This window comes from Lethenteron reissneri, chromosome 32, assembly GCF_015708825.2.
Source record: "Lethenteron reissneri isolate LAM-NWPU_2019-01 chromosome 32, ASM1570882v1, whole genome shotgun sequence".
Classification (NCBI taxonomy): domain Eukaryota; kingdom Metazoa; phylum Chordata; class Hyperoartia; order Petromyzontiformes; family Petromyzontidae; genus Lethenteron; species Lethenteron reissneri.
In genome coordinates, this window is record NC_083810.1 from 5511028 (window position 1) to 5565192 (window position 54165).

At 52.6% G+C, this 54165-nt stretch overlaps 1 protein-coding gene across 1 annotated transcript; it reads right to left on the reverse strand.

Annotated features, from left to right (window-relative positions):
* Nucleotides 1-1615: 1615 nt before the first annotated feature.
* Nucleotides 1616-36130, reverse strand: LOC133350133 (mast/stem cell growth factor receptor Kit-like). The gene is made up of 18 exons (XM_061564160.1): nt 36002-36130; nt 34947-35118; nt 28557-28752; nt 27624-27742; nt 25856-25986; nt 24519-24654; nt 24008-24115; nt 21842-21952; nt 21461-21595; nt 21052-21140; nt 20450-20572; nt 14706-14817; nt 14178-14277; nt 11343-11568; nt 2053-2076; nt 1935-1962; nt 1759-1810; nt 1616-1670 (listed from the first exon to the last, which is right to left on the reverse strand). Exons 2-18 carry the CDS (start codon nt 35089-35091, stop codon nt 1616-1618), a joined length of 1890 nt encoding a protein of 629 aa, XP_061420144.1. The 5' UTR covers nt 35092-35118; nt 36002-36130.
* Between the last annotated feature and the right edge of the window lie 18035 nt (nt 36131-54165).

A 54165-nucleotide genomic window follows, 5' to 3' on the forward strand; every position in this document is an offset into this window, starting at 1 on the left:
TGCCACATACGTAACCACAACCACAACCACATGATCACAACCACAACCACATACAACAACCACATGATCACAACCACGTTATCACACAATCACACAACCACGCACACGATCTAACCACACGACCCCGCACAACCACATTATACCGCATGATAGCTCCTTAGCTTAACCCCACACCTGTACAACCGCATATCCTCACACCCGTATAACCACACACACGCACGCAACATCACACCCACATAACCACACGCACCGCTGTCCTACAGCACAATCACAGCCCCGTGTACACGACCACACATTACCTCGTCACACACCTACCTCATACACGCCTGCCCCTCACCTGAGACACACCTGCCCCTCTACTCAGACACACCTGCCCCTCTACTCAGACACACCTGCCCCTCACCTCAGACACACCCGCCCCTCTACTCAGACACACCTGCCCCTCTACTCAGACACACCTGCCCCTCTACTCAGACACACCTGCCCCTCTACTCAGACACACCTGCCCCTCTACTCAGACACACCTGCCCCTCTACTCAGACACACCTGCCCCTCACCTCAGACACACCTGCCCTTCTACTCAGACACACCTGCCCCTCTACTCAGACACACCTGCCCCTCTACTCAGACACACCTGCCCCTCTACTCAGACACACCTGCCCCTCTACTCAGACACACCTGCCCCTCTACTCAGACACACCTGCCCCTCTACTCAGACACACCTGCCCCTCACCTCAGACACACCTGCCCCTCTACTCAGACACACCTGCCCCTCTACTCAGACACACCTGCCCCTCTACTCAGACACACCTGCCCTCTCTACTCAGACACACCTGCCCCTCTACTCAGACACACCTGCCCCTCGACTCAGACACACCTGCCCCTCACCTCAGACACACCTGCCCCTCGACTCAGACACACCTGCCCCTCGACTCAGACACACCTGCCCCTCTACTCAGACACACCTGCCCCTCTACTCAGACACACCTGCCCCTCTACTCAGACACACCTGCCCCTCACCTCAGACACACCTGCCCCTCTACTCAGACACACCTGCCCCTCTACTCAGACACACCTGCCCCTCTACTCAGACACACCTGCCCCTCTACTCAGACACACCTGCCCCTCTACTCAGACACACCTGCCCCTCTACTCAGACACACCTGCCCCTCTACTCAGACACACCTGCCCCTCTACTCAGACACACCTGCCCCTCGACTCAGACACACCTGCCCCACGACTCAGACACACCTGCCCCTCACCTCAGACACACCTGCCCCTCGACTCAGACACACCTGCCCCTCGACTCAGACACACCTGCCCCTCTACTCAGACACACCTGCCCCTCTACTCAGACACACCTGCCCCTCTACTCAGACACACCTGCCCCTCTACTCAGACACACCTGCCCCTCTACTCAGACACACCTGCCCCTCTACTCAGACACACCTGCCCCTCACCTCAGACACACCTGCCCCTCTACTCAGACACACCTGCCCCTCTACTCAGACACACCTGCCCCTCTACTCAGACACACCTGCCCCTCTACTCAGACACACCTGCCCTCACTTCTATCAACTCCCACGCGCGAGCACCCCAACCTAGTCGGCCCTCGTCAGGAGTCCCGCCCGGGTCCCGTACGTGCCCGGGCCGCACTGAGCCCCCCACACCTGGGTGCACACCTGGGCACCCACACCTGGGGGCACACCTGGGCATACACCTGGAGTCACACACCTGGGTGCACACCTGGATGCACACCTGGGCACCCACACCTCGGTACACGCCTGGGTGCCCACGTGGACACCCACACCTGGGTGCACACGTGGGCATACACCTGGGTACACGCCTGGGTACACACCGGGGCACCCACACCTGGGTGCACACCTGGGCACCCACCTGGGTGCACACCTGGGCACCCACATCTGAGTGCACACCTGGGCACCCACACCTGGGCACCCACACCTGGGTGCACACCTGGGCACCCACACCTGGGGGCACACCTGGGTACACACCTGGGTTCACACACCTGGGTGCACACCTGGGCACCCACACCTGGGGGCACACCTGGGTGCACACCTGGGTTCACACACATGGGTGCACACGTGGGCACACACCTGGGCGCACAGTTGGGTGCACACCTGGACCCTCGGGGTCGAGAGCAACCCCCTCCCCCTGCCCCCCCCCCCCGGGATGCAGGCAGTGGTAGTTGGTGGTGGTGGCGGCGGCCTCGTGTTGACTCTGTCCAAACAAAAGCGGCGAGAAGCGTGCACTGTACTGGGTACACGGTCACGCTGTTTACAGCACACACACACGCACGCACAGGCACACACACACACGTGCCCACACATAAATAGGTACAGGCGAGCATACGTGCACGGATACAGCAGACACGCACAAACGCACAGGCAGGCATACATATAAACAAAATCAGGCATACTTGAATACACAGACAAAGATCCCCGTGTAGCCTTAACAGACTGTAGGGGAAAGTGCTGTTAGCGAGCACCCTATGAGGGTCGGCACGGCACACGAGAGGGTGGGTGGCCAGCACCACGCCCGGCCGCCTTTGTCTCCCCAGTGGTGATATTTACACAGCGCACCGGGTACTCATTTGAGGCTGAGTCGACCTAGGGGAAGCTCAGGACCGGTTTAGATAATCGTCACTGGGTGTTGGCCGTGAGCGGGACACACATGTAGACACACATGTACACACACAGACACACATAGACACACATGTACACACATAGAAATATGTACACACATAGAAACTTGTACACACATAGACACACATGTACACACATGTACACACATAGAAACATGTACACACATAGAAACATTTACACACATAGACACACATGTACACACACAGACACACACACACATGTACACACATGTACACACATAGACACACATGTACACACATGGACACACATAGACACACATAGACACACATAGACACACACACACATGTACACACATGTACACACATGTACACACATAGACACACATGTACACACATAGACACACATGTACACACATAGACACACATAGACACACACATAGACACACATAGACACACGTGTACACACCCACAGGTTCACACAGCAGCCGCCGTTTGCCACGAAGTATCGGTGACGCCACCAAGGCGGTTGTGCCAGGCTAGGTGCACTTTGAGGTGGTCACGTGAAGTGTGAAAGGCTCTCGCTCCTGACAGGAGGCCACATGGACAGACCCAGGTGTCACGTATTGACTGACAGAGATGACTGGCAGATGCACCACTTCTTTACCCCAACGTGCCATCTTGTTGCGTTTTAGCCACCTGGGCGCTCCGCTCGTTGTTGTGAGCGTCGCTCCTCTGCCTTCTGTTGTTGTTGTTGTTGGAGGGTGACCGCCTCCAATTGCCCAGTAGCGTCCTGAACGAGTCTCCTCCACAGAGGCCGATCTTGACACCGCTGGGTAGCAGTCATTGGCAAGTCCACTCAGCTCCACATCCTCCTGTACCACATCACTCAATCTCTTCTCTAGCCCGTGCCGTGCCCGTTTATCCCCCCACCCCCTCTATGGGGCCAAACAGTCACTGGGCCACACACAACCCACACACAACCCACCACTCTTGGTCAAATCACTCTTCTTGCTGCACGCACACCGTGCCCACACGACGTCTCAATACCTCCGGCATGGCCTTTAACAGACTGCTGGGGCAACTTCTGTTAGCGAGCACCGACACAGACCGGCCACGGCGCAAGAGGCGGGCGGGTGGCCAAGACCACGCGCGGCCGCCTTTGTCTCCCCGGTGCTGATGTTTAAGCGCCCTTACCAGGTAGGCGTTTAGGGTCGACCCAGGGGATGTTCGGGACTGGGTTCAAGTATTCGCCAAACTATCGTTGGTGGTGACACACACGCACACGCACGCACACACACACGCGCGCACACACACACACGCACGCACACACGCGCACACACAACGCGCACACACACACACGCGCACACACACACACGCGCGCACACACACACGCACACACACACAACGCACACACACTCGCACACACACGCACACACACGCACACCTGACGCCAGGTGTCGCGGGCCCCGCAACCTTCCAGACCAATCCGGGCAAAACCGACCGCGTCGGCGTGAGTCCGCGCCACCAGGGACCGGACCATCAAACCTCCCGCCGTCGTGATGAGCCCGATCTCACAGCCTCGTGCCCCGAACACAAAGGCCTCTAAGGGGCCGTCCATAAATGACGTCACGCGATTTTGAACGATTTTTAACCCCCCCCCTTCAAATATGACGTCACGAAGCTCTGCGCCCCCCCCCCCCCCAAATAAAACATGCTTCAAATCGCTTTAAACTATTGTCATTGTAGTGCGTATTTAATGTGCCGCTGCACTCTGACGTTGTAGGAGAAAACATTTATTAAAAAAGTATATTTAATTTAGTAGAACGTGTTGTCTATATTTATTTAAAGTTGCGCATTTTGATGTGCCGTCACATTTCTCAACCCCCCCCCCCCCCCTCGTTACACATCGTCACAAATGTCTGACCCCCCCCCCCCAGGTGCGTGACGTCATTTATGGACGGCCCCTAAGCCCCTGTCCACTTGCGCCCGAGCTCTCTATACGCAGCACGAGCCCCAATCCCCTAACCCTTACACGCATCGCTACACACAGAACAACCCCGATCCGAGCCCTAACCGCTATCACCACACACTGGCACGAGCCCTAACCCCACGCCCTAACACTGCCATGAGCCTGAACCTTCATCCCGTCCTAACTTTGTTCCTAGCCCTAACCCGATGCGAGCCGGGACGCTGCCCCATCAACTCGCCCTAACCCGACCCCCATTCTACCTTGAGCCCAGGGGTCGACAACCTGCAAGCCCAACAGACGTTTGCACAACGCAGCTCTTGAAGGGCTGCGTTCGTGGCGTTGTTTTGTTTAATTGAATGAAAGAGCCACCGTCTCGTAGTCGCATTGCATCGCGGCTCTGAGTAACATCGAGTTTTGTCTTTCAACGAATTCGAACAACATTTTTTCGTCTCTTGTTTTTTTTGCTGCCAGGCCCCCCATGCACGAGCCCCACCCCCACCACCCCCCCACCACTCATTCACCTGGCCCTATCCTAGCCCCACCACCCCCACCACCACCCCCACCACTCATTCACCTGGCCCTATCCTAGCCCCACCACCCCCACCACCACCCCCCACCACTCATTCACCTGGCCCTATCCTAGCCCCACCACCCCCACCACCACCCCCACCACTCATTCACCTGGCCCTATCCTAGCCCCACCACCCCCACCACCACCCCCACCACTCATTCACCTGGCCCTATCCTAGCCCCACCACCCCCACCACCACCCCCACCACTCATTCACCTGGCCATATCCTAGCCCCACCACCCCCACCACCACCCCCACCACTCATTCACCTGGCCCTATCCTAGCCCCACCACCCCCACCACCACCCCCACCACTCATTCACCTGGCCATATCCCACCCCCACCACCACCCCCACCACTCATTCACCTGGCCCTATCCTAGCCCCACCACCCCCACCACCACCCCCCGCACTCATTCACCTGGGCGACGCCGTTGCCACGGCAGCGGAGGAGCGCACAGGTGAGAAGGCAGCTCGGAGGAGGAGCTCCCTTTTCACGCAGGTGAGGAACCGAGGGATCTCCGCGTGTGGCTCAGCTGAGTTCGATTCCCGGCCACGGCTGACATCAGTGGCGAGAGTAATAAACGACAGTGTTGACTAACGTGTGATCACTAAGGGGCGTCAGTTTTGTGGCTAGATAGAAGGGTAAAAAACCAATTATCATATTTTATACTGGCAAATGAGGTTCCAATGGTGCACTAAGGGGCCGTCCATAAATGACGTCACGCGATTTTTCACGATTTTTGACCCCCCCCCCTCGTCACAAAAAGTCAGACCCCCCCTCAAATATGACGTCACAAAGCTCTGCCCCCCCCCCCCCCAAAAAATAAAACATGCTTCAAATCGCTTTAAACTATTGTTATTGTAGTGCGTATTTAATGTGGCGCTGCACTCTGACGTTGTAGGAGAAAACATTTATTAAAAAGTCGATTTAATTAAGTAGAACGCGTTGTCTATATTTATTTAAAATTGCGCATTTTGATGTGACGTCACATTTCTCAAACCCCCCCCACCTCGTCACACATCGTCACAAATATCTGACCACCTCCACCCCAGGTGTGTGACGTCATTTATGGACGGCCCCTAACGGCACTTGCCCCAAACATCTGCGTAGCGTTAACCGGGATGGAGGCGACTTTGTGTTTGGGTCTATCCCGTGGCCTCCTGCCAGCAGCGAGCCTCTGGCACTTGACGTGACCGCTTCAGAGCGCACCTAGCCTGGCACACGGAAGGCCGCCCGGTTTTTCACGAGAGGTGGATAGGGCCATGGGGGCTGGGGTCCCCGCTAATCCTGGGGCCATCGGGACCCCGTGAGCCACTAATCCCCCCGCAGCTCAAGAATGCTTCTCTGTTTAACTCTCACCCCCCCCCCAACTCACTCCAACATAATCGCTTTCATTACCACGCCGCGTGCCGCATGCACACCGAGACGGGGGTGGGGGGTATGAAGGTAATGATGAAGGGGGCTCCCCACAACCATCATTCTCTTCTTGGTTCTTTCGGTAAAGTCACGTAGAAGGGAAGTAATAAAATAATAAAAATAAAACATTATAAACTAATTCTCACTGAGAATTAATAAAATAATAAAAATAAAACATAATAAAAGAATTCTCACTGACAATTATGTTATTATGTTTTATTCGTATTATTTTATTACTTCCCTTCTACGTGACTTTACCGAAAGAACCAAGAAGATGAATCCCTGCAGTCACGAAAGCTTTAAATCGAAACCATCATTCTCTTGACCTCACCACCTGACATCCTCACACCCTCACACTTGACCTGTTTGGATCTGTAGAGGCTACGGGGCATCCAGTGCCAAATCGCGAAGTCGTCGGTGAATTTTACCTTCGCCCAGGTGAACCTTACCTTCAGTGAGTTAAATGTGACCTTTCACGAGACAAATATTATCTTCAATCAGGTGGATTTCACCTCGCGTTCATTGTACGGTCAGATTCCAGGGGGGGTGTTGTGGTCCTCACTGTGAGTGTGTGGGTCCACGTGAAAGTCTCCTCTGTGTGAGTCTCCCGACTCTTTAATTCCGCTACAACGAGGCGCGTACTGTCGATGAAAAAATATTTTTAAAAAAATTTCCTTCGTTTGAGCAGGTAAGGCCCACTGAGCTATAAATAGCGCCACCACGTGGCTGAGAGTAGCGTTGCAGACACGGGCTCGGATAGAGACTTGTTAACTAACACATTCCTGCGGAGGGAGCAGGTAGTAACGTTGGGTTGCTCGGTCAATGGCCAGGGTCAACGGCGGCGTGGTGTTTTCCGCAAATATGACCGACTGCGAGGGCGGGCACAAGCCGTCGTGATTAGGTTAAACGTTGAGTTTTATAAGGGCACCACGGGGTTACCAGCCCATCCCCACCCAGCCCCACCCCTCCCACCCCCCACCCAGCCCCTCCCCACCCTCCCCACCCAGCCCCTCCCCACCCAGCCCCTCCCCACCCTCCCCTCCCCACCCAGCCCTCCCTACCCAGCCCCTCCCTCCCCACGGACGGACACAATAATCCCCTGTGGGCTGGTAGGAGGTTCCTACCAGTAAAGATAACGCTCGTTAGCTATAACACTTGTTAGCTCAGTAAAGCAAAGCGGCTTTATTTGGCGTTTACAGTATATGCGACCGCACCTCACGAAGCTGTACATAACACGTAGACAAATCATAATCGTAAAAAAAATGTGAAGCTAAAATTATTAACGAGTTTGTTCATCGGCTTACTCCTGCAGGCAGGATGGATGGATGAAGAAGCGGCCTAGATATGGGCATCGTTTGCCTCCTATTCACCTATATCGTACCTGTCAACCCCAAGTGGTTTACCCATATTTCTTGCACAGGGAAATTGAGTTTTCAGGGTCCATACGGAGTACAGCCGTTTCAATGCGGGCAAAAAACATTTTTTTTGTCTATTTGACTGCGTTTCTCCCTTGTGATGGGACTTTGTAGGATGAACGTTGAGATGTATGAGGGCAATACGGTCTAAATTGGTCTGTAATTAGGTCGGCACTGATAAGGGTTTGACGGGTACAGTATACTATATTTTCCCACAAGAATGCGTAACGGGTTCGTATGAATATCGCTTGTTTTCATTCAGCAAGCATTCACCGTCGTTTAGATGGAATGCTTTTTGCCAAGAACATCTGGCAATCTAGAAGAATTTTCATAACAAGAATGACTGATGAGGCTCAAAAGGTTGAAACCGGTCGAGAGCTTTTTCAATCAAACGATCCTGTATCGGTTTGGTCTGGAAATCCAGGAGGCTGACGGATTAACACTTGTGATTATTATTACGTGGGGACACATATCAGTCTGGTTATATATATAAAGCCTACGATTCAACTTAGCAGCTTAAAAGACGATTGTGATTAGAATTGCTTCATAAATCGATTATCAAATCTTAACAAAGCGATTATTGTTACATTTAAAAGCATACGACGCAACGATGAACATGCGGGCTCTGTAAGTACTGTATTGATTTGAAGCTTTCGTGACTGCAGGAATCCATACTCTTTGGTTGTTTCGGTAAAGTCACGTGGGTATAAAATATTACATTTTATTGTTTACCTACGTGACTTTACCGAAATAACCAAAGAGTATGAGTTCTGATAATAGTCTCACATGGGTTGGACCAGATGACGCCAAAAGACTAGGCTCTAAGGAAAGCTGTCTCGGTTGTGGACCAATCAACTTCAAGGACAGTGCATATATTATCAGTTATGGTTTTTTTTGCATTATGGCTGCAGGTATTGTGGTCTATGCAAACATGACTCCTTGTAAAAAAGGTGTCAGTTTTGTTGCCAGATAGAAGGGTAAAAAAACCAATTATCATATTTTTTACTGGCAAATGAGGTTCCAATGGTGAGTATGAGTTCTGTATTGGCAGCTGCACCGCTGACACTGCACCATGCTCACGCCTTGCGCTCATCATCGGCACGTCACATCAGCGGCGAGTGGTGGTGATCTGGCTTTCAGGACCCGCAGGCAACCCCCAATATCACACATCATCTAAGTCGTGGCATCGACAACAGTTCCACGGGCGACTCGCCGCGGTCTTCTGGAGCGCCGATCGTTTGGTGGAGAGGGCAGAGCCCGATTTACAGGATCTGGCAAAACAATTCTTGGGACTTGTCTCCGATCGACCGAGGGCATTCCTCAAGGCTTAGTTCTCGCTGCCATTTGTTTTCCAGTTATTATGTTTGCTCGAGTTTAATCAACTCCAATATTCAATGTATGCCCCTAGAACCCGCGTTTTTCTCCTAATTAAGTTTTGCGTTGCCGAGTGTGTGTGTGTGAAGTGTCACTTTGATTATTGTGTGTCCAAGTCTACCGTGAACAAGACACGGCTGCCCTCGGTTGAAGGAAATGAACGAGAGACAGAAAGTCCAACTAAGGATCATCCCGACTCGCGTCTCTGCAGGAGACTGTCACGAACATGAAGACGCCAAGGCGGACTGCAGGCCCCACTCAAACAGAGCGAGTAACGAGCTCGTTACGATCATGGGCATGCTTCGTAATGATTCATCAATCTGCAGCAGCCATAGGCCTCCTTATGCCGTCTCCATCCCACACGGCCCTGCTATGCCACACTCCACCCCAGTCCTGCACACATGCGGATCTCACCGCTCCATCTCCATAATGGGAAAACTCTCTGACGCATGCCCTCCGATGGCTACCGTGTTACGTCACCGTTCTCATCCATCAGCCATCATCTCTTCTAGGGATGTGGACTGACCACAATCTCATTTTCCCAAACAGTCGATTTCGTGGTCGTTCCCTCATCCATGTCCTCCTCCTCCTCCCGTCTCTCTGTGTAATTCGAGGCATGCGTCTCTCCGTGTCTCTCGGCACACTTTTCGGCTCTTCGTTCTATTTTCTTTGCCGGGGTCTATGTTTTTTCGCACGCACCTCATAGCGGGCTGTTTGCGATGATTGAAAACCTCCTGCCTCGGGTGCGTTGCGCTGCTGCTTCTCATCATCAAATGCGCTTCTCCAAAAGCACGCCAGGCTCCTCCTGTTTGCGTCTTTATTTTCTTCTTCCTTAAAGTCTACATTGATTTGCTGTAGTTATGGGTAATTATTTGTCATGATGACTATGTCATCAACAAATCCGAGATGGTTAATGCGTTGTACAGTTACGTTTATGCCTTTAAATCTGCCATAAAATTTTCAGCAGATGTCTGCAAGTGTCCCCTTGGCGGGAGCGTATCTTCTTGCCAGACTCCGCTCATCGTTTCTGTCTCGTTGCGCGAATCGTGTATGTATGTTGAACTTCTTTCGCACCGTACTTAGCCAAACATGCTCATCGGAAGTGTGGGGGATGAACAACAAACTAAATAAAAAAAACATCTGTTTTAAACAAATGAGTTTTCAATCTAGATTATTCAAAAGTGCATAGCTCAAGTGGCTTTCCGAATAACAGAAGAGAGAGCGTTCCAGACGGCCGCAAAAGAACATCTGAAAGCGCGCGATGCGGTGGCCACCTTTGTAACTTCGGTGAAGGTGTCATGGAGTGGGGTGGTGGTCTCGCAGTTCGTGCACCGCACTGCGGACCCTGTGCCTCAGTTAGCTTCCCAATCACGACTGACAGTGGTGAGCGACATCTGAACCCGTCCTGGGTGCTCTCTTCACCAACCCACACTGACCAGTGCGGTGAAGTATGGTTAAACCACCCCCCCATTACTGAAACTGCATAGGGAAGTTTCGTTCAACAGTAGACTGACAAAGGTTGTACATTCTAAGTATGATTATTATTAAATTAGTAATGCAATATAATATACCTGATTAGTAATAATTATAATTATTATTGAGTGATTAGTAATACGTTGTTGTCGATTAATAATGAGTACTGCATAGTAATCAGTGATTCTAAATGCGTAATAAGACTATTCGTGACTAATCAGTAGTAACTCAATTATATTCCACGAGGCTTGGTTCCAAATTGAATGTTTTCTGCGCCACAGGAGTCGGCCACGACCATTGACCACAGCCGTAGTGGCAAGTATACTCGATGCGGTGTGTCGGTTGCGAAAACGTTTTCTAAATCACTGATTTTTCCGAGTCGATGCAATTATTCCCTTGCGATGACTAATTCGCCATGAATAGTAACACATCATCAGCGGCGAGTATTAAAGCATTCATGATGGTTTTGATGACGGGCGAACGCTCCTCTGCATTAAACCCGTTCAACGTTGACGAAGGGACTCTCTGTACGCTCCACCTGGGCGAACGAATTCTCCACTCTGCCTGGTAGCCCGTAGTCAATCAGATTCTCTACCGACTTGAGACCCATGGGACCCATCTCGTCGCTGCGCGGCGGCATCATGTGAGCAAGCAGAGCCTCGATGTCACGGAAGGCCGGGCGGACGGCGGGGCTCGTGTCCCAACACAGGAGCATCAGCTCATACCTGGGGCAGAGGACAGGGAGTGGTTGAGTGAATTAGTCGGTGAGTTGAGTGAATGTTTGAGTGAGTGAGTTAGTGGTTGACTGCTTGAGTGGGTGAATGTTTGAGCAAGTGGGTGGTCGACTGAGTGAGTGGTTAACTGCTTGAGTGGGTGAATGTTTGAGCGAGTGAGTGGTCGACTGAGTGAGTGGTTGACTAGTTGAGTGGGTGAATGTTTGAGTGAGTGAATTAGTGGTTGGCTGCTTGAGTGGGTGAATGTTTGAGCGAGTCAGTGGTCGACTGAGTGAGTGGTTAACTGCTTGAGTGGGTGAATGTTTAAGCGAGTGAGTGGTCGACTGAGTGAGTGGTTGACTGCTTGAGTGGGTGAATGTTTGAGTGAGTGGTTGATTCAGTGAGTGGTTGACTGCTTGAGTGGGTGACTGTTTAAGTGAGTGAGTCGTTGACTGCTTGAGTGGGTGAATGTTTGAGTGAGTGAGTTAGTGGTTGACTGCTTGAGTGGGTGAATGTTTGAGCGAGTGAGTGGTCGACTGAGTGAGTGGTTGACTGCTTGAGTGGGTGAATGTTTGAGTGAGTGAGTGGTTGACTAAGTGAGTGGTTGACTGCTTGAGTGGAAGAATGTTTGAGTGAGTGGTCGACTGAGTAAGTGGTTGACTGTTTGAGTGGATGAATGTTTGAGTGAGTGAGTGGTCGACTGCTTGAGTGGGTGAATGTTTGAGTGAGTGTGTTAGTGGTTGACTGCTTGAGTGGGTGAATGTTTGAGCGAGTGAGTGGTCGACTGAGTGAGTGGTTGACTGCTTGAGTGGGTGAATGTTTGAGCGAGTGAGTGGTTGACTAAGTGAGTGGTTGACTGCTTGAGTGGAAAAATGTTTGAGTGAGTGGTTGATTCAGTGAGTGGTTGACTGCTTGAGTGGGTGACTGTTTAAGTGAGTGAGTCGTTGACTGCTTGAGTGGGTGAATGTTTGAGTGAGTGAGTTAGTGGTTGACTGCTTGAGTGGGTGAATGTTTGAGCGAGTCAGTGGTCGACTGAGTGAGTGGTTAACTGCTTGAGTGGGTGAATGTTTGAGCGAGTGAGTGGTCGACTGAGTGAGTGGTTGACTGCTTGAGTAGGTGAATGTTTGAGTGAGTGGTTGATTCAGTGAGTGGTTGACTGCTTGAGTGGGTGACTGTTTAAGTGAGTGAGTCGTTGACTGCTTGAGTGGGTGCATGTTTGAGTGAGTGAGTTAGTGGTGGACTGCTTGAGTGGGTGAATGTTTGAGTGAGTGAGTGGTTGACTAAGTGAGTGGTTGACTGCTTGAGTGGAAGAATGTTTGAGTGAGTGGTCGACTGAGTGAGTGGTTGACTGTTTGAGTGGATGAATGTTTGAGTGAGTGAGTGGTCGACTGCTTGAGTGGGTGAATGTTTGAGTGAGTGAGTTAGTGGTTGACTGCTTGAGTGGGTGAATGTTTGAGCGAGTCAGTGGTCGACTGAGTGAGTGGTTAACTGCTTGAGTGGGTGAATGTTTGAGCGAGTGAGTGGTCGACTGAGTGAGTGGTTGACTGCTTGAGTGGGTGAATGTTTGAGTGAGTGGTTGATTCAGTGAGTGGTTGACTGCTTGAGTGGGTGACTGTTTAAGTGAGTGAGTCGTTGACTGCTTGAGTGGGTGCATGTTTGAGTGAGTGAGTTAGTGGTTGACTGCTTGAGTGGGTGAATGTTTGAGCGAGTGAGTGGTCGACTGAGTGAGTGGTTGACTGCTTGAGTGGGTGAATGTTTGAGTGAGTGAGTGGTTGACTAAGTGAGTGGTTGACTGCTTGAGTGGAAGAATGTTTGAGTGAGTGGTCGACTGAGTAAGTGGTTGACTGTTTGAGTGGATGAATGTTTGAGTGAGTGAGTGGTCGACTGCTTGAGTGGGTGAATGTTTGAGTGAGTGTGTTAGTGGTTGACTGCTTGAGTGGGTGAATGTTTGAGCGAGTGAGTGGTCGACTGAGTGAGTGGTTGACTGCTTGAGTGGGTGAATGTTTGAGCGAGTGAGTGGTTGACTAAGTGAGTCGTTGACTGCTTGAGTGGAAAAATGTTTGAGTGAGTGGTCGACTGAGTGAGTGGTTGACTGTTTGAGTGGATGAATATTTGAGTGAGTGAGTGGTCGACTGCTTGAGTGGGTGAATGTTTGAGTGAGTGAGTTAGTGATTGACTGCTTGAGTGGGTGAATGTTTGAGTGAGTGAGTGGTCGACTGAGTGAGTGGTTGACAGCTTGAGTGGGTGAATGTTTGAGTGAGTGAGTGGTTGACTAAGTGAGTGGTTGACTGCTTGAGTGAAAGAATGTTTGAGTGAGTGGTCGACTGAGTGAGTGGTTGACTGTTTGAGTGGATGAATGTTTGAGTGAGTGAGTGGTCGACTGCTTGAGTGGGTGAATGTTTGAGTGAGTGAGTGGTTGACTGCTTGAGTGGGTGAATGTTTGAGTGAGCGAGTGGTCGACTGAGTGAGTGGTTAACTGCTTGAGTGGGTGAATATTCGAGTGAGTGGTTGACTGAGTGAGTGGTTGACTGTTTGAGTGGATGAATATTCGAGTGAGTGAGTGGTTAACTGAGTAAGTGGTTGACTGAGTGAGTGGTTGAGTTGTTGAGTGGTTGACCCACATGGCTGGGGGGCAGGCCTTGGGCACCTCCATGCGATACCCATCCTGGAGGAGACGGAAGAACGTGTCGTCCACTTCCAGGTGAGGGTAGGGGCTCTCACCTGCACACACACACACACGTGAGCCGTTCACCTGAGCGTCCCGCACACAACTCCTTTGTGTGGGGCAGCTGAGTGGTGGGGGCGGGGGGGGGCTGTGTGGGGGCTCCCGGTGTGTGGGACACCTGCATGCAGAGCGCCTTTGTGTGCAGGTTCTGTGTGTGTGGGGGGGGGGGGGCGTTGTGGGGGGGGGGGGGACCCCTGTGAGGGGACACCTGTGTGCAGGACATCCCTGTACGTATGTTGAACGTCTTTCGCACCGTACGTAGCCAACCGTGCTAATCGGAGGTGCTGGAAGTAAGTATGGGGGGTTCTGTGCGTGGGGGACCCGTTTGTGGGGGATGCCCCTTGTGTGTGGAGCGGGGGGACTGCTACGCACCAGCTTGGGGCAAGCGACTGATGATGATGTGGGGGAGGGGGGGGCGCCGTACCGTAGGAGTAGACCTCCCAGACGAGGACTCCATAGGACCACACGTCGCTCTTGAGCGAGAACACGCAGTCGAACACGCTCTCTGGGGCCATCCACTTCACGGGCAGCCGGGCCTGGGGCGCATGGCCAGGTGAGGGGGACGGGGGTCAGACAGTGCCGGATCGTCCCCGTAGCACAAGCAGCTGCACGTGCTAGGGGCCCCGCACTTTCAAGGGCTCCGCGCTAAATGTTTTCAAGCTATCAATCAATTGTCAAGGCGCCCTTCCCCCTCCAACCCAGCTTAAATATACGCTGCCAAGCCTGGTGGTGTTTCATTCAGACGCTGTCTTTCCGACAGACCTGTTCTTCACCTGAGGACGGCTGCTTGCGTTGTGGCCGAAACGTCGCGAGAATTATTTTATTATATGGTATTTTTTTATTATTTTTTTATTTCCCTTCTACGTGACTTTACCGAAAGAACCAAGAAGATTATCAATTGCAGTTCAGTGATTCTGCACTTGCTCTATTACTATAATAGTATACTGCCTTCAACTTTTATGCACGACTGGGTGTTTAAGGTTAGCGATTTGTCGCATTATCTGGCTGTATAGCAAGTGAAAACATGTAATTACTTCACTATGCAAGTTAAAATTTTATTTTTAATATTTGGGCCCCTTTATAACATTTGCTTACAGGCCCCGCGCTAACTTAATCCGTCACTGGCGTCAGGGGACTCAAACCCCATCTCTGTAACTCTTTCATAGGGGTATACACTCAAGGATAAAACACAAACATTGTTCCCCATAGGGGACAGGCTGCCACTAGGGGGTCCCCAAGGCTCACACACTGCAATTTCACACATTGTGATTACGTCGTGGGCGCAGTCTAAACACAAGTGTGATTAGTGTCACATTTAACGCGTCAGCTTGGTTAAGTGGTTGAGCGACAGGCCCCCGGCCGCGGCTAGATCCATCATCCCTCGTGGGTCAAGGATCGCCGCTCTGTGGGAAGTCAACGCTGCTTGTCCTATGGAGAGACTCGCCCCTGACCCACGAGTGTGGAGTTGACACCGCTGGCTTCGGGCTGTAAACGGGATATGAGGACCTCAGTGCCAGTGGCGGCTCCTGCAAAATCTCTCAGGGGGGGCAAATGTCTGGATGATTGATAAGGATAAGGTCCACCCATGCAATGAATAAATTAACAGCTTAAGCATGTAAAGGCAACTTCACTTCTTTAATATTAATGAAAAATAAAGTGACTCTTACAATACATCTTGTTTGTTTATATACTCACTATTAAAACAAACCACTCAAGTTTATTTTATTAAAGATTCCACTAGGTGGCGATAAATGATATTGTTGGATGAAACGTGCTTAGGTATGATGACGTTAGCACGTATGATGACGTAAGTACGTTAGTGCATGCCCTCCCGGAAGCCATAGAGAATGCATTGCAGCGCCCCCGTTCGAAAAAAAACATCTTTGAATGTAAGTCTATGGGGCCACTCGGGGCGATTCTCAGCCGTAGTGAAATCGCCCAAAAAGAGGCGGTACTCCACAGAACGTGACATGACGCTGATTGGACTATATCCAGAGGCTGACAGTGACGGCTAGCGTGACTCTGTGGTTGAATGACATTGGTGGTGCGTCGCCCACTCGCCCTAATGAAGAAACCGCCCCTGCTCAGTGCTCATTTGAGCACGAATCACTTTGACGTTTCACTTCTGTTCTATTACTTTGACAGCGTTACCACTCGGGGCCATGGAGACATCCACTGCACAGACACAGCAGCAGCCATGCACTTTCAAGCAGCAGCTGAAGGCTCTCACCTGTTCAGGCTCTCACTTGTTCAGGCTCTCACTTGTTCAGGCTCTCACCCATCCGGGCTCTCACTTGTTCAGGCTCTCACCCGTTCGGGCTCTCACTTGTTCGGGCTCTCACTTGTTCGGGTTCTCACTTGTTCGGGCTCTCACCTGTTCGGGCTCTCACCCGTTCGGGCTCTCACCTGTTCGGGCTCTCACTTGTTCGGGCTCTCACCTGTTCGGGCTCTCACCTGTCTGGGCTCTCACATGTTCGGGCTCTCACTTGTTCAGGCTCTCACCTGTCTGGGCTCTCACTTGTTCAGGCTCTCACCTGTTCAGGCTCTCACCTGTCTGGGCTCTCACTTGTTCAGGCTCTCACCTGTTCAGGCTCTCACCTGTTCGGGCTCTCACTTGTTCAGGCTCTCACCTGTCTGGGCTCTCACTTGTCCGGGCTTTCACCTGTCTGGGCTCTCACTTGTTCAGGCTCTTACCTGGTTCAGGCTCTCACTTGTTCAGGCTCTCACTTGTTCGGGCTCTCACTTGTTCAGGCTCTCGCCTGTTCAGGCTCTCACCTGTTCAGGCTCTCACTTGTTCGGGCTCTCACTTGTTCGGGCTCTCACTTGTTCGGGCTCTCACTTGTTCAGGCTATCACTTGTTCAGGCTCTCACCTGTTCAGGCTCTCACTTGTTCGGGCTCTCACTTGTTCGGGCTCTCACTTGTTCGGGCTCTCACTTGTTCAGGCTCTCACTTGTTCAGGCTCTCACTTGTTTAGAGTCAGACTCTCACTTGTTCGGGCTCTCACTTGTTCGGGCTCTCACTTGTTCGGGCTCTCACTTTTTCGGGCTCTCACTTGTTCGGGCTCTCACTTGTTCGGGCTCTCACTTCTTCGGGCTCTCACTTGTTCGGGCTCTCACTTGTTCGGGCTCTCACTTGTTCGGGCTCTCACTTGTTCGGGCTCTCACTTGTTCGGGCTCTCACTTGTTCAGGCTCTCACCTGTTCAGGCTCTCACTTGTTCGGGCTCTCACTTCTTTGGGCTCTCACTTGTTCAGGCTCTCACTTGTTCGGGCTCTCACCTGTCTGGGCTCTCACTTGTTCGGGCTCTCACTTGTTCAGGCTCTCACTTGTTCAGACTCTCACCTGTTCAGGCTCTCACTTGTTCGGGCTCTCACTTGTTCGGGCTCTCACTTGTTCGGGCTCTCACTTGTTCAGGCTCTCACTTGTTCAGGCTCTCACTTGTTTAGAGTCAGACTCTCACTTGTTCGGGCTCTCACTTGTTCGGGCTCTCACTTTTTCGGGCTCTCACTTGTTCGGGCTCTCACTTGTTCGGGCTCTCACTTGTTCGGGCTCTCACTTGTTCGGGCTCTCACTTGTTCGGGCTCTCACCTGTTCGGGCTCTCACCTGTTCGGGCTCTCACTTGTTCGGGCTCTCACTTGTTCGGGCTCTCACTTGTTCGGGCTCTCACCTGTTCGGGCTCTCACTTGTTTCTTGCTCTCACCTGTTCGGGCTCTCACTTGTTCAGGCTCTCACTTGTTCGGGCTCTCACCTGTTCGGGCTCTCACTTGTTCGGGCTCTCACTTGTTCGGGCTCTCGCCTGTTCGGGCTCTCACTTGTTCGGGCTCTCACTTGTTCGGGCTCTCACCTGTTCGGGCTCTCACTTGTTCGGGCTCTCACTTGTTTCTTGCTCTCACCTGTTCGGGCTCTCACTTGTTCGGGCTCTCACTTGTTCGGGCTCTCACTTGTTCGGGCTCTCACTTGTTCAGGCTCTCACTTGTTCGGGCTCTCACTTGTTCGGGCTCTCACTTGTTCAGGCTCTCACTTGTTCGGGCTCTCACTTGTTCGGGCTCTCACTTGTTCGGGCTCTCACTTGTTCGGGCTCTCACCTGTTCGGGCTCTCACTTGTTTCTTGCTCTCACTTGATCGGGCTCTCACTTGTTCAGGCTCTCACTTGTTCAGGCTCTCACTTGTTCGGGCTCTCCCTTGTTCGGGCACTCACCTGTTCGGGCTCTCACTTGTTTCTTGCTCTCACCTGTTCGGGCTCTCACTTGTTCGGGCTCTCACCTGTTCGGGCTCTCACTTGTTCAGGCTCTCACTTGTTCGGGCTCTCACTTGTTCAGGCTCTCACTTGTTCGGGCTCTCACTTGTTCGGGCTCTCACTTGTTCAGGCTCTCACTTGTTCGGGCTCTCACTTGTTCGGGCTCTCACTTGTTCGGGCTCTCACTTGTTCGGGCTCTCACTTGTTCAGGCTCTCACTTGTTCAGGCTTTCACTTGTTCGGGCTCTCACCTGTTCGGGCTCTCACTTGTTCGGGCTCTCACTTGTTCTGGCTCTCACCTGTTCGGGCTCTCACTTGTTCAGGCTCTCACTTGTTCAGGCTTTCACTTGTTCGGGCTCTCACTTGTTCGGGCTCTCACCTGTTCGGGCTCTCACTTGTTCGGGCTCTCACTTGTTCAGGCTCTCACTTGTTCAGGCTCTCACTTGTTCGGGCTCTCATTTGTTCGGGCTCTCACCTGTCTGGGCTCTCACTTGTTCGGGCTCTCACTTGTTCAGGCTCTCACCCGTGCGGGCTCTCACTTGTTCAGGCTCTCACCCGTCCGGGCTCTCACTTGTTCAGGCTCTCACCTGTTCGGGCTCTCACCCGTTCAGGCTCTCACTTGTTCAGGCTTTCCCTTGTTCAGGCTCTCACTTGTTCAGGCTCTCACTTGTTCAGGCTCTCACTTGTTCAGGCTCTCACTTGTTTCTTGCTCTCACCTGTTCGGGCTCTCACTTGTTCGGGCTCTCACCCGTTCAGGCTCTCACATGTTCAGGCTTTCACTTGTTCAGGCTCTCACTTGTTCAGGCTATCACCCGTTCACGCTCTCACTTGTTCAGGCTCTCACTTGTTCAGGCTCTCACTTGTTCAGGCTCTCACTTGTTCAGGATCTCACCCGTTCGGGCTCTCACCCGTTCAGGCTCTCACTGGTTCAGGCTTTCACTTGTTCAGGCTCTCACTTGTTCAGGCTATCACCTGTCTGGGCTCTCACTTGTCCGGGCTCTCACTTGTTCGGGCTCTCACTTGTTCAGGCTCTCATTTGTTCGGGCTCTCACCTGTCTGGGCTCTCACTTGTTCGGGCTCTCACTTGTTCAGGCTCTCACCCGTGCGTGCTCTCACTTGTTCAGGCTCTCACCCGTCCGGGCTCTCACTTGTTCAGGCTCTCACCTGTTCGGGCTCTCACCCGTTCAGGCTCTCACTTGTTCAGGCTCTCACTTGTTCAGGCTCTCACTTGTTCAGGCTCTCACTTGTTCAGGCTCTCACTTGTTCAGGCTCTCACTTGTTCAGGCTAACACCCGTTCGGGCTCTCACTTGTTTAGGGTGGTGCATGAGAGAATGTGACTCCATGCCTCGGAGTTGGAACGTCGCGTCTGATTCGTGAGATATGCGCCCATTGTAAGTTGTGCTTTTTGTTGCTATTACTATCACCACTCACTGTGGTCATGGTAGCACGAAGACCACCACGGTATCCCCTGACTGGAGTCACAGGCACCCTCGGGGGTCCACAATCCCATCAATGTATCCCCTCACTGGGGTCGTGTTCCCCCAGGTCTCTGTCCTGCTTCACCGGCCTCATGGGTACTGTCGTGGTCTGGAGCAAGGGATTCACTTTGCACTGAATAGTTCACGGCTCGCCGGCTGGGGTAGGTGGCCAGTAACTCGCAGCAGCCAGAGCGAGAGGTTTACTGGACGTGGTGCGCCATTGATATTAAGCCCTTTGTGGAACCGACCATTTTGTCTACCTTTATGGGGGTTCAAGGTGACCCCAGCCGCAAGGGTTATGGAGTCCTTGAACCCACTCGTCTCCCACCCCCACGTGCGGCCCTGTGTGATCCAGCCTCGACCCCTGACCCTCACCCCATCCCCGCCCCACATCCAGCAGGTGGGGTTGACCGCCGCGTGACCCCCCACCCCTTCCCGGCGCCCCGGACTCACGTTGCCGCGCTGGATGTAGTTGGGGTCTCGCGTCACGTCTCGGGCCAGCCCAAAGTCGCAGATCTTGGCGAGGAAGCCCTCAGCCAGCAGCACGTTCCGAGCCGCCACGTCGCGGTGCAGGCACTAGGTCACGGTGAGGTCACGGAGAGGTCATGGGGAGGTCACGGATAGGTCATGGTGAGGTCACGGATAGGTCATGGTGAGGTCACCAACAGGTCACAGACAGGTCGATGAGAGGTCACAGCTAAATGACATGTAATGCAAATGCGTGATTTAATTATTCTCGGAATGTATGTTTGGTATCTAAATTACATTTTCCCCAGTAGGTGGTGATTTTAATGTAATTTTTCTATCTCTGGCTCACTACTGATAGGTAATTCGCACCGAGGTGTACAGCAAGGTCGCAGGTCACCTGTAAATTATGGAGTAATGGGGGTCACAGGTCACAACGAGGTCAAGGAGAGGTCAAGGACAGGTAACAATGGGGTCTCGGTGAGGCTGGAGTATGACATGAGCTCACGGCGAGGTATCGCTGAGGTCATGATAGAATCAGGGCACAAGGCGATGAGATCTGGGATCGTGCCAGGTCACGCTGAGGTCACCTTTTTGGAGGAGAGGAAGGCCATGCCGCCCGCCACCTGGTGGCACAGGGAGAGCAACTCCCGGGGCTGCAGGATCTCCTCCGAGCCTCCTGCAGGACACGGGGCGTCACCGTCATTATCGACATCAACACCACCATCGTCGTCCACAACGGTAGCTCCATCACCATGAGCGGCCTCGTCGTCCTCATCGACACAACAGTCACAATCAACACAACCACCACCACCATCATCATCATCACGAGCAGCTTCAGCATCGCCAATTAGCGTGCACTGTGCAATACGCACGCACTGTACAGAGCGCGTACATTGCAAGGTGCAGAGCGTGCAGATGGGGCCCACGCGTTCGCTTTTGAAGCGCGACTCCCTGTGGTGTTTCTCCCCCCCTCCCCCACCCGCCCCTCGCTCCCACCTGGTTCCACCAGGTTCCCGTAGACGGAGTGTTGGGGTGCGAGCCCCGGCTTGGGGGACCCCTTGGGGCTGTGTGCCCGGAGGAAGGTCAGGAGGTCGCCGTGGCAGCAGTACTCGGTGATGAGCAGCACGGGCTCTAGGGGCACAGACACAGCCACTCCCACCGGGGTCTCGCGCAGGGAAAGCAGGGGGAGGAGGAGGAGGAGGAGGGAGGGGGGATCATAGGGACCCACCAAGGGGGAGGGATCGATCAAGGAGGAACCACGGAAGGAATCAGAAAGGGGTGGGGGTTGTGGTAGAATCGGAGCAGTAGGGAGGGGGGGTGAGGAGGGGGATCGTGTAGGAGGAGCTCAAGGGGGACCAGTGGGGATCAGGGCCCCACCGCGCTCGGTGCAGGCTCCCAGCAGGTTCACGATGTTCGGATGCTGCCCCACGTGACACAGAACCTTGAGCTCCATGCGCAGAGCCTCGCGCTCCACGGCACGGGCACTCTCTGTGTGGGCGGGGGGGGGGGGTAAGGTGGAAGGTCAAGCCGGGTCCACACCTGAGCAATCAGTTGCACAACCAAACGGCTCTCCAACTGCTTTGTCCCACGTCCGAGCGAGTAGTTGCACAACAGGAACGTGGCTCGTAATACGATGGATAATATTGGTTGCCAACGCCGACTCGGTGTTAAGAATATCGGTGGCTTCAGTGTCTGGGGGCGCGTCCTTCACACCGCAGGCTCGCCTCTACTCTGGCTGGCCTCACACTCCTCCAGCAGCCAACTTGACAGCCCCGTCACCAGATCGCAAATGTGCCGAGCGGCGAACCCTGGCAGTTGGTCGCAATTGTTGAAGTTTATTGTGACGGTGACTTGAAGCAATACAGGAGCACAATGCAGTTGATAATTGTTTTTTTACCCTTTTTTCTGGCAACAAAACTGACACCTTTTTTACAAGGAGTCATGTTTGCATAGAACACAATACCTGCAGTCGGAATACAAACAAAAAACATAACTCTGATAATGAATGCACTGTCCTTGAAGTTGATTGGTCCACGCCCGAGACAGCTTTCCTTAGAGCCTAGTCTCACATGGTGTTGGACCAGATGACGCCTTTTGTTTGCATTCCGACCGCAGGTATTGTGGTCAATGCTAAACATGACTCCTTGTGAAAAAAGGTGTCAGTTTTGTTGCCAGATAAAAGGGTAAAAAAAACAATTATCATATTTTGCTACTGGCAAATGAGGTTCCAATCACGATGCAGTTCTTCGGGGGAACTGCCGATGGGGTTTTTGTTGTCGCTGTTTAACTTCATGCTTTCTTGCACGATACGATGTGTTGTTTCACAATACCTCGCTACAATACGCCCAGCACAGCGGTGGGAAGTGGATTACGCCTCCGCTTGAAGCAACCGGTTGCGCAGTAGCTCGCAACCGGTTGCAGAGATTTCGATTTAAAGCTTTCGTGACTGCAGGGATTCATATTCTTGTTTCTTTCGGTAAAGTCACGTAGAAGGGAAATAATATTTATAATGTTTCTCTTCTAAATAATATTTCCCTTCTACGTGACTTTACCGAAAGAACCAAGAATATACTTGCAGACATGTCCACATTCAAGCGAATCAGTTGCGTGCAATCGAGCAGTTACAACTGATTGCTGAGGTGTGGACCAGCCCCCCCTCCCAGCCTCTCCTCACCCTGGAGCCGTCCCCAGCACACCACATCCAGTATCGCACCTCCCCCTACGGCTCTGGCTACTCGTCACATGCCACCGTATACATACATAATACGTACTGTGCATACGTTCTGATGATACATACTTGTGATTTCGTTTTTGCATCAAGCTAAGGGCCCACGATGCACGGGGAACCCATATCTAATAGGTGTCGTTGCCTGTAAGCATCGGGCAGTTCGTCATCATTGGTCATGCACGCCTGATGCTGCTGATGAGACACTGACTTTCAAAACCGATGTGAGGTTTGCTTGTGCTGAACCAATGCCGCTGCGTTTGAGCACTCCCAGAAGGCCGTGGGGCCGATGGGATGTGTAGGGAAAAAAATTAACCCGTTAAAACAAAGTTTTTCACTATAAATCCTTTATATGCGTGGCATCGGTTTTTTTTTTATTATTAATTTCTGTTTTTTTTTAGTAAGAGTTTCATTTTTATCACATTGGTATTTTAAAATAAAATATGTGAAAAATTTTTCCTAAAAAGTGGAAAATTTAGGAATAATTTTTTCACGAAAATAAATTGTCACGCACAACGAGTCTGTGTGCAAAATGTCAGCTCGATTGGATCACGGGAAGTGGGTTAAAAAACGACCGAAAGATTTGCACGGTCGTAAGCAAGCACGCAAGCAAGCAAGCGAACTTAATATAAACTAAAGGATTTAAAAACACTTGTTTTGACACGGAGAGACGTCTGCACGGCATGAAGAATTGCCACCAAATTAATTTACAAAAATATTCAGCTCGGCTGTCCCCATGCCCCATTTCCCTGCTCCCCCTCAATTGGATTGACCCCCCCCCCACCACCCATTGCTTGCCCCCCCACCCCTCCCCTCACTCTTGAGCCGCTTGACGGCGACGCACGTGGTGGCGCCCTGCTGCCCGTGGAGGCCGTGGGCCGTGGCCGCCACCACCTCGCCGAAGGCTCCCGTGCCCAGCGTCTCCCCTGGGGGGGGGGGGGAGGGGACACGTGACGTGCGGAGAGGAGAGACACGTGGTGGGGTTCCAGACCTCCTGAGCACTCCATTCGCCCTCGAGTCACTCCTATAGTCACCCTGGTAGTCACTCTTACGCAGTACTCGCTATGTAGTCACTCCCCTAGTCACCCTACATTCACTCCTATAGTCACTCCTCTAGTCACCCTGTAGTCACTCCTCTCGTCACTCCTCTCGTCACTCCTCTCGTCACCCTGTAATCCTATCGTGACCCCTATACTCACCCTGTACAATATGAACTGCTGCAATCAGCACCGTACTCGCCCTGTATTCACTCTGTCACCCTTCTAGCCAACATGTATTCGCTCCTAGACTCACCATATTAGTCACCCACACAGTCAACCTCGGGCTTACCCAGGTCGAGTGTGGCTCTGTCCACCTCCCAGTGGTGGAGGTCGTAGGTCAGCTTGCCGGGGTCGATGTAGATGTACTCGTTCGTGTCGTGGTCCACGGAGTCGATGATTTTCCACTGAACCTCGTAGTGCGGCTTCTGTGGAGCAGTACCGGTACTCAGCACTCACTCACTCATCACTCACTCACACAGCCACTCACTCACTCAGCACTCACTCACTCATCACTCACTCAGCACTCACACAGCACTCACTCACTAATCACTCACACATCACTCACTCACACAGCCACTCACTCACTCAGCACTCACTCATCACTCACACAGCACTCACTCACTAATCACTCACACATCACTCACTCACACAGCCACTCACTCACTCATCACTCACTCACTCAGCACTCACTCATCACTCACTCACACAGCACTCACTCACTCACACGTCACTGACTCTCACGGCGCTCAGCACTTGCACTAACCATCACACAAAGCCAGCACTCAACACTGCCCTAACCTTGGGCAGTTCACGTTGTCAGCATTGTATTACCGTTATTATGAATACGCTTTACTCCCCAGGAAAGCCTCACCGAATCTCAAAGAATTTTTTTTAGGAGGATCCTGCCAAGTTTTCCGCATTAGGGGACGATGTTGCTGCTGCTGCTGTGTGATCCCACTGAGTGATTTTCATTTATTTAAGTTTTTCGCATTGGGATGTTTGCCCAATACCCTATAACATTGTTGTAGTTACCTACATGGGACAGTCTACCTAAGCCAGCCGACCTGAGTTTGGGGGCTATCGTACAAAGACCATGTCACAAGCAAGGGGGCTCTGGCCGTAACGAATATCGATGCCGAATGCCGACTCGCAGGAGCACCCACGGGACAACATCTCCGATATCACCGACGCGGTTGGCGATGTCGCGCGGGCACGACGGCCCCCTGACTTGCTGGACGGACGGAGGCACAGAGCCGAAGAGGACGAGACGAGCGACATCACAGGGCGGAGCGAGGTGGTGTGGAGACATCGGGGCAAGGAAAGCCACAGGACGGAGCGCCTCGGAAGGTAACGACGCATTGAGACGTCGCGGGTGGACCGTGAAGGTCACCGCGTGTCCACCGTGCGGCAGCTGTTGGGGGTCTGGCGGAGGGCGGGGAGCGTTGGGAGCGTTGGGAGCGAGGAGGCGGCGGCGGTGGCGGTGGCATCAGCGGCTTTGGGCCACGGTGACATCTCGAGCACTTTGACGCACCCCCAACGGTCGCGACGGATGGCCGATTGGGGGGTAGCAGGAGGAGAGAGCGGATGAGGCCTGTGCGCGAGAGGCCGCGGTGGCCCTGAGCTCACCTGCTTGTACCTGTAGAACAGGTACCCCGCGATGAATGTCATGGCCAGGGTGGCAGCGCCCAGCGCCGGCACCACGTGGTTCCCTTGTTGGGCACCGCTCCTCTGGGCCTGGTGAGCGACTCTGGGTGGCTCTAGGAGCAGAGGGAACACGCGGATTGCTTGACGGGGAGGCGGGTGGAAGCTAGTTTTTTTTTTTAAACAAAGTTGCTGAGCACAGGCTGAAAGGGTACCCCAAAATGCTAAGCGGGCAGCAACAAACAGCACTGTTAAGACTAGACAAGGGTGAACACGTGTCTTGAGCGTGGTTTGTAAGCGCTTGAGGAGGAAGATGCGAATATCAATTGGTAGCGCTGTACCGCCACCACGCGCTGTTCGCTCCTCGTTGTCCTACAGAGAGAGAGAAGGGGGCGACTCAGAGGTGTGAGGAGGAACCGCGGACGAGCGAGAAGGCAGCAGCAGCAGCATCAGGGCGGTGATTCTGCGCCGACAATTTACAAGCGCCGCGGTATCTCCATCAGTGATGGATTATCCTCGTAGCAAAAGTAGCCACAAATGCAGCTACGGGCCCCGCACTTTCAAGGGCCCCGCGCTAAATGCTTTCAAGCTATCAATTCTGGTTCAGTGATTCTGCACTTGCTCTATTACTATAGTACTATACCGCCTTCAACTTTTATGAACGACTGGGTGTTTAAAGTTAGCGATTTGTCGTATTATCTGGCTGTACAGCAAATGAAAAAATACAATTACTTTACTGTGCAAGTAAAACAATTGTGTTTTAATATTTATGTTTTTTTTTATGAAGGGCCCCTTTATAACATTTGCTACAGGCCCCGCACTAGCTTAATCGGTACTCATCTCCATCTATTAAGGTGTTATCATCCAATTAATGAGCGTGTATATGTACACGTGGGAGGAAACCGGAGCACCCTGAGAAAACCCACTCGTGCGAGGGGGAAACACTCTATCCCGTAGAGACGCAACAGGTGGAGTCCACATTTGCTGCACCACCTATTCCTGGCGAGCCAAGGACACGGCTCCTCTTTGATGCCCACGGGAAGGGAGATCCCCTCGCTACCTCCACAGTTCTGGACTAGAAGCCACGTGCGTATCCACCACCGCCTGCCACCAGGAGACGATGGGAGGGAATTCTCGAGTGGCGCATGGCAAGAAGTAGAAAGAGAAGCGTTGTGACCTGTAGGGACCCCGGTGAGTGATCGAGTGACTGGGGTGAGTCAGTGAGTGCTGGATCATCGGTCACCCTGGCTGCTGCTTTACGTTGAATGATATCAGGAGTCGGGGGTAGGTGATGGGAACAAGTAAAGTGGAGTTGATGTGCATGACAAGGTCCATTTGAGCCAGTTTTCCTAAACCAGGCTGTGAAGCCGGGCATAGCGATTGGTGTGTTTGATGATTGCGCGTCATGAATGATGTGTGGGAGGATGACGGTGGTGTCACGCGGTGAGCAGGACGGTGGCATCTCACCGCTCGCCATGCTCACGTTGACGCTGATGACCGCGTGCGCGTCATGAATGATGTGTGGGAGGATGGCGGTGGTGTCACGCGGTGAGCAGGGCGGTGGCATCTCACCGCTCGCCATGCTCACGTTGACGCTGATGACCGCGTGCGCGTCATGAATGATGTGTGGGAGGATGGCGGTGGTGTCACGCGGTGAGCAGGGCGGTGGCATCTCACCGCTCGCCATGCTCACGTTGACGCTGATGACCGCGTGCGCGTCATGAATGATGTGTGGGAGGATGGCGCATCTCACCGCTCGCTATGCTCACGTTGACGCTGATGACCGCGTGCGCGTCCCCGTTGTGCGCCACCATGGAGTAGCTGCCACTCTCCACGGGGACAATGCGACGCAGCGAAAGCGTGCACTTACACCTAGCACGCGTGGACGTACATAGACACACACACACACGCGCGGACACGAAGGGACAGAAAGCGGACAAAGACTTACAACAACAACCGCCATTCACCACTAAGTGACGGTGGCATCACCACGACGCTTGTGCCAGGCTACGTGCACTGTGAGGCAACGTGAAGTGTTGAAGGCTCGTTTGCAGGAGGTCACGGAACAGACCCAGGTGCCATGGGTTGAGTGTGCTCCCTACTGTGTCAACTTGTTGAATTTTATCTGCCCGGCACTCCGCTCATTGTTGTGAGCGTCGTTCCTCTGCCCTCCGCTGTTGTTGGAGGGCAGTTACCTCGAAGTGCCCAGTAGCGACGTCTTTCACGAGCCTCCTCCACAGAGGTGGATCTCGACTCCGTTGGTATAAGTGGTCGGCAAGTCCACTCAGCTCCACGTCCTATTGCATCGCATCAGCTCCATCTCTTCTACAGCCCATTAAATCGCGCCCGTTAAGCCCCCTCGAATTGGACAAACAGAAGCTGCCTGGGCATGCGTTGGCTGGGCATGCGGGCTACGTGACCCAGCCAACGCAACCTCGCCTGCCGAAGGATCTCAACGATGGGACTGTGTCCATATCGTTTAGGGATCTGCGAGCTCTTCGCACTGTAACCCAGCCTGGTAAAATCCACGATGGATCGGTGCAGGGTGTTCCCTTACAGCGCCCCGCGTTTCGGTAAGCGTAGAGAAGGGAGCGCATGCCCCGTGGCCGGGGACAACAACAAACAAAAAACCGCCCGGACAAACGACACGGACACACGACGCAGACATGCGGAGCCTGCATCTCACCAGTGTCCGCGGGTAGTGTCCTCGCAGGCCCGTGAGGTCGACGCGTTGATGACCGAGACGCCGTTGTGCAGCCAGCTGCAGTTGCTGAGTGGAGGAACCGAGAGCACCCCCACGCTCAGCTTCAGGGAGTCGCCGCGCGCCACCAAGACGCTGGGTCCAGGCGGATTCAGCAGGGACAGCTCCAACACTCCGCGGTCTGCACAGGTAGCCAGCCAGGATGATCGGAGCCCACATTTCAAGTGCACCCGCGTCTCGCCGCGCTTGCGACTTCCCGCTCACGGCCAACACCCAGTGACGATTACCCGAACCGGTCCTGGGCTAGCCGTAGATCGACTCAGCCTCAAATGAGTACCTGGTGGGTGTGTGTAAACATCGCCACGAGGGAGACAAAGGCGGCCGAGCATGGTACTGGTCACCCAAACCCCCCTTTGTTCCATGCCGGTCTTCATAGGTGTTCGCTAAACACCACTTGCCCCTAGAGTCTGGGAAGGCTATACGGGTCATCTTTGTATTTGTCGGATATAGGGTTTGTGTGTACTGTATATAAAGTCTGTGTATGTGTATATATAGGGTGTGTGTGTATGTTGAAGGTGTGTAGGTTGTGTGGGAGCGAGTGGCATGTGCATGTGTGCCAAGTGTTTGTGTGCATGACTCCTTGATGCAGGTGTGCATGACTCCTTGATGCAGGTGTGCATGACTCCTTGATGCAGGTGTGCATGGCTCCTTGATGCAGGTGTGCATGGCTCTTATCGGGGCTGGGCATTTGTGTGCAGGGCGTGTGCAGGGTGCGTGTGTATGTTAAACTTCCTTCGCACCGTACGTAGCCAACCTTGCTAACCGGGGATGTGGGTTGGGTGTGCGTCCGTGGACGGTGCGCGTGTGCAGGGTGTGTGTGTAGGGTGTGTGTGTGTGTGCAGGGTGTGTGTGTGTGCAGGGTGTGTTTGTGTGCGGGGTGTGTGTGTGTGTGCAGGGTGTGTGTGCAGGGTGTGTGTGCAGGGTGTGTGTGCAGGGTGTGTGTGTGCAGGGTGTGTGTGTGCAGGGTGTGTGTGTGTGTGCAGGGTGTGTGTGTGCAGGGTGTGTGTGTGTGTGTGCAGGGTGTGTGTGAGCAGGGTGTGTGTGCGGGGTGTGTGTGTGCAGGGTGTGTGTGTGTGCAGGGTGTGTGTGTGTGCAGGACGTGTGTGTGTAGGGTGTGTGCAGGGTGTGTGTGTGTAGGGTGTGTGCAGGGTGTGTGTGTAGGGTGTGTGCAGTGTGTGTGTGTGCAGGGTGTGTGTGTGTGCAGGGTGTGTGTGTGTAGGGTGTGTGCAGGGTGTGTGTGTGTGCAGGGTGTGTGTGTGTACAGGGTGTGTGTGTGTGTGCAGGGTGTGTGTGTGTACAGGGTGTGTGTGTGTGCAGGGTGTGTGTGTGTGTGTACAGGGTGTGTGTGTGTGCAGGGTGTGTGTGCAGGGTGTGTGTGTGTGCAGGGTGTGTGTGTGTGTGCAGTGTGTGTGTGTGCGCGTGTAGGCTATGTGTCAGTACTGGACGTATGTGCATGTGCAGAGTATGTGTGTACAGGGTTCGTGTGCAGGGTGTGTGTGTGTGTGTGCAGAGTGTGTGTGCAGGGTGTGTGTGTGCAGGGTGTGTGTGAGCAGGGTGTGTGCAGGGTGTGTGTGCAGGGTGTGTGTGTGCAGGGTGTGTGTGTGTGCAGGACGTGTGTGTGTAGGGTGTGTGCAGGGTGTGTGTGTGTAGGGTGTGTGCAGGGTGTGTGTGTGTAGGGTGTGTGCAGTGTGTGTGTATGCAGGGTGTGTGTGTGTGCAGGGTGTGTGTGTGTAGGGTGTGTGCAGGGTGTGTGTGTGTGCAGGGTGTGTGTGCAGGGTGTGTGTGTGTGCAGGGTGTGTGTGTGTGTGCAGTGTGTGTGTGTGCGCGTGTAGGCTATGTGTCAGTACTGGACGTATGTGCATGTGCAGAGTGTGTGTGTACAGGGTTCGTGTGCAGGGTGTGTGTGTGTGCAGAGTGTGTGTGCAGGGTGTGTGTGTGTGTACAGGGTGTGTGTGTGTGCAGGGTGTGTGTGTGTGTGCAGGGTGTGTGTGCAGGGTGTGTGTGCAGTGTTGTATCTATGCCCTGTTTTCCGTTATTAATATTAAGAATAATTAAGAAATTTTTTTTTTTATATATCTATTTTTTTTTTTTATAATGAAAACAACTCACGGGCACACCGGGAGTCCATGAGACATGGAGGGCGGTTGAAATGATAGGAATTCGGTCACAAAAGGTCATAGACATCCAGACGGACAAAAAGATGTATGGACTAAACCTCCCGAGACATCTGGAGATGTACAGATAAGGTGCAGAGTGAATGACGGTTGAAGCTTCGCGTTTTCTTGGCGTTTTCCCCACCGAAAAGTAGAAACTTAACAAAGATAATTAACCAACAAACAATAATATTTTTACTATTATTATATGTTTCCTACCTACACGACCTTCCAAAAAAGCTAAAGAGTGTGAATTCCAGAGGGCTTAAAAAAATAACTCGGAATAAACACCAATCTCTGGAGAACTAAACTGGGCGAAGCCCCAAGGTAATAATGTGACGAGGAGCATTACGAATACTCATTAAACATAGACGAATGATAACCACGATACTAAGACCGAAGGAACTCATAACATATAATTCAAGAATAAATGTAACACACAGGACCACATAAATGTATTGCAAACATCTCCTCGACCACCTTTGTCTTCCAGCGGGGTCTGACCTCAGAATGACCCACCCAGGGTAAGCAAGGAGGGAGAAAAAAAGGTCACAAAGGGGGGGGTTTGTGCTGACATTGGTTGTTTTCTCTCGCAAGAGACGCGGAGAGAGGAGTGGATGCTCGCGTGTTTGAGTTAAGCACGGCCGCCTTTGTCTCCCCGCAGCACAAACAGATGGCCCAGGAATGCTTGGAGGGTTAGGAAAAGGTCACAAGGAGGGATCGCGCCGGTGTCTGTTTCTTCTCGCTCTGTTTGTTTTTTTGTTGCCCGCTCGCAAGGAATGCAGAGAGAAGGGAGTCACGTTTAAGTTAGGCACACACACAGCGAACGAGCAGTCTGGGTTGAGTCGTGCTCAGTCTGGTCCGAGTCGAGCTCAGCGTTGCGACGGGGCACGCAAGGGAGCTGTGGCAGTCGTGCCTCGAGAAGAGATGGGACGACGAGACATCGTTAAAGTGGCAGCCTGAGAGCAGTCTGGGTTGAGTCGTGCTCACTCTCGCAACTCAGCGTGCGACGCAGCGTTGCGACGGGGCTCGCAAGAGAGTTGGGGCAGATCGTGCCTCGAGGAGAGATGGAACGACGAGACATCGTTAAAGTGACAGTCTGAGAGCAGTCTGGGTTGAGTCGTGCTCAGTCTCGCAACTCGGCGTGCGACGCAGCGTTGCGACCGGGCACGCAAGGGAGCTGTGGCAGTCGTGCCTCGAGGAGAGATGGAACGACGAGACATCGTTAAAGTGACAGTCTGAGAGCAGTCTGTTCGAGTCGCGCTCAGTCTCGCAACTCGGCTTGCGACGCAGCGTTGCGACGGGGGCTCGCAAGAGAGCTGGGGCGGTTGTGCCTCGAGAAGTGATGGAACGAGGAGGAGTCGTTCGAGTCGCAGAAGTCTGAGTTCAACCTGGGTCAGGGCTGGGTTTCAGCCGTGCTCCGGCTGGCGGAGCGTCGTGAGGACACGAAACACCGATGCCGATAACAGGTGTCGCTTCTCGCAGAACGAAGTTAAGTGCGAGTGAAGCTGGCAGTTGCCCGAACAAAGGAAGCACGGAGCAGAGAGAGTGACGAGTGACGACAAACAATCAACCTGTAAAAGGGCGGAGATCGCCAAGCGTCGACCAAGCGTGCAAAACAGAGAGCGCGAAGCAGTGGAGAAAGCCTGGTCAAACGGCTGTGGAGAGAGAGCGCAAGAGCAGCACGACTCGGACGTCACCGGGCGTCACCGAGCGTCGTGCCAACTCATCATTCAGCAGTGGAGAAAGCCTGGTCAAACGGCTGTGGAGAGAGAGAGAGCGCAAGAGCAGCACGACTCGGACGTCACCGGGCGTCACCGAGCGTCGTGCCAACTCGTCATTCAGCAGTGGAGAAAGCCTGGTCAAACGGCTGTGGAGAGAGAGAGAGCGCAAGAGCAGCACGACTCGGACGTCACCGGGCGTCACCGAGCGTCGTGCCAACTCGTCATTCAGCAGTGGAGAAAGCCTGGTCAAACGGCTGTGGAGAGAGAGAGAGCGCAAGAGCAGCACGACTCGGACGTCACCGGGCGTCACCGAGCGTCGTGCCAACTCGTCATTCAGCAGTGGAGGAAGCCTGGTAAAACGGCTGCGAGGGAGAGGACAGCGCCATCGAATGCGCCGTGTGCCTGAGGGCACACCGACCAACGACCAGTGTGAACACACAAGACGTCCAGAGCGACGGCGAGCATCGTGCCGACTCAACAATCAATCGAGCAGTGGAGAAGCCGGGGGCTGCCACCAAGAAAGCGCGTGCGCCACCTTGCGCCACCGTGCGCCACCGTGCGCCACCTTGCGCCACCGTGCGCCACCGTGCGCCACCTTGCGCCACCGTGCGCCACCGGGCGCCACCGTGCGCCACCTTGCGCCACCGTGCGCCACCCTGCGCCACCGTGCGCCACCTTGCGCCACCGTGCGCCACCTTGCGACACCGTGCGCCACCCTGCGCCACCGTGCGCCACCTTGCGCCACCGTGCACCACCTTGCGCCACCGTGCGCCACCGGGCGCCACCGTGCGCCACCGGGCGCCACCGTGCGCCACCGAGCGACACCGTGCGCCACCCTGCGCCACCGTGCGCCACCTTGCGCCACCGTGCGCCACCTTGCGCCACCGTGCGCCACCCTGCGCCACCGTGCGCCACCGGGCGCCACCGTGCGACACCGAGCGACACCGAGCGACACGAGCGACCGAGCATCTTCAAGGACAGCATCGTGCCAACTCGTCATCTAGCAGTAGAAAGAGAGAGCGCACGAGCAGCACCAAGCCCCGGAACCATCAAGCGCCAAGCAAGCAAGTTTCTTCAAGGAACATCGTGCCAACGCCGCTCAATCCAGCAGTGGAGAGAGAGAGAGAGAGAGCAAAAGCCGAGCGACACGCCGAGCGAGGGAACAGCAGGAGCAGAGCGGCGGCCACGCCCAACCCAGAGAAAACTTCTGGCCGCTGTTCGTATCCTCCCACACCACACAAGCTAACGACACAATTAATATTACGAGGGGACAACGCACACACAGCACGCACACGAATAAGACTTTAAAAGAAAAACTGTCTTTTCGTTTCAAAAAGGGTTGCCATTTCGAGGTGGTGCGTTCAATATCAACTGATCGTGCAAAGCAGTTGCTGCCGTCGAGTTACATGAATAAGAAATGTTTTGGTCATTCATTTTCGTTAACTGCATAATTTCGCCAATGAAGAAGTATTTTTAGTCATTCATTTTCGTTAATTGCATAAGATTGCCCATGAATTTATTGACGTATACTCGCTTTCGCATACTAGAGTGTCATGTGCTTGTTTAGAATTAAAATTGCTTAACACCAACTGTTCGAGTGCTTCTTTCCAAGTCCATGCAAAACTGTCTTATTCTTGACAACTGTATCCTGTGATGAGATCTGAAACTGGTGACCTGAAATATCATAACACACACTAAGATAATCGGTAAACGTTTAATCGATTATAATCGTGTTATCCTGATTGATATAACTCTGGATAAACGAAGCTGAGCCTAATTATCACAACTGCACACAATAACACGACCGCAAGCATCCGCATAAATTACTACGATTATCATAATTTATGCATATAATTACACGCATTATCATAATTTATGCATATCAATACACACACTATCATAATTAATGCGATTTGCGCATTTTTCGGAAAATTATTAATTTTTATTATTTTCATCAAAATTTCATAATCCAACACATACAACAGCAGGGTGTGTGTGTGTGTGCAGGGTGTGTGTGTGTACAGGGTGTGTGTGTGCAGTGTGTGTGTGCAGTGTGTGTGTGTGCAGTGTGTGTGTGCAGTGTGTGTGTGTGTGCATGGTGTGTGTGTGTACAGGGTGTGTGTGTGTGCAGTGTGTGTGTGTGCAGGGTGTGTGTGTAGGGTGTGTGTGCAGGGTGTGTGCAGGGTGTGTGTGCATGTGCAGGGTGTTTGTGCAGGGTGTGTGTGCAGGGTGTGTGTACAGGGTGTGTACAGGGTGTGTACAGGGTGTGTACAGGGTGTTTGTGCAGGGTGTCTACAGGGTGTTTGTACAGGGTGTGTGTGTGTGCAGGGTGTGTACAGGGTGTTTGTACAGGGTATGTGTGTGTACAGGGTGTGTGTGTGTGCAGTGTGTGTGTGTGTGCAGTGTGTGTGTGCATGGTGTGTGTGCAGGGCGCGCACCCAGCACGGTGACATTGGCCGCGACGTTGACGGAGAGGCCTCCATCCCTGCGGTCTTTCCCCTGGCACAGCACACTCCCCGCGTTCTCACGCGCTGCTCGGTCCAGGCTCACGGCACCTTTGAGCTCGTGAAGAGACGGCGACATGATGTGGTACTCATTTGGGTGTTTCACCTGCGGCGGGGGGGGGGGGGGGGGGGTCAGAGAGAGAGGGGTGACGTCGCGGCAGGGAGTCACCAGTCGATCCGAGGTCCCTGGGGCCTCTCGCTCGTTCGGACATCGACATGCCGGGTGGAGGTGAAGAGGCATCCAGTGCCGGGTGGTCCTCGTAGCACGAGTAGCTGCTACACGTGCTCGGGCCACGCACTTCCAAGGGCACCGCGCTAAATGCTTTCAAGCTATCAATTCCGGTTCAGTGATTCTGCACTTGCTCTATTGCTAAAGTACTATACCGACTCCTTGTAAAAAGGTGTCAGTTTTGTTGCCAGATAGAAGGGTAAAAAAACAATTATCACATGTTTTTACTGGCAAATGAGGTTCCAATCGTGTAAATGTTTACCCCGAGCTCTCATACTCTGATGGTGCATTGTCTTTGAGTTGTGCGCCTTTTGGCGTCGTCTGGTCCAACACCATGTGAGACTAGGCTCTAAGGAAAGCTGTCTCGGGTGTGGACCAATCAACTTCAAGGACAGTGCATACATTATCAGAGTTATGTTTTTTGTTTGCATTATGACTGCAGGTATTGTGGTCTATGCAAACATGACTCCTTGTTAAAAAAAATGGGTCAGTTTTGTTGCCAGATAAAAGGGTAAAAATCAATTATCACATTTTTTACTGGTAAATGAGGTTCCAATGGTACTATACCGCCTTCAACTTTATTAACGACTGGGTGTTTAAGGTTCGCGATTTGTCGCATTATCTGGCTGTATAGCAAATGAAAAAATACAATTACTTTACTGTGCAAGTAAAAAAATGTGTGTTTTAATATTTTCATTTAGGGCCCTTTTATAACGCATGCAATAGGCCCCACACTAGTTTAATCCGGCACTGCACTCACCCACAACGACTCTGTAGGGGCGAGATGGGTCCAGCGGAGCTCAATGTTTCTAACCTCCAACTGCACGGAGCAGCGGAAGTGGAGTGGGTCACCCACGCGGACCACCGCGAAGGGAGGTTCCACCTTGACTCGCGGGACCACGGCTCCTACACCGTCGCCACCATCATCACTCAAACATGATCACTCAACATCATCACCACCATCATCATCATCATCCTTATTGATTGTCAATGATCAATATGATATAATCATCGGGGGTATTCATGAGTAGTGATCTAATTATGAATACAGTATATCATCACTCGTAATTATTACTGATCACTGATCATCGCAATATGGGTATATCATCATTGCCAATAATATATACATCACGATCGTTATTGAAGTATCACCATCATGAGCACCCTGTCTTGGATTCAAGGCCAGGAGCATGGTTGCCACCTTTTACACTGTAGACCGAAAAGTTACATGTTTATGATTCTGACCAGGTCTGTCATCAGAACTGTGAAGTTCTCCTCCTGTAAAGTTCAACGCGATACCTGCACCAAGATCTGTGTACAAATCAACTGCTGGTACCCGAGCACGGACGCCAATTCCCAGGTTGTTCTGGGTCAAACCTAGACACGTGGAAACCCTCTCCAGGAGCCATAATACCAGCCATTGCCAGGAGACTTTTATATCTCGGCCGGTGTCACGGCCATCGGCCCAGATGGTGAAACCTCCTGCGATGGTGGTTGCACCATTGTACCTCTGAGACGACAATAACAACAGTGAATGATCAAAATGATCTGATTTGATTAGTAAGGTTATCAAGCAATCCACTTTTATGCGCCATATACGGACAACTGGCATAGCTAAATACTTGACATCTCTCGTGGTCCTGAATTTCGCTCTGGTCACATGTGCTACCGGTCAAGGCCCGGTCTTGTAAGTTGATCGATTGTAGGTGCCGCTATAATCCATGCTGTATTGGGTGTAACGAGTAGCTCTAGACCAGACGAGCGAAGGACTCGGGAAGCGGTGTCGGTAGAAATGAGAGGGCAAGCGAAACGTTGAGGACGGCAAGCTTGACCTTTAACCTCACGCGAGGGTGAGTGCCGTTGCAGCGAGGGGGTGGTATGAGACCATTTGGCAACGTCTACGTGAACAAGTGGGCGCTCTTCCAGCGATCTTTGTGGACATGTGGGATCCAGTGAGTGACTCGGGAAGAAGAGCGATGAGGGAGTTTACCGTGAGTCCTCGAAAATATCAGATCGAGGACACCGGAGGCAAGGACCGCGAGGTGAAGGACTAGAGCTGAGACAACGTCATGTATATTCTTAGGTTGTTTCGGTAAAGTCACGTAATAGCAATCGTGCTGTGACGGTTCCACCTGAAACGGAACCTTGTGTTGCCTCCGAAACGTCGTGATTTTAATTTTATTTTTATTTAACTCTTATTAATTTTAAATTTTAATTTTTTACCTACGTGACTTTACCGAAAAAACTTAAGAATATGAATCCTTGCAGTCACGAAAGCTTCAAATCTAGAATTACAACGTCATGTAACTGGCCTTGAGGTCCAGGGCCGTTAGCGCGTCTACACACCATCATCATAATCATCACCAACATTTCGGAATGGCCAACATTCAAATGTCGACGTAAAAAAATATTCGAACGGACAAAAAACCCTCGTCTTCTGTACACAGAGCAATAGTAATACACGATCGTTCCACTACCCTTCCTGTCATCGATGACAATGCTGACAGCGATGAACCCAGAAGGGCCTCGCTGAGATACAATTTACTCGGCGCTGGGTTGGATGTGTGCACTGGAGAAACCCCCACAAGCACGAGAGGAGACTCCGGACCTCCTCATGGGTACTCCCAACAACATCGTCACGGCAAACGAGCGTCGTCGCTGTTGGCCTCGTAGCGATGAGGTGAACCCGGGTGGAACTGCACACAGGGACTCGCCTGCAAGCACCTCCGCCGTGCCGCGGTTGAAGAGGATGAGGAGATGGAAGAGGTGGAGGCTCCGATCCCTGGGCCCCATGGCGTGTAGCTGCCTACGGGGATGCACGGTGGCACTTTTATAGCTGAGTTCCTCCAGCCGCAACGACCCGCGGAGCAGGAAGAGGAGGAGGAGGTGGCGGTGGTCGTGCATGCAAAAGGTGGCGGTGAAGGCAATTTCGTGGTGGCAGAAGTGGTGGTTGTGAATGTTTTGGAGGTGGTGGTTGTAGGATTCAGGTGGGGTAGCGATGGTGCAATTTGGACAGATTGACGCGGAGAGATTACATGCTCGTTGTCGCCATTCCGGCGTCCCCGAGGCACTTGGAGCGATCCTGCTACGAGTGACGGAAATGAGGAACCACCGGTCATCACCCTTTAACACTCGCCCTTGGCACAGAGCCATTCGGTGGGGCGTAACTCCACTTTTGCTGACCATGTGTTCTTGCGGTACTGTGGTACCCGCTGCGGCTCCCGCTGTGGCTCTGGTTCCATCCCTCAGAAGTTCCTGTTTTTGTGGTTCTGTCTTTTTCACTCAAACGGAACCAAAGACCCTGGGCTTGTTCACCCAGGAAAGCTTGAGTCTCAAAACTCGTTTTTTCAGGAGGGTCCTGTCATGTGCGTTGTTTTTTTGCAGTCAGGTTTACACACCTACCTGTTTTATTGCCAGGGAAGGTAACACCTATTCTTGTTTCTTACACGCTTGATGTGGCTGTTGATCTCAACAACCCGCTGCATTGCGTGATATTGTGGCTATGGGAGGCTTTTTCTAACCTCCTCAGGTAGCCCTCTCGAGGTGTCGTCGTTTAAGAGCTGCAGTAAACTCTCCTTCTATATCGCACCCATATCCGCTTCGCGTCGTGATCGACCATTCGTCGCGGTCCCTCGTGTGCCTCCCGTCCCGGTGCCCCTCCGTCGCCTCCCACGAGGTCTCCGTTGCAAATGCCATTTCTGCCGCTGGTTGAACATCTCCCGATTGCACATACCCCACTCCTCCTGGTTTGCTGTCCCCCTGTTTCGGTTTCTACTGCTCCGATGTCACGCGACCCCCGTCGACCCATTCACACATTGTCTCCCAACTGTCTCTTGACGTCTTGAAACCGCTCGGATTTGCTCGAGCTCCTTCGCCGAAGCGTCTGCAAATGCATCGATGTCGTATTTAGAGCAACGGAGCGAAAACCAATTGCACAAGCCAGACATGAAATGAGAAGTCGTGCAAAGGAGACGGCACACATGGGACGGAAACAGCGTTCGCTCGAACCTTGCCGATGCATGAACTCTCTGGGTAAGGGGTGAAGGGTCGCCCGTCTCGTTGGGAGGCTCACTGGAACACACCTTGTGAACCAGAGGTGGGCAAAGTATGTCAATGGCACTTCACCAGATGGTCATCGATGCCCCCCCTCCCTCCCGGGTGCTGGTGAAACCTGCGAGCACGCGTTCCAGTCCTGCCAGGATGAACAAAGATCCCTTTCCACCATCGCGTCCCAAATTCAACAGAATAGCACGACGCTCTTAGCCACGGTTCCAGATGTCTCTGATGGGCGTGAACCCGGACGGAATAACAGGGGACCAGAGCCCCCTTTTCAAAATATTTTATATTGCGGCAATGGACGCCATTCTGAGCACGTGGCAGGAGGAGCATGGGATCCACATCTACATCACACTGATACAGCGCCCTCTAACGGCCGGCCCCTGTGCAGCACCGAGGGTATAAGCTGACCGGGAAGAACATACGAAGAGTTGCAGGACATCTGGAGTCCCTTCCTGGACAATCCTGTCATCACCCCCCCCCCCCGCCCGCCTCCTCGTGGTGACACCCCCCCCACCCACCCTCCCGTGGGCCCCCGTCGCGTTGTGCGGCGGCTTGTTCAGTAGAAAGAAGGAACTCCCGGGGTGAACCGAGGTGCGGGGGGCAAAGCCGGGCCGAACCGTTTTTGCCGGATGTGATACACAGATGAAAATAAATGCTTGGAATACATGGCCCCTGTCGCGTACGTGGAAGTTATTTTCGCTGTGAGAATCTCGTGAAACAGAGTAGCTTATTTTTGTAGTGGTGACAGATTGGAGACCGAAAAAGATGGTAAGTTGTCAGTACAGAATTTACTTGATCAACAAGGTTAAATACAGGAAAGCACATTTCTCGACAACAGTGGTTCTTAACCTGGGGGTGCACGCACTCCCTGGGAGTGCAAGATGCCCTTCCTGGAATGGCAAGACGTGCCAGATTTTTAGACATCATCGAAAACACAAATCAAACACAGGCACGTAAGTACAACTACATTGTTTAATAAAACCTGTGTATCTTCTTGGTTCTTTCGGTAAAGTCACGTAGAAGGGAAATAATAAAATAATAAAATAAAACATTATAAAATTATTCTCACGACGTTTCGGCCACAACGCAAGCAGCCGTCTTCAGGTGAAGAACAGGTCTGTCGGAAAGACAGCGTCTGAATAAAACACCACCAGACTTGGAGCGTATATTTAAGCTGGGTTGGAGGGGGAAGAGCGCCTTGACAAAATAATTTGCATATCAAGAGGAATTTAGCATATTTATGGGAAATGCAGATATGGGATTAGTCACTACTTGTGGAATGCGTAGGAGGTGGATGGGGGGTTCAAAGTCATAATTTCCCCGTGCATTATGCAGGATTAGCAGCATCAAAGGGAGGGAGTAAGGTTAGCATTAATAAAGGGAAGGAATGTTAATAGTATGGAGCTGCAGCAACTAATATGCTTATAGACTATACATTGTAATATTACACTATGTATTATTCTACCCACCCTACTGTATACCACACTGCTGTATATTCACTATACAATTACGATACTATATATTTACCTTATACATTGTATTAAACATTACACTTTTATACTGCTCGAAGTTTCTAGAAGGTGGCGTGGCCGGAGGCGAGGCCTGGCCACGCCGGGAAGTGTATAGGAGGGACGTGAGCGAAGGTTCGGGGCTGTCGCGGGGTCCCGGGTCCTGGCCGCGTCGCTGCTCGCCGTCATCTTTCTCCATCGTCCAGCCGCATGGCCGATCCTCTGCACGGCTCCCATTGTCGTCATCGCTACATTAGTCAGCCAGCTATGTAGTTAGACGCCGACGATGGGGCTGTGTAGAAAGATCGGCTGTGTGTAGCTATGTAGATACGTTTCTATATATCGCCCAGTGTTTGTGCCCAAGTATGAGAAATAAATAAGAAGACACGTTGTGTCTTGGAAGTCGCTCATTACACATGTATCTGTCTAAGCATCTGTATTATCTTTTTACAGTATAAATTTACAGCAAAATAGAATCACGCGTTCTGCCTATCTGAACCGCTGTTTACACAGGTGTAATGACAATAGAGCATGCATGTGGGGTGAGTGCACTAGTGGCCCCGGGAGGTAATGACAGGGGAGTCAGTTGTGAGTGCGAAGGGACTGGTGGCTCCGGGAATGACCGAGAAGGAAGCGTGGTCAGGTGCTGGAAGAGGACGGTAGATTCTGCCGGTGGAGCGAGCGTCCAGAGTCAGCGAGAAGGTTCGGGAAGGGGGGCGTGGCCTCGTGTCGGTATATAAAGGGGAGATGCGCGGGAGACTCAGGGCTGTTGCGGTGGGGTCTCTGCCTGATGTCAAGTGAACGTGTCTTCAATAAAGTGCCATCTCAAGAGAAGTGTGTTCAGTGGTCATTACACAGGTGTAGTGATGCCGACACACGTTCTGACTTTTAAGAGCCTTTATTCAGACACAGCACGAACGATGCCCATGGATGGATCTTGAGGCTTGAGCGCCGTCTCCTCTCGAACAGTCCTCTCTCCTTGTGCTTGTCTCATTTATACCTCCTAGGCCACACTCGCCGGAAGCTTCTATCACTCCACTCCCTTACGGCCAATCATGACCCTTCCCCACCAACGGTTCTTAACCGTCCACCTCCAGTCCGCTGCCTGCGCTTCCCGCCTTTTTACCATTTCAAATCTTTCCTCCAATCCCTTTCAATCTTCGCCTCCCCGCCAATTCGCTGTGGAGGCCTCTCTGCACCAATGGGAGGCCTTGGCCTACTCGCTGATTGTTTGTCTGACCGTAACACTTCAGGTAAGCGGTCTGTTATCTCGGTCATGACACCAGGTGAGGCAATTATATCAACCCCTCCTCCCTACGGTGCCCCCCCTTTCGTGGTGCCAGCCTGATTGCACATTGTAGACAATTATCACGCGTTTAATAAAACAAGTAATACGGTAGGAACCGTTGGGAACCAGTTTGGGGACATTAAAGCAACTAACACTAAAAAACACGAACTTGCGTCGACGCCATGGTACAGTGAGTGTTAAATCACCATATTTTTACAACCTCACATAAATAAAATTTAAAAAATTAACCCGTAAAAACAAAGTTTTTCACTATAAATCCTTTATATGCGTGGCGGCTAGAGTCCTCTCGTCCTCTGGCTTGAGATGGCTGCCACCTATGGGTCAGATGATTGCCTGCCACCATTAAGCAATTGGTAATTAAATATAAAAAAAAATTCCCAAAATGTTGAACATTTTGGGAAAAAAATTTCACGAAAATAAATTGTCACGCACAACGAGTCTGTGTGCAAAATGTCAGCTCGATTGGATCACGGGAAGTGGGTTAAAAAACGACCGAAAGATTTGCACGGTCGTAAGTACGCAAGCAAGTGAACTTAATATAAAGGATTTAAAAATAGAAAACAAATAACATTAATTGCCTACTTCGTCTGCAGTGCCCACCAGACATTGTTCAGAGCTCATTGGGGGGTAAAGTGCGTCTCGAGTGAGTCTCGAATTGTTCTGAGCTGCAGTCACGAAAGCTTTAAATCGAAAAATGTTCTGAGCTCGTCTGGCAGCCTCTTTCGTAACTCCGACACTATCATAGAATAGGGGGGGGGGGGTCGTGGCATTCACAGTTCAGATGTTGGACCAAGTCACAATGACGAACTCGCTGTCTATTACTCGAGCTCAGCGTGCACCTGCAACGAGGTGGGTACGTATGATAACGTCCCCCGATTTGGGTGCTAGCCTGAATGATGACTGGCAACTTTGTGAACTTAACAGAGAAAAAAACCGAGACCCTGTTTAACCGCAGGCTAGCAGATCGAACCCGGATTGGAACCCAGGAGGCAATCAGCGGTGTCGGCTCAGCGCGCTGACCCCCGAGTCACCGGGCCACGTTCCCCGTGTGGCCCCCAAGGCTCACAGTGCCAAGAGGTCGGAGGGGGTCACGTACAGCGCCGTTGGTACCACCACGTCTCACGGCAGTGCCGCGCTCAGCGTTAGTAAACCGAGAAGACAGCACAAGGCACCAAGAAGGTCAAGTGGTCCCGGAATCATTAACAAATAGGGATATATTTCAGCTTAAATTCAGGTTATAATAAACACGACGAAAAAATAATATATAGTAATAATTCCATGTATACAGCGCTTTTCATCAAGGATATCAAAGCGCTGTACGGGACAGCAGCAACAGACACTCAGCATAAAAATAATTATATTATACATACATTTTAAGCATTTTTTTTTAAAATGAGCTAAACGTTTACTAAGCGGAAGCATATACGTAGTTTTTAAGGCGCGTTTTTAAATTGTCCACAGACTCATAAATCCTGATATCTCGTGGAAGAGCATTCCATAGCCTGGGGGTTACACGGGAATAATGAGCAGAAACATACAATGAATCTCTCTCGTCGAGTTCTATCATTCCACTGCTTATCTAACTCTTGTCTTACTGAGATTGTATTTATTGAAAGAGTGGTGGGGGTATGGGGTGCAGATAGAATTTCTTTAGGCCCAGAGTAGAATCGCCTTTTCCACAGAACCCGGGACACATTCTCCGGTCAGCATGAGGTCCATGGAACCTGTGTAGCAAGGCCGTAATTATAATATTGGGGGGGGGGCACACCCCCCCCCCCCAATATTCAAATATGCTCAAAATGTCCCCCCTAATATATTGCTATAAAAAAGTTATAATAATTGCTATGATATTTAAATAAAAACAATTTTCTAAACCTTGGCCACAATATCTGGCATTGTCTTCATATAAATCAATGCATAGATTGCTGTTTATATGAGTGTGGTTATGGTTGTACTTTATTAATCCCTAATTTCAAACATTACACACAATGAAACAAGAAATGGTTAAAAAAAGTTAAAACAGAGCAATGTAATACAATGCACTATTAGACATTATTGTGAAAAATAAAATAAAACGTCCATCCCATGTGTTAGTGAATTTTTTTATATTTTAGGCAGGAAATTCGTTTTCAAATTTAGATATTTTTCTCGGTTGGGACCCCCAGACCCCCTGGAAGATTTGGTCCCCCCCAATGTTGAGTCCATGGCTACGGCCTTGCTGTGTAGGTTATTGTTTTTTTACCCTTTTATCTGGCAACAAAACTGACACCTTTTTTACGAGGAGTCATGTTTGCATAGACCACAATACCTGCAGTCATAATACAAACAGAGTTATGTTTTTGTTTGCATTATGACTGCAGGTATTGTAGTCTATGCTAACATGACTCCTCGTAAAAAAAGGTGTCAGTTTTGTTGCCAAAAGGGTAAAAAAACAATTATCATATTTTTTACTGGCAAATGAGGTTCCAATGGTGTAAATGCTTATCCCGAGCTCTTATACTCTGATGGTGCATTGTCTTTGAGTTGTGGCGCCTTTTGGCGTCATCTGATCCATCACCATGTGAGACTAGGCTCTAAGGAAATCTGTTTCGGGTGTGGACCAATGCACTTCAAGGACAGTGCATACATTATCAGAGTTATGTTTTCTGTTTGCATTACGACTGCAGGTATTGTGGTCTATGCAAACATGACTCCTCGTAAGGTCTCATAGTGGTACTGCAGTGGTTCTTCTTAACCTGGGGTGCACGCCACCCCCTGGGGGTGCGAGATGCCCTTTCGGGGGGCGGGGGGTGCAAGACATGGAAAGATTTGTTTTGAAGGTAAATAATCGAGAACACAAGTTACTCAATGGGCACGTGATTGAGTGGAAGACTCAAGGTGGTCGAAATCACAGAGAAGACGGCAGAGAAGAGGCTGTGGGTGTGGTTCCGTCATGCGGGAGAGACGGCAGGAAAATGATGCGGGTCAGACGATGCGCGTGATGTAATTGGCAAGGAAAGATATGAAGAGGTCGGCAGAAGAGGTGGGTGGGTAGGGTCGAGGAGAAAGAGATGGCGCAGGGCGGGGCAGCGTGGAGAAGTTTGGCAAGGGCAGTGGAACAGCCCGACGACACGAGTGGGACAAACGCGTGGTAGAAGAAGTACAGTACAACTTTCTCTGTTTAATCAATCTCTATGCATTTAATCTAGATTTGAAGTCGATGTATTTTTTTATAGGTTGGCAAGGGCAATGGAACACCCCATACGAGTGGGACAACCGCATGGAAAAAGAAGAAGCCCTAAGTACAAATTGCTTTGTTTCATCAAACGCGACGTTTTTATTAAAAAAAAATGTTTTACGATTGAGACCCAATGGGGTGCCAGGTTGCAGTGGAGGTCACGGACCACTGCGGCGTTGTGTGCGGTGGGGAGGGCACACGGGGGGGGGGGGTAGGGGCACACGGGGGGGAGGGGCACACGGGGGGGGGGGAGGGGCACACGGGAGGGGGAGGGGCACACGGGGGGAGGGGCATACGAGGGGAGCGAGGTGATTGGTTGATTCTCCGAGGCCTCGGGTACCCAATCAGCCGAGGCCTCGCCACGGCTCGTGGTGACGTCACGCACAGGGAGCGCGACCCGGAACAGCGTGGAGCCCGGGACGATGGGTGAGTGAGTGGTGGGTGATGAGTGAGTGAGTGGTGGGTGAGTGGTGAGTGAGTGGTGGGTGAGTGGTGAGTGAGTGAGTGAGTGGTGGGTGAGTGAGCGAGTGGTGAGTGAGTGGTGGGTGAGTGAGTGAGTGGTGGGTGAGTGAGTGAGTGGTGGGTGAGTGAGTGGTGGGTGAGTGAGTGAGTGGTGAGTGAGTGGTGGGTGAGTGAGTGGTGGGTGAGTGAGTGGTGAGTGAGTGAGTGGTGGGTGAGTGAGTGGTGAGTGAGTGGTGAGTGAGTGGTGAGTGAGTGAGTGGTGAGTGAGTGGTGGGTGAGTGAGTGGTGGGTGAGTGAGTGGTGAGTGAGTGGTGAGTGAGTGGTGAGTGAGTGAGTGGTGAGTGAGTGGTGGGTGAGTGAGTGGTGGGTGAGTGAGTGGTGAGTGAGTGAGTGGTGGGTGAGTGAGTGGTGAGTGAGTGGTGAGTGAGTGGTGAGTGAGTGAGTGGTGAGTGAGTGGTGGGTGAGTGAGTGGTGGGTGAGTGAGTGGTGAGTGAGTGGTGAGTGAGTGGTGAGTGAGTGAGTGGTGAGTGAGTGGTGGGTGAGTGAGTGGTGAGTGAGTGGTGGGTGAGTGAGTGAGTGAGTGAGTTAGTGGTGGGTGAGTGAGTGGTGGGTGAGTGGTGAGTGAGTGGTGAGTGAGTGGTGGGTGAGTGAGTGGTGGGTGAGTTAGTGGTGGGTGAGTGAGTGGTGGGTGAGTGGTGAGTGAGTGAGTGGTGGGTAAGTGAGTGGTGGGTGGGTGGTGAGTGAGTGGTGGATGAGCAAGTTGTGGATGAGCAAGTGGTGAGTGGTAGGTGAGTGAGTGGTGAGTGAGTGGTGGATGAGCAAGTGGTGGATGAGCAAGTGATGAGTGAGTGGTAGGTGAGTGAGTGGTGAGTGAGTGAGTGGTGGATCAGCAAGTGATGAGTGAGCATCTGAACCGTTTCGGAGCCTCCCGAGGTACATTCCGCTTCAAACGAGTAGTCAGTGCTGTGTGTAAACATCGCCACTGGGGAGACAAAGGCGGCCGAGCGTGGTGCTGGCCACCCACCCACCCCCTCGTGTGCCGTGCCGGCCTTCACAGACGCTCATTCACGGAAACTTGCCCCGACAGTCCGCCAAAGCCAGCCCAAGGACGCCTTTAAACGTGGCCGCAAAGAGCACCTAGCCTGGCACCTGACCTGACCCCTGACCTGGCATCTGACCTGACCCCTGACCTGGCACCTAGCCTGGCACATGGCCTGACCCCTGACCTGGCACCTAGCCTGGCACCTGACCTGGCACCTGGCCTGGCACCTGACCTGACCCCTGACCTGGCACCTAGCCTGGCACCTGGCCTGACCCCTGACCTGGCACCTGACCTGCCACCTGGCCTGGCACCTGACCCCTGACCTGGCACCTGACCTGACCCCTGACCTGGCACCTGACCTGGCACCTGACCTGGCACCTGGCCTGGCACCTGGCGTGGCACCTGACCCCTGACCTGGCACCTGACCTGACCCCTGACCTGGCACCTGACCTGGCACCTGGCGTGGCACCTGACCCCTGACCTGGCACCTGACCTGACCCCTGACCTGGCACCTGACCTGGCACCTAGCCTGGCACCTGGCCTGGCACCTGACCTGGCAGCTAGCCTGGCACAGGCGTCGTGTTGAATGGCGGCTGTTGGTCAGCGCCCTGTGAAGTTAGTGCGGTGCGGGGCCTGTAGCGTATGTTATAAAGGGGCCTTAAAAACACGTAAATATTAAAACACATAAATGTTTAACTTGTACAGTAAAGTAAATGTATTTTTTCATTTGCTGTACAGCCAGATAATACGACAATTCGCTAACCTTAGACACCCAGTCGTTCGTAAAAGTTGAAGACGGTATGGTACTATAGTAATAGAGCAAGTGCAGAATCACTGAACCGGAATTGATAGCTTGAAAGCGTTTGGTGCGGGGCCCTTGAAAGTGCGGGGCCCGTAGCTACTTATGCAGCTACTACATATGTAGTAGCTGCATATGTAGCTACATGTGTAGCTACTTATGCTACTACACATGTAGCTACATGTGTAGCTACTACACAAGTAGCTACATGTGTAGTAGCTACTGGGATAATCCGGCACTGGTCTGCTATTCTTGTTGGTCGCCTCTCGTCGAATCTTGGCGGAGAAATATTTTCCGGAGTTCAGACCCGGGACAGGAAGAGACCGGATTCCATCCTCCCACACGGCGGGTTCCACCACGTTGCTCAGGGCGGGTTCGTGAAGGAGGAGAGCAATGGCCGTGGGAGCATAGAAGTACTGTACAGTACAATTGTATTTTGCTGCACTCTCCACCACGCAGACCCCCCAACCCTATGGCAACCTCTGTCCACGGTGGCCACAGGCCCCATGTCCTCCGTATCCCTGTCATCATGCCCCCCGTGTCCCCTACCCCGTGTCTCCAGTTGTATCCCCGTGTCTCCAGCTATGCCTCCGTGTCTCCAGCTATGCCCCCGTGTCTCCCGCTGTGTCCCCGTGTCTCCCGCTGTGTCCCCGTGTCCCCAGCTATGCCCCCGTGTCTCCCGCTGTGCCCCCGTGTCTCCCGCTGTGTCCCCGTGTCCCCAGCTATGCCCCCGTGTCTCCCGCTGTGTCTCCGTATCTCCCGCTGTGCCCCCGTGTCCCCAGCTGTGCCCCCGTGTCCCCAGCTATGCCCCCGTGTCTCCAGCTATGCCCCCGTGTCTCCCGCTGTGCCCCCGTGTCTCCGACTGTGTCCCCTTGTCCCCGCAGCGAACACGGGGTCTGACGCTGCCCTCTCCGCCTTCTGCCGGAGGAGCGTGGAGAGGGTGCGGCGCGAGAGCCAGGGTCCCAGGGGCAACGAGACCCCGAGAGGGGTCACGTGGACCCCCAGAGGGGATCCCGAGGAGGAGGAGACCCCTATCCCCGAGGTGCTGCTGCAGAGATTGCGTCTCGCCACGATGGCGGACGATGTGCGGCAGGTGAGGACGGGGTGTGTAGATGCAGATGGGGAGGCGCATGGGTGTTGAGGGACTGCCTGGTGTTGAGTGACTGTGAGTGACTGTGAGTGACTATGAGTGACTGAGTGACTGTGCGTGACTGTGAGTGACGGTGCGTGGTGTTGAGTGACTGTGAGTGACTGTGAGTGACTATGAGTGACTGAGTGACTGAGTGACTGTGCGTGACTGTAAGTGACGGTGCGTGGTGTTGAGTGACTGTGAGTGACTGTGAGTGACTATGAGTGACTGAGTGACTGTGCGTGACTGTGAGTGACGGTGCGTGGTGTTGAGTGACTGTGAGTGACTGTGAGTGACTATGAGTGACTGAGTGACTGAGTGACTGTGCGTGACTGTAAGTGATGGTGCGTGGTGTTGAGTGACTGTGAGTGACTGTGAGTGACTGTGAGTGACTGAGTGACTGTGAGTGACTATGAGTGACTGAGTGACTGAGTGACTGTGCGTGACTGTAAGTGATGGTGCGTGGTGTTGAGTGACTGTGAGTGACTGTGAGTGACTGAGTGACTGTGAGTGACTGTGAGTGACTATGAGTGACTGAGTGACTGTGCGTGACTGTAAGTGACGGTGCGTGGTGTTGAGTGACTGTGAGTGACTGTGAGTGACTGTGAGTGACGGTGCGTGGTGTTGAGTGACTGTGAGTGACTGTGAGTGACTGAGTGACTGAGTGACTGTGCGTGACTGTAAGTGACGGTGCGTGGTGTTGAGTGACTGTGAGTGACTGTGAGTGACTATGAGTGACTGAGTGACTGAGTGACTGTGCGTGACTGTGAGTGACGGTGCGTGGTGTTGAGTGACTGTGAGTGACTGTGAGTGACTATGAGTGACTGAGTGACTGAGTGACTGTGCGTGACTGTGAGTGACGGTGCGTGGTGTTGAGTGACGGTGCGTGGTGTTGAGTGACTGTGAGTGACTGTGAGTGACTATGAGTGACTGAGTGACTGAGTGACTGTGCGTGACTGTGAGTGACGGTGCGTGGTGTTGAGTGACTGTGAGTGACTGTGAGTGACTATGAGTGACTGTGAGTGACTGTGAGTGACGGTGCGTGGTGTTGAGTGACTGTGAGTGACTGTGAGTGACTATGAGTGACTGAGTGACTGAGTGACTGTGCGTGACTGTGAGTGACGGTGCGTGGTGTTGAGTGACGGTGCGTGGTGTTGAGTGACTGTGAGTGACTGTGAGTGACTGTGAGTGACTGTGAGTGACGGTGCGTGGTGTTGAGTGACTGTGAGTGACTGTGAGTGACTATGAGTGACTGTGAGTGACTGTGAGTGACTGTGAGTGACGGTGCGTGGTGTTGAGTGACTGTGAGTGACTGTGAGTGACTATGAGTGACTGTGAGTGACTGTGAGTGACTGTGAGTGACGGTGCGTGGTGTTGAGTGACTGTGAGTGACTGTGAGTGACTGAGTGACTGTGCGTGACTGTAAGTGACGGTGCGTGGTGTTGAGTGACTGTGAGTGACTGTGAGTGACTATGAGTGACTGTGAGTGACTGTGAGTGACTGTGAGTGACGGTGCGTGGTGTTGAGTGACTGTGAGTGACTGTGAGTGACTGAGTGACTGTGCGTGACTGTGAGTGACGGTGCGTGGTGTTGAGTGACTGTGAGTGACTGTGAGTGACTGAGTGACTGAGTGACTGTGCGTGACGGTGCGTGTGGTTGATTGACTGTGTGACTGTGAGTGACTGTGAGTGACTGTGAGTGACGGTGCGTGGTGTTGAGTGACTGTGAGTGACTGTGAGTGACTGAGTGACTGTGAGTGACTGTGAGTGACTGTGAGTGACTGAGTGACTGTGAGTGACTGTGAGTGACTGTGAGTGACTATGAGTGACTGAGTGACTGAGTGACTGTGTGCGTGACTGTAAGTGACGGTGCGTGGTGTTGAGGGACTGTGAGTGACTGTGAGTGACTATGAGTGACTGAGTGACTGAGGTGACTGTGCGTGACTGTAAGTGACGGGTGCGTGGTGTTGAGTGACTGTGAGTGACTGTGAGTGACTATGAGTGACTATGAGTGACTGAGTGACTGTGCGTGACTGTAAGTGACGGTGCGTGGTGTTGAGTGACTGTGAGTGACTGTGAGTGACTATGAGTGACTGAGTGACTGAGTGACTGTAAGTGACGGTGCGTGGTGTTGAGTGACTGTGAGTGACTGTGAGTGACTGTGAGTGACTGAGTGACTGTGCGTGACTGTAAGTGACGGTGCGTGGTGTTGAGTGACTGTGAGTGACTGTGAGTGACTGTGAGTGACTGTAAGTGACTGTGAGTGACTGAGTGACTGTGAGTGACTGTGAGTGACTGTGAGTGACGGTGCGTGGTGTTGAGTGACTGTGAGTGACTGTGAGTGACTGAGTGGACTGAGTGACTGTGCGTGACTGTAAGTGACGGTGCGTGGTGTTGAGTGACTGTGAGTGACTGTGAGTGACTGAGTGACTGTGAGTGACTGTGAGTGACGGTGCGTGGTGTTGAGTGACTGTGAGTGACTGTGAGTGACTGTGAGTGACGGTGCGTGGTGTTGAGTGACTGTGAGTGACTGTGAGTGACTGAGTGGGTGAGTGACTGAGTGACTGTGCGTGACTGTGTGTGACGGTGCGTGACGGTGCTTGTCTGAGTGAGTGACTGTGAGTGACTGAAGGAGTGACTGGGAGTGACTGTGAGTGACTGTGAGTGACTGAGGGAGTGACTGTGAGTGACGGTGCGTGATGGTGTGTTGAGTGACTGTGAGTGACTGTGAGTGACTATGAGGGACTGTTAGTGACTGTGAGTGACGGTGCGTGACTGTGAGTGCTGCGTGACGGTGCGTGGTGTTGAGTGACTGAGATGAGTGACTGTGAGTGATTGAGTGAGTGACTGTGAGTGACTGTGAGTGACTGAGTGAGTGACTGTGACTGACTAGAGTGACTGGTGACGGTGCGTGACTGGTGAGTGACTGCGTGACGGTGCGTGGTGTGAGTGACTGTCGTGAGTGACTGTGAGTGACTGCGTACGGTGCGTGACGGTGCGTGACTGTGAGTGAACTGAGTGAGTGACTGTGAGTGGCTTGAGTGACTGAGTGACTGTGAGGACTGCGTGGTGTTGCGTGACTGTGAGTGACTGCGGTGACGGTGCGTGGTTGTTGAGTGACTGAGTGATTGTGAGTGACGGTGCGTGATGGTGTGTGGTGTTGCGTGACTGAGTGAGTGACTGAGGTGAGTGACTGTGAGTGACTGCGTGACTGACTGTGACTGTGAGTGAGTGACGGTGCGTGACTGAGTGAGCTGAGTTAGTGACTGTGAGTGACTGTGATTGACTGAGTGAGTGACTGATGAGTGACGGTGAGTGACTGTGAGTGACGGTGCGTGATGGTGTGTGAGTGACTGTGAGTGACTGAGTGAGTGACTGAGTGACTGAGTGAGTGACTGTGAGTTGAGTGAGTGACGGTGCGTGGTGTTGCGTGACTGGAGTGACTGACTGTGACGTGCGTGACGGTGCCTGGTGTTGCGTGACTGAGTGACTGAGTGAGTGACATGCTGAGTGACGGTGCGTGACTGAGTGAGTGACTGTGATGACTGAGTGAGTGACTGTGAGTGACGGTGCGTGACTGAGTGAGTGACTGAGGGAGTGACTGTGAGTGACTGAGTGAGTGACTGTGGGTGACTGTGAGTGACGGTGCGTGACGGTGCGTGACTGTGAGTGACTGCGTGACGATGCGTGGTGTTGAGTGACTGAGTGAGTGACTGTGAGTGACTGAGTGAGTGACTGAGTGAGTGATTGAGTGAGTGACTGTGAGTGACTGTGAGTGACTGAGTGAGTGACTGTGACTGACTGAGTGACTGTGTGACGGTGCGTGACTGTGAGTGACTGCGTGACGGTGCGTGGTGTTGAGTGACTGAGTGACTGTGAGTGACGGTGCGTGGTGTTGCGTGACTGTGAGTGGCTGTGAGTGACTGTGAGTGACGGTGCGTGACTGTGAGTGGCTGTGAGTGACTGTGAGTGACGGTGCGTGGTGTTGCGTGACTGTGAGTGGCTGTGAGTGACTGTGAGTGACGGTGCGTGGTGTTGCGTGACTGAGTGACTGACTGAGTGCGTGGTGTTGCGTGACTGAGTGAGTGACTGTGAGTGACTGAGTGAGTGACTGTGAGTGACTGTGAGTGACGGTGCGTGACGGTGCGTGACTGTGAGTGACTGCGTGACGGTGCGTGGTGTTGAGTGACTGAGTGACTGTGAGTGACTGCGAGTGACGGTGCGTGGTGTTGCGTGACTGTGAGTGACTGTCGAGTGACTGAGTGGGTGACTGTGAGTGACTGAGTGTGTGGTGTTGCGTGACTGAGTGAGTGACTGAGTGAGTGACTGTGACTGTGAGTGACGGTGCGTTACTGAGTGAGTGACTAAGTGTCTGAGTGACTGAGTGTGTGGTGTTGCGTGACTGAGTGAGTGACTGAGTGAGTGACTGAGTGACGGTGCGTGACTGACTGAGTGCCTGGTGTTGCGTGACTGAGTGCGTGGTGTTGCGCGACTGTGAGTGAGTGACTGAGTGACTGACTGAGTGACTGAGTGAGTGACTGCGTGACGGTGCGTGGTGTTGCGTGACTGAGTGACTGAGTGAGTGACTGACTGAGTGCGTGGTGTTGCGTGACTGAGTGACTGAGTGACTGAGTGACTGAGTGAGTGACTGAGTGCGTGGTGTTGCGTGACTGCTCCCCAGGCGAGCACGCTGCAGCTGCACGTGCCAGCGAGCTGCTCCGCGTGCCGCGACGCTGCCGCCGCCCTCGCCCGACAAGACTTTGTGCGGCGGAGATGGTCACAACTCCAGGAGCGCAGACTCCAGTGGGAGATCGAGGGACATCTCTACACGAAGGTGCACCTCTAAACACTCACACACACACCTCGGCACACAGAGACAAAGATCCCTCGTATATATCGTTTGACAAACTGTTGGGGCAAGAGCTGTTGGCGAGTTTTCGCGGCGCTGATGGTAAGGACCCGTCTCATGGTCGCATGCTGCAGGTTCAGCGGTAGTGTCTCCCACTGCCTGTCAGAGTGGCCATCAGTCACCAGATCATCACCATGCATAGCATGGTCGACCAGTAGGGAGCCATCCCTTGACCGCACCACGCCATCGATCAGCCTCCCATTGCATCTGCACCAGATCGATATTCCACCGGTACAGCCGTGGAAAGCGTCTCAAACGATGTGGTCAAAGATGTTAAGTTGTGTATGGGGCCAGAGGACATCCCTGTCGCACCCCAAGGTGATTGGGGAATGGCTTTGACGTAGATCACGCAGCTTTACCTGGGCCTGCCCACCATCACAAAAGGTCCTTAATGATTGTGAGCAGAGTCGTTTGAGACTCCAAAAGCATGAAGAACAACCCAAAAGCCCTGGCCTATTCATGGTATCATAGGCCTTGACCAGGTCAATAGA

What these genes read in the sequence shown, in the direction of transcription:
- LOC133350133 (XM_061564160.1), bottom strand. Translation starts at nt 35,091, where the DNA reads ATGTCGCCGTCTCTTCACGAGCTCAAAGGTGCCGTGAGCCTGGACCGA. An exon ending in CGGGAACCTGGTGGAACCAG is followed by an intron (nt 21,141 to 21,460) that starts GTGGGAGCGAGG and finishes CGTGTCCTGCAG; the next exon opens with GAGGCTCGGAGGAGATCCTG. An exon ending in ACTACATCCAGCGCGGCAAC is followed by an intron (nt 14,818 to 20,449) that starts GTGAGTCCGGGG and finishes CATGCGCCCCAG; the next exon opens with GCCCGGCTGCCCGTGAAGTG.